General features: G+C 42.9%; 1 protein-coding gene across 1 annotated transcript; it reads left to right on the top strand.

Moving 5' to 3' along the window:
* Positions 1–40,959: 40,959 nt before the first annotated feature.
* APCDD1 (APC down-regulated 1) lies at positions 40,960–69,919 on the top strand (the record flags this gene model as incomplete). The annotated part of the gene is made up of 5 exons (XM_082316929.1): positions 40,960–41,017; positions 50,231–50,414; positions 51,770–52,301; positions 66,550–66,871; positions 68,941–69,919. 5 exons carry the CDS (start codon positions 40,960–40,962, stop codon positions 69,390–69,392), a joined length of 1,548 nt encoding a protein of 515 aa, XP_082173055.1. The 3' UTR covers positions 69,393–69,919.
* Positions 69,920–72,089: the final 2,170 nt, after the last annotated feature.

The raw sequence follows: 72,089 nt of genomic DNA, 5'->3' as shown, positions 1-72,089 counted from the left end.
AATTACAACTGCAAAGAAGGATATGAGCAATGACTTCATTATATCCCATACTATAGGAAATAAAGGCATCAAAAGAAGTTATCAGGTGGTAGTTTCAAAGTAGAGAAAGGGAGGTTATCTTTTAAAGCATCATATGCTTAAGCTCGGGAATCATTGTCAGACAGTGTTGTGGATGCCAAAGTTTACATCGTTAAAAGACACAATTAGACCAACTCATGGAAGAAAAATCTTTCATGAGCTGTCAGATGTCGAGACACCCATCACTGGCTCAGGAAACCCCTGAACTACATCTCACTGAAGCTTGAACAGTGCACCAGGGAAGTATCATTACAAGCTGCCCAGTGGATAGCAGCTAGCACTGAAGTCAGACCATTGAGGTATGTGTACATGAGGAACGGCTGTACGGCTCCTGCTCATGGTCTCCCATGGGTCTTATTCAACAATCAATCCATAAATGTTGGATTGCAATATTCCCCAATACAGGCAAATATGATATCAGGGCATAGAGAGGTTTGGGACCCTGTTCTGTCACCAGCCAGGCTGGAATTTGCAATGCCAACATCTTATTCAGTGGGAACGGTGAGGGTTTTTTGGGTACAGCTCTCCCATCTTTGACTATTTACTTTATTGCTCTGTGCATCTCTCCACAGACTTTTTCTGCACAGGACCGTGCTGACAGGAACAAACATGCATTCATTTCACTGACACTTCCCAAGGGAAAGCATGTCCTAAACAAAATCATTTTCAGCAGCTTTCTGTGTGAAGGGGAGATAAGATGGCTCCCCGGAGAACGCGTGCGTGTGTCCCCTCAGTAGCTGTCTTCCCTCCTGCCGAGCACAACTTGTTGGAATTGCACACACAACCCCAAGGATTGTTTTTACTCCACCCACGCGCTGCCAGGAGGTTTTTCAGACTTTCAACATGCTGTTTCCAGGGCGACAATTGATCTCAGATTTCAAACATTGCCAGAGCTGCGTATCCTCTTGCTATTCTCTCTTCCTTTTGGAAGAAGATGCCTGTGAGCCCAATTTTGCTGTAAGGAGACTCCATACTACACTCACCAGTGGGGCTCTACCAAGCCTATTACCTAATGCCTGGGGGTTCTTCTTGGTCTTGTATCTTACACAGTACATATGCACCAGGGAGCTATAAAACACTACCAATCCAATGTGCCTTGAGGTAATTGGGTCCTCGATGTTTAATTTCTTCTTGTCCTCAAAAAACCTTGCAAATAAGGGGTTAGGTCTCATTCAGGGTATCTAGGTTTTGTGGGGAGGGTCTTTCCAGTATAATGAAAAGTATACTGTTACTAAACCTCTTTCTGCTGCTTCCCAGACCATTAGCATTCAGGAAAGCTAAAGAGACTGCAAAGAACAGCCTGCAAGTGAAAACCTAAATTCATTGCATATGCACTTGAAAGACCAGAGACAGGGACACAGCAAGGTTTCCAGGGGCTCCAGAGGAGAGAAAGGAAGCAAGCAGGACAAACAGACGCAATCATACCACGTGCAGAGATGTCCACACATGGTCCGCTGCCTCTCCAGATGGGGAACCTGCAGCCCAGGCACAGTATTTCCAGGAAGAGCAATCCCATGGTGAACTGGCGCTTTGACCTCCTGCCGGGCATCCCAGCAGCTGCGCAGCCTCCAGCTCCTGCTCCCCACTGAGAATGGGGCAGGATCAGCCATTTGAGCAATCTGTGCCTGGAAAACAGAGGAAAAATCCAGCCCCAAATGGGGTTCTTTTATGAGGCCAGTAAACATGAATCCCCATAGCTCATCTAGCCCTGAAAGTCAGCATCCTGAAAAGATCCACCTCAACCACGTAGTTAAGGACACAAAATCAAAAAGTCCTGCTCACGCAAAATACCTTGCTGAATCCCATCCTAAACACTCTGGAGACAAGAGACAAAAAGCAGCCTTCTTTATGATTCCCTTTTGAACTAGCTGCGTTATTTCTGGGCTGTACATTAAAACAGATGTCTCATTGATTTCCCAGTCACAAAGAAATCATTCTTTTCATGTCTTGTGACAGATGTTTCTTCAGATGAACAGCTTTGACTTCAAACAGGATCTTTACCTCATGGAATAACTTTCCCCAAACTGATTTTAAAATATCTATTAGCAAACCAAAGCCAGCTTCATTGTGTGTCTTAAGCAAAGGGTGAGGAGAAATGGTCTCTTTTCAAAAGTGTGCAAAATGTCACTGTCATTTGGCATTTTTGTCCCATACAGCCCTGATCACGATGGAACATAACAGGTGCCTAATTAAGGAGCATTTACTTCTCTTTTCTTTTTTTTAATCTCATTATCAGCCCTGAAAGAGTAAGCCCCGGACACATCTATGTTTCATTTCAATCACCTCTCCTTCATTAACAAGGGGAAGTTTAGTGCACTTTCTCAAACTACTTTTGTAGGGTTTGCTTATTTTGTAATCCTTGGAAAAACTTTAAAGGAAAGGGGGGGAAATACAGAAGTATGTAAATAACATTTTCTGCTTTGAAAGTAAAATGCCCTATGCTGAAGTAAAGGAAAACTGGGAAAATAACTTCATGATTTACTGAAGTGCAAGACGGGAAGTATTTTATATACCATTTTGGTTTTCGGTATAGAGAGGGATACAATGCTAGAAAGACTACCTTGGTCTTTTCCTCCTAATCCTTTGCCACATAAATCTTTTGGCCCACTTGAACTCACTATAAAAGGAGAATAAACCTCTCCCATGAGCTACTTAGTTAAACAGAGTCTGGGGTGGGGGGAAAAGCTTGATTACAACTTTAACATGGCTCTTGATTTAGCCATGAGAATTTGTAGTACCATTGCCTCCAGCAGATCTTTTTTCTCAAGAGATTACATCAAAGATAAAGAAAAGAGCATCTAATATATCTTACAATGACTATGGCACGAATAGCTACAAGCACCGATTAACTCCACAGGCTGCTTCTATCTGACCAGAGCACACCTGAGCATCTGCTTCTTCAGAATATGGTTGCAGTAGCTGCTGTTTGCCTGTCAAACAGTACTTTGAAAGGTCTCATACAGGGGACGAAAAATACACTCACAAAGTCACTTTGTTAAATCAGCATCAAGCTTGTAAACACCCTTCTCATTAGAAATTTAATTTAGGAGAAGATCCAGGTTTATGATTTAAGGATAAGGGCAAATATGAGAATTTGAAATGCCAAAGCTTAGTCTCCACAAGGTTCAATTGAATGGACTGCTCATTGTTGTCACAGCTATATCTAATGACATGCCTGCTTCTGTTTCTCAGATAATACTGTATAACATAAAATGAAGAGTGGTCTTGGGGACTGGAATTTCACATTGTGAACTCTGGAGTTTCTGCTTATCTGTGCCATTCTGCATGCGTACGGGTGACCACTCTGTTTACATACCTGTGTGTACAGAGTTGCAAAATAGGGACGTTACCTAACAGAATAAAAGCGTAATTCTAAGGTCAGAACCACAAGTTTCTCCGCCCCGGAAACCTGAAACACCACAACACATCCGAGAATTTCTCTAGTGAAAAAGAAAGTAATCATCTCTAGCATTTTTAAAAACTTAGTTGCAAAAATTCTGTTCAAGTAGAAACAGTTTTTAGAAGAAAATGCCAGTCAGACAAAAAGAGAAGTTTTACTCCGTGACTGATCCTTTAGCAGCAAGGGCGGCACATACCTCCTTCTGTTTTGCTCTGTCTTATCAAAAGACATCATGGCTTCTAGCAGAGTAACACAGCCCTGCACTTGCTTTTTATATGCACAACTATGGCGCTCCAGTTCACATGTGGATGTAGCTACAGGATACTTGCAGCCACACATCACGACACCAGGGCTGCATATACATATGGCGTGTAACGCACATATGTCCGTGACTGGTTACGTGCAAAGGCATGCATGCAAATACCAGCAGACTTGGAGCTACAGCAACACGGGCTGCGTTATCCCTCAATCCACCCCAGCAAACCAGCTATTTTAGGCACTGCAGGAGCACGGGTTACACACGCATACAAAAACAAACATGTGGGGTGACATCCTCTCCACATAAAAAGACGAGTCTGTAATCTCCATGGGTGTCAATTTAGCATAATCCCCACAGAAAGGTTTAGCTTGCTTTAAAATTCCCAGATGTCGTATTTAAGAAGGGCCCATTCATTTCAGGCCCAAAATACATAAACATGCCTTGAGTAATAAAGCAAAAAAGGTACTTTTTGCTGATGTGTTGTGGTTTAGGATTTCTGAGGAGGTGAAGTATGGAGCTCAGTTGTTGTTTTCGTTTTCTGAGGGATTTTTATTATTATTAAGTTTTAATTTAGTTTGGCTCAGTCTCTATTTTGTAGGTATGTAAATACAGGCAATCCAGTGCCAATAGCTAGAGCAATAATTCTGGTCAAAATGAAACACAGAGCTTTAGGCTATAAACCTAAGACAAAAATCAAAGGATTTAAATGAAATCTGACATGGCAACTCATTAAATTCAAGACTATCCATGATATTTTATTAAACATCAGTTAAGTGCATCTTTAAACAAGATGAATGTAAGTTCAGGAAATGAAACAGTCATTGCCTAAATATTTAACATGCTAGAGACAAAGGAAACACACCACTGTTGAACCAAATCAGAGGAATCGCCCCAGCTAGTCCATGGCCTTAGCTTCAAGAGCTGTCCATATCAGCATCTCCAGAGGCATTTATCTCTTTTCTAGAATAAACTCTAAAGCCAGTCTTAAGATCAGATGACTGAACTGAACACAGTGTTTCCGATGAGGCCACATCACTGTGAAGACATCAGAGTGTTTAATTGTTTGACATCCTATCTCTTAGGCATTTGACCAATAAGTTTGATTTTGAGTTCTTTTTTTATATGCTGAACTCAAAGCTTTCACAATGACACCCAAATACTAATTTTCAGGATATAAAAACTGCCATACTGGGTAAGAGTCAAAGTTTCAGTCTGCAGTCCTGTTTCTAACAATGTCTAGGTGACTCAGTGGAAGACACACGAGACCTACAGCAAGTAACTGAGATGATCTTCCCTCCTCCCATGCTGGAGATCTTCCTTATCGCTGCTGGTTGGCTTTAATTTAAGATCTTTTTCTGTGGTGATGGGGTTAATTCAGAGTTCTAAATATTTCTTCCAAAATAGCTTTCCTTGAATTTTATCTGTCATCCACTCAAGTCAGATAAGTCCCATCTGATGTTCTCCCCAGTCCCATTCATTGCAATAATTTTGTGCTATTACATGGCTTTTTTTCATCTCTTTTTGCATATCATCAGCAAATAAGGTAACTTCTATCCCAGGATATGAATTCAGCTCCCTTTTTGTAAATATTTTGCTATAATATTCTTCGGGTTTGGTGGGCTGGGTAGGGGTGTTGACATTTCTGTTTTCTCAAAACACTTTGTTTCTCAAAACCATGACTGTCTAAACCTTTTGTAGAGGCTTTTTACCAAGATGAACAATTAAATTAAAAGGATCAACTGATGTTCCTTTATCTGTTATTTTATTATGACCCGATTTAAGTTTATTAATAGACTGCAAAAGCCGTGCCAGTTACAGTCAAGTATATCATGATAGGCTTAATCTTTTATTTCATTTTCAATGTTCTTTTTGAGCAAGAAGAATCACTCAATGCAGATGTTGCTGCTCTAGAATTACTCATATTGCCTCTTGCCCTTTTAAAAGACACAGACCCAACACAGTAAATAAATTAAAGCAGGTAAATTAAAGAAATAAGAATTTTAAAGTAATGAGATCTTTAGATACTTAGCTACTGCCTTAAGCATATAATGTTAAGAAACTGCTCTGTTCCTGTATATGTGTAAATATATAGGATGTAGATAAGGGTATAGCAGAGCTTTTTCAAAAATAAGTAGTCCCATTCCTGGCATTTTGAGAGCTAGCATAACATATGCCAATCTGCACTACAAACAGCCCTACTGTTCATCTCACTGCTTAGACATACATACATTGTATGGCAATTCAAAACAGATTTTCCCAGTCCACCAAATCAAGTCCTCAATCCTCAGAGCATTAAAAGTGGCTAAGAATAGGGAAACTTAAGTAGCTGCCAAAATACATCTGAGTGTGGCCATTCTCCTCAACCTCTCCTGCTTTAACAGGCTACACGAAACATGGTTTGTTTTACCGTACATCTCAGGCCATGGCCACACTTTCCTATTTGTCAGAGCTCTGCAAGCTGTCTGTGATGGGTGTGCAATCTGCTTCTCAGAGGACTCAAAACTGCTACAGACATTATTTTATTAAAGTTATCACAGGCATTGTATTAAAATCATAAAGTTTTCTCAGCAGTGCTTTAAAGAAAAAGAAGGAAAAAAAAAAAGGACTGGAGAAAGCTTACCAGCTGAGAGGATGGCCAAATCACAAAATGCCTGTGCTAGAACCATAGATGTTTTGCTCTGCCAAATTTAAAGGACCAGTTTCCAAAAAGTACTCCTTGGGAGCAGTATGACAGCCATTATACATGGTTGTTTTATAGATGAAGCAATATACCTCATTTCATGAGGAAAATCAGTAGTGACCATTTAACCAGAAAGAAGACTGCTTTTGTGTGGCTCCTCTGCATTAATCTGCATCTGGTTGTGAACCCTACGTTGTCCATCGATACAGAGCAGCCACAGAGCTCCCAGTTACCACTGGAAAGCCAATTTCTTGGTTGCTTATACTGCACTGGCCTCAGACCATCATGGGTATGTCTGAGCTGACACTTGTCTGCCCCTCCAAGCAGCCTGTTTTCCACATTTTTGCACCTGACACATAACCCAATATAACACATAACCCTGTATGCTCTGGCCAGCTTTAAAAACATTGCAACAGGTGCAAGTCTCCCATGTGTGGTAACATCATGCCATCACACCTAATCCACTACACAAAAGCTGATTGCCTGGGCCATGGCATAGGCCAAAGAGAAAGCCTAAGCCCTCCTCCCTTTATCTAGAAGTATGAATGGCACCAGAATTTTTATAAAACTTCCCAAAGCTGGTAGGCCTAAGACAAGGTTCCTGGTGAGCCGTCTCAGCAGTGTTATGCACAGATCAGCAGCCACTTCTGTATGACTAAAGGCAAGAAACACAGCCCCACTTTGGGGTGAAAAATTCCTCCTTCAAGTTCAAGGTGCTTCTGACAGTTCACCACTCATACTGTGACCCAACACCCTCCTCGGGGCAACAGAGGATCTCAGCACCATACAGAAAAAGTAAAACCTCTGTTCATCTAGAGAGGATGGTGTGAACGGCCACAGCATGAGTGATGTGAAACATAACCCAGGGGACAGGAGAGGGAAATGGAGCCAGGGGAACTTCTGAGCCTGAGGACTTTTTCACAGGGCAGTGGAAAAACAATCACATGACTGTGGGAATTTCTTCCAAAGGACATGCCACCGACGGACTGAGTCGAGTATCCATGAGCTCTTTGATCTGAGCTGTGAAAATAAATTATTTATGGGGTTAGACGGTATCTTTGGGAGTTCTAGTAGTATTGTCTTTAAGTTTCCTTTAGCTGTGCATAAGAGATGGGCAACACGTTAGTTTTATTTACAGACAGTCCTTATTCACAGAAAACAGAGATGGAAGAGGAACAGCCTGTTTAGTTTTGACATGAAGGACTTCTCCTGGAAAAAGTTCTGCTGAGAGGTTTAGGGGGACTTTTTTTTTAATTGTTTTGCATTATCAGTTTGGACTTAAACATCTATCCCACAGCTCTATTGTTCTCCCCTGGAAACTCTTAATCAAAGTTTAAACATTAATCAAAAAGGAAATAAAACTAAAACTACCTCTAAACTACAGTGAGTTATGTCTTGGCAACTCTACCCTTTTGACCTTGCTATCACTTTGATGAATCCAGCCTATTGTGTTGTGTAGTAAAGTGCTGGCTTGCATAAGCTATAGCACAGGCTGCCAAGTAGTATACTGACTGGTTTGTAGATGCCTCTACTACCAAAGCCTCTGAGTGTCTATAGACAATGTCATAGATTAGTTTAAACCAAACTAATGAATAAAACCCACATCCAGGCAACAACTCCCATTCATCAGACAGAAGTCTGGGAGTGACTTGAGCCTTGTACCATCTCGTGAAGATCAGTAGCCTCAAATTCTCCTAGGTCAATGGGGACAAAAAGTTGCAGAGATAGTAGTTTTCCTTAAGAATAATTGGTTGGGATCTACAATTAGTAGGTTTACCATTAGTTGATCATAATCAGTTAATACTAATAATCCACTGTTTATACTAACAATCCACTCATCTCACTTGTCTTGGCAAGACAAGTAGCAGTTCAAAAGGTCTTCCTCCAACCTGTGTAAGGAATCAAAAATCTTTGAATCTAATAGCCTTTGTGTCAGGTTGCCACACAGAAATCTGTGTCAACATCTTCAGCTGCACCCACAAGCAGGGAGTTCACACTGGAAAAGAACTGATATATTCTGTCTTCCTCTGGCAAACCACCAGACCGGTATGCTGTAATCACATTTTCATGTACAAAGGAGACCTCAGGTGCTGTGACTTAGAAAACCCAGAACAAACTCCCAGCTCTGCCATTGCTCTGCAGTGGGACCTTACCCATGCCATGTCAACGCTCTGCCATTCTCATTGTCTCTGCTTTAGCTTGATGTTTCGCACTACACCCACATTGGGTCATGTAGGCAGTAAGACTAATAAAATTCTGTCAAGATCTAGATCTAGCAGATCTGCAATTACCATCGGAAAAGATGCTTTTCCAGTGATATCATTTCAGTGTCATCAGAGCTGCCTGAAACAAATACTTCATTGTTTTATTGCATAAACATCCTTCTAGGTCATGTCTGCCTTGAACTTTGTCTATGCCATCAGAGGATGGGAGATGGCAGAGGTAGCCAAAGTGCGTCAGCTCTGCAAACCCACTGTTCCCTGGTTCAACAACTAACCGAACTGTGTCCACACGTCATTGCTGGGGAGCCGGCTCTTTCCCAGAAGGAAAACAGAAAACGTACTGTATCATTGTGGGGCAGCTCCAGCACGCTAAATAGAATCATATACTATCACTTCATAAGCAAAACCTGCTGCTGAGGGGAAAGAAAGGTTATGTTTGGTTTTGAGGTTTTAAAAGCATTTATTTCTTTTTTTTTTTTTTTCTCTTAACCCAAAGGGATCCAAACCAGAAGTTCCTTCCTGTCTGAAAGAGTTAGGCCTAGGACATTTGTGGCCTGATTCTCCTCTCAGCTATATTGAATTAAGTCAGACATACCTCCAGTGAGTTGATAGAGCTACTTCAGCGTAAAACCAGGGCAAAGGAGACAAGAATCTGCACCACGCTAATGAAGTCATAACGGCAGCAGCCCTCCAGAGCAGTGTCAGCATTTTCAAACCAAAATGATGTTGGTCTTTCAGCTGGAACACACAGGATTTTGAAGCTTATTCAAATACTATGCACCAAAATATTCAATTCCTTTCCAGCATCATTTTATTGCAGTTGATAATATGGGTCTGTAGCCTGTTGAGGCCAAGAAAAATGGCAATGACTTTACCCTCTTTTCTCTGCTTGCCAGTTTTTAACACAGATGAAAGAGAAGACTAACTAGAATAAGCAACAGCAATGGGTAAGGAGCCCTTTGCGGGTGCCATAAGGTGTGACACTCTCCAAAGCATCCTGACATTTGGTGACAAGAGGGACTGTTGTGATCACGGCCTATGGCATGCAGACCATGGAAGTCATTCAGCGATTCGTGTAGTCAGACCACAACCCTTGGGTGCCTTGGAAGTTCTAGATTAGAAGGGTTTGGACACCAGAAATTATTTTTAATATTTGCCTCAAGCAAGGAGAAAAAACAACCATCATGTGCCTCAGATCTTTTTCTTTGTAAAGCTAGTTATCTTCACAGAGTCTACAAAAAGGAGAATTTCAGAGGATTCTGTCTGTGATAAATAAATCTCCTTTCTTTGAAAAAAGACAAGGGCTGCCTCCGAGTTTGGTCTCTCTAAGAATTTGATACTCGGCACAAAATCAGAGTCTCTGGTCATAGTTAATCCAGTACAGGTAGGCTCTGCCATGGGGGATATGTATGTTTTCAGCATACAATGCTCCTTGTCTGCTCAGTCTTTGCTTTGGCCTTTGAACTTCACTTGTAATTCCCATCTTAGCTCTTGACCCTTCTTCACAGACTTCTGATTTGACCTTTGCTAATTTTCTTCCTCCTAATCCTGACCTGCTTGTCTTACATTGCTTAAACCTTATCTCATCTGCTATCCCAGAATCTGCTCTGCAGTTTACAGTCCCTAATCTTGTGGTTAAGCCTCTGAGGACCTTCTTGACCAGACCTTCTGGCTAAGTGCAGCCTATTTCCCAGATTCTAACTGACCGCAGTACCTTCATCCCATCTCCAAACCTGATTCCAGTTTGACTCTTGTCAGGGGGCCTGATTACCTATACCTTACTGTGTGCATTTTACCTCACAGGGCAGAGAAACATGGCAGAGTAGGTCCTGAGTCATCTGTGATGACTACCAATATGCAGCCTACATTCATGGCTAAGCCACCCCATCTCTTCCACATCAAAAATTCTCCCCCTTTTGGGAAGATTTTTTGGGTTGAAATTGTCTGCATTTCTTTTCACGTTCCTGTACTTAAGCATTTGAATCCAGTAGAGGCCCTGAACTATCAGTAGATATCCTGGACCCACCTTGCACACTCTGAGTAAAAGATGTCTTTTTCTACATTTTGTTACAAAAAGCGTTTCCCACTCTGGCAATGGACAGCATCAGCCCAAGGCAGTGCTAACCATTCAAATGTCCAAGTCTCATGTTACCCTTCCAGTCTCATCACATCTTTTGGATACTCTCCTGTGTTACCTTACTTCTCCTTCTCACTTCCATCCTGATCTTCATAGTCCAACAACTGTGTTGACCAAGAGAGGATTCTTATGAGGTTATTGGTCCCATCTTGCACAGCATATGGTCCTTGTCACACAACTGAACATTTGGCAATGTCACAGCATGGCTGGACACCAAGAAGCCACAAGGGCATTGGTCTTCCTTTTGTCTGCCTCTCCTGAACTGAAGGTGACCTGTTCTCCACCTGAATCACTCCTTCTTGAGCAAGAGAAGCCCAGCCCCATTGACGAATGCAGCTCCCCTGTCCACACCCTGGCTGGATCTGCTGGCTCTTTCCAGTGGCATTGGGTGGAGAAGGTGGGATGCTTCCTGTCTGCATGCCCAAGCTCTTCGGAAGTCTGGGTGCTACAACACACCCAAACAGCTTAAATTAGACAACATTGTAAACTGGGGATGGGACTGGTGGAAAAGCATTGTCCTCTTCCATACTACCAAACTCAGAATCAGCTCAAAACTACTCAAGAAAAATTAGCTTTAGCTGCTGTTAGTAAAGTCCTGACTATTCAGAATAAGTTTCCCATACACAGGGTATTCAAAAATAGGTGTAAAATGATTCTGACTAATATTAGGAAACCCAGTAAGAACAAGGCAAATACTATGTACAGGTTCTTTGCCAGGCTGCACAAAGATATACCTTCTCAAAGTCGCAGGCAACTTTTAGTAAGTTCTAGAGCCTGTACTAGATCCTTTCTTTAATCATCTCTTAATATCTGTGAAGCAGTGTGATCCAGAAAGCTGTTGGCCGCTCCAGTAAAGGAAGTAGGGCTGGGTGGATGTTTGTGAATCTAACAGCAAGAAGTTGTGTTTTTCCTCCTTACCCATAAAAGATACTCACAGACTGACTTTTTCTTTCCTTTCTGGGGAAATAACCCCATCTGTATGCACTGGCATATTGATAATTCTTTGACTTTCTCCCTCACTTCTCTCCTGACGGACTGCACAAGAAACTAAATAGGTGGAGGTTTAATATTTTATTACTTCTATAGCCTTATTCTGAGATGTTTATAAAGGAGGAAATCGACCTCTTCCTGGATACCAATGAACTGTCAACTTCCTCCAGCCAGCTTCATTGTAACACATGAAAAGCCTTTCTCATAGGCAGGCTTATTAGCTTTGCTCCAGCTATAAAAGGCGAGTGAAAAGAAAGCAAAGGGGTTGGATGAGGAGCATGCCTCAAATCCCTCCCTTGAACTCCTCCTCATATTCACCAGAAACAGGTAGGAGCTCAGTATGTGGCACACGTCTCAGGCTGTGTTCATGCTTCTTGGATTTGGGAAGGATTTGAGCAAGGAGAAGGCAGGCAGTGTGATGGAGATTCCACCGAAGCAAGGGGGCTTAGACAGGACCCTTCGTGCACATCAGAGTACCCAGAATAAACTGTGCATTGATCCCAAAGGTATAAACAAGAGATTCTTTAACTTTCATGCAAGCCCTTGCAATTTCAATTCTTTCCTTCACACATATATCTGGAAATGCTCTTCACTAAAATATAAATGCCCTGATTCTCTGTGTCCCAGCAGGAAACCTGGGACGTCCATTAACAACATCGGAGCTTGCCAATACCCTGAAACCCACAACACCGGGTAAAGCACCTGGCCTGACAGTTCCCAGGTTAATTTTTATGCTTTTTTTTCCCCTCCAATAAACCTGCAGGCAACTACATACTTTTCTCAACAAGTCTCTGGAGGAGAGTTCTGTCCTCTCTGCCTTAAGGGAGGGTTTGATTTCAATGGTTTTCCAAGCTGGGCTGGGATCACACATCAGGCTTGAACTATTGACCCACCTCTTTCAAATTCTGGGAGGTAAGTTAGAGAAATTCATGCTCAATATCAGACGTCTGAGCCAGGTGGGGATTCATAACGGCTGGGCCAGCTCAGATGGTACCTTTAGTAGGATTAGGACACCAAGCCATGCACAGCTTGGACAAAGGAATAGCTGTTGACCAAGAACAGCAAATACACAGCTTCCGTGATGTGATTTTGAGTCCTCATATATGAGAAAACGACTGGAAAAAGCCCCTCCTGTAGAGTCAGTTGGCTCAGTGGCCAAAACAGTGTGTAACGGGGGTAGATAAAAGCCAGGTTTAGTGCAGAAGGTAGGAGGTTAAAATGGATCACATCCCTGGGGGGCAGAGAGATGCCTGAACTTTTTCAGGACAAAAATAGCTGAAGCTTCAGAAGAAAGAAGATAAAAATACCCGTAGAGACAGCCCAGGGGCACAGCACTGCACCCTTGTGAGGACCCAGGGAAAGAGCCCTTTGTGGTATTTATCCTGGTGGGTGGTGGTGGTGGGAATTTTGAGTTTTGATACTTGGAAAAGAGAAGAGGCAGTTGCTGCAGAAAGGAGGCTGGCCCTCACCACACTACGGGGAAGAAAGGGATAACAGAAGCTCAAGAGAAAAAGGAGCTGTGGGTCTGAGCTTAGGGCATCGATCACTAACAGCTCAAGAAAGCTGCCATGCTGCAAGAGTGGCAGTGCCAAAGGACTGAGAAGACAAGTGTGTGACAGGGTCGTGGGCTGACAGTCTCAGATAAATTTGACAGGAGGATCCCATGTTAAGGAGCAGGAGAACTTCAGTCATGTAACTCTCTTGAAGGTACAAGAATATTTCCTCCTATTCTCCGTCCGGTCCTCCGGCTTACAATGTGCCCTCCCCTGGCATGAGCAGCCCAATGGCTTGTCAGTTCATGCTATCAGCCGAGATAAAAATTTATCTGTAGTGCACCCTAGCCCTCCTGGTATCAGCCCATGATTTTGGTTCCTTTTCAGCATACAGAATTTACTGGTGAAAAGTTAGAGCTGCTGCAGCTCCCCTTGCATCCTGGCAAGGGGAAGAGAGAAGGGAAGATAAAAATACCAAGGAACCATACAACTGTCAGAAACAGCCTTTCCGCAGCCAGTGGGAGACAACAATCAGCGAGAGGTGTTTTGCCTCCCCCACTGGAGAAAGAACACATTAAAAATGGACATTTTTCCCTGGATTTTTCATGTATTTTAAGTGGTCCTTTTCTCATCATCTCACTGTCCTGCTCCAAAGATTTAAGGACGTCAGTGAGCGCTTTATGCCAGGCTTGGAATAATGCCAGGAAGGCTGAAGGAAGCTGAGAACAGCTGTGTCAGATACCCAGATTTCAGGGCAGTGTTGTTGCCCCCATGTGTCCCCAGAACTGGTTTCCAGTCCTAAAAAAGCAGGGACAGAAAAAGGTGGAGAGGTCTAGACACACCAGTATAACCTCCCTGCCACATCAACACAGCAATGGGACACTACTTATATTCGTAGTGCAAGGCTGTTTATATGGAAAAAATAAAATCAATACAAAAGGTAGAATAAATCACCTTGGGTTTTCTTCCCCAGCTGTGACGCTTTGATGCAGTTCTGCAGCCTGTGGTTTTCCTTTGAACCATGCCATTCAGAAAGGCTTCTGCGCATTCCCTTTCCAAGCATCTCGTCACAGACATCCTTCAAATATGCAATCAAACATACTAGTCTCAACATTGTTCATGAAACTAGAGTCAAAAACTCTCCTGCCAATCCACTGGCAAACAACCCTACCTAAAAAAAGAAAAAAAAAAAGAAAACGAGAGTACCAGTGCACAGGCATTTCAGTTCAAAAAAGCTACTCCTCCAAAAGCATCAAGTACGGGTAGCTTGTGGTCTGGAAAGTATGGAAAGCACAAGTCAGGCTCAAAACAACTTCACCGCCTGCCTGTTTCTCACCGACTTCCTTGGGGCAGCCCGTTCCACCACCTGCTCTGAATCTAGGGCCTGATGCAGCAGTGTACTGAGCACGTGCTTAACGAGAAGCATGGTTACTGCCCATTGGCATTGATACATTGAATTGCTTATCGCAGGCAGGACCTAAGGAGACAGAGCCCTTCCCTCGCAGGCACGCTAACCTCACCGGTGAGCTGGCTTGCCTCTCCGGCATGAAGCCGTGCCTGCCTGGAAGGCTCATTTCTGCCTTTGCCCTCGCTCTCCAGCTGCCAATGCTGTTTCAGTCTTGCACTTGCATTTGCTGCGGTGCTCTCGCCCTGACCTTTGACAGGCTCCACACAGTTAATTAAGTTTGGCTGTAAGTTGCTTCTTTTCTAGCGGGGTCTTCATTTTGCCTATTCCCTTTCCCCCTCCACTGCAGGATACAGCTCTTCAAGGGAGATGAATTCTGTCTTCAGGTGAAACTCCAGAGGTTTTTTTATTGACCTAAATTAAACTCCAGGTTTACATTGACATCAGAATTTAGTCTTAGGACTTTCAAGTCCTGCCAAATTCATAGAAATGGAGAGCCACATGCTTAAAAATCTACCTCCACTCATTAAAGTATTTTAATTAAACAATATTTATACTACAGTTGGACATACGTATGTGTTTTTTGAGTGAATATTAATATTTTAAATTATGCAGTTAAATGAATTATGAAAATAAATTAGATGCCTGTATTCAGGGAGTGAGCAAAAGCAGTGACAGAAAGGATTTCTTCTCTTTTACCTGCTTAAGAAAAGAGTTGAAATTATGTATGTTAATGCTAGAACATGGTTCTTGAATTAAAATATCACAGGGCCCTCAAAAGAGAATAAAGGGCTAGGTAAGAATGATTAATGTGCTTTTACACAAAGAATGATACTTTTTATATATCTTTGACCTTCTAAGGTCAAAGGGATTATAGGACTGTTTGAAGTTCAGGAGGAGCTGAGCAAGGAAACAAGAGGGCTTTTCATGGGGTGATGAGAAGCTGTGGCTGACATTTCAAGAACAGAAAGCCTATTTTTATTAACGCCTTTTTTCTCAGGTAAAAAATGTTTCTGACAGAAGAAAACAAAACAGGCATACAAATGTGCAAAAAATAATCCAATTTCCTTTGCAAGCCTGCAGACCTAACCTTCAAGTTCAGCAGAACCAGCATGGTTTTCCATAAGGAGGCAGAAAAGAAAGACCCATCGGAGGCAGGACACTGAAGGTAGGATAGCATGGCATTATCAGCAGTTAAATTAACATTGCTCACTGCACTTCTGGAAATTTATTAGGACAGCCGTTCAGATTCTGCAGCAGTCATAGTATATTTTTATCTTATATTTTTCTGTTTAAACGTTTGAAGAGTGTGTCTTGTACATTTCTGTGCACAACTCAAGGGGTAACTGAATATCAGGGCAGTTATTTGAGCATGCAAATAATAGCAAATACAACACATGTGAACTTGAGAAAGGAGTGCAGCGTAAGGACTCTAGGGTAGATTAGGTTATTTATTCTCAGTGAGTATTTTACTTGCTGAAAAACACTTTTTGCAAGGGGGCAGGGGAAGGATAGGTTAAATTTAATTAATAGTTTTGGCAGTGAGATCTCAGAAAGACAAGCAACAGAGCAAAGTGTTTCATTTGATATTTTCAGTATTCCTTCCCTTTCTTATTTCAAAATCTTTTTTTTTTTTATTTTAAAATTGTTCAATTAAACAGGTTTTAAAAGAGTTTAAAATCCCACAAAGGAAACTGAATATTTGACTTTGAGTCAAATGAAAGGTTTTGATCAATCTTAAGTTATTTTTGGGTTTATAGTATAATTACGTGTGGGTATGTGGCTTTTAGCATGAATATTAACATTTTGTAAACATATACAGTTATATCAAACATAAAGTAAATTATGTGTATCTGCTTACTCAGCCACAGTGGTAAAATGTGGAGAAGAGCATTTTCTTCTTTACCTGTTCTGAAATACACTGAAATTTTGTATTTTAATGCCAGAAGAAAGTCCTGAGGTTGAGTCCTTGTGAAAACAGGAAAAAAATTTCACTTAGGGTCACCACTATAGCAAGAGTCTATTCCAGTGTCCTCAATTCAGCTGTCAAACTGAAAATTCAGTGGAGATCTTGTATGGAACACTTGAGTCAGGGCTTGCTTCTCCCTTTCCACTTTTGTCTAAATTTTCTGAATTTTTATGGACAAAATGAAACCTTTTCACTTTTCCAAAATTGCTTTTCATCTTCTAGCTCTAGCAAAAAACTGGAATGGAAAAATCTCATTTCTTGCTCTCTCCCTTTGCTTACCCTCAAGCTATGAATGCTAATACTTGACTGTTATTAATGCAGCTTGCTCAACTTACATTAGACTTTCTGAGCATAAATTGAGATTGCCAACAGAAGTTCTCCATCTGCATATACAAAAACATTTGTACCATTTTCTACAAAAACGCAATAAGAGTTCTTCTCAAGAATGAACTCTTAAAACTGAAGTGGAAATAGCTTGTAAGCCTCCACAGTTTAAAGGATGAGTAACTTACTTCCATGCAGAGCAATTGGCTTGGTCTCAGCCTTTTTCTTTGTCTGCATCAGGAAAACACGAGAAGTTTCCATGTTCATGAAGATGCCACCACAGAGAGGTACAATTCTGGAAAATCCATTCAGTCCTAAACCAGGCCTCTCTCAGCTCATCCTCATCAGTAGAGTAGTTTGAAGTGGCTGTTTGCTCTTATTCTTCTTTAATACTCTCTCCATAGACAGACAAATGCCAAAAGCAACTTCAATATAGCTTATTCAGTCAAGGTCTCAGACCAAGTACAAAACTATACCTAGAGGATATGGTATCTACCCTATGAAATCTACAATTCAAAGTCCTTTGCTGCCTATAGACCACTCTGCTATAGCTCTATTTGTGTTGAGAGAAATGCCATGTATAGTCTTGACTTTTAGAGCTTTCTGAAAGAAAAGGTGAATTTCACCTTAAAGGCTTCATTCAGCCCACTGTTTACTCTGGACTCATACTGTAAATTCACACATGTTCAAGGACATTTTTTATTTAGTGGAATATCTGCCATGTAATATATGCAGCAAAGGGCAGACTGGTCAAATTCACCGAATCGTTTTGGCTTGAAGAAAAGTTTAAAAGGCAGACTCAGGAAAGCATTAGTTTTGGTATTCTTTTAACTAGTATTATAGCAGCCTGAGAACTCAGGTGGATGTGAGAAAACACCAGTTTCCTTCCTCTGCCAGAGAAGAGGTAACCTATAGCTCTCACCTCCCAGAAATTCACCTGTAATATCAACCTTTTTCATATTCAGGGCAGAGTATCTGTCTCAATCTGCCATGTTAACTAGTTTCATTAGTAATTAAATAACTTAAGAAATTACTAAACTGCAGGTTTCCCATCTTTCAGCTGAGCATCCTACCCATTGGGGTAGGGAGTCCCATTCATTTGCTGTAGTTGTCTCAGTTTCTAAAAATCCCAGACAGGGTAGAAGAGCTTCAACAGAAGTGACTGAGGGAGCCCCACTAAAAGCTGACGGTTTGAATGTTTACTACAGACATCTGACTTAAAATTCACTACTTTGTAATTCAGGGGCTTGGTAGCATAGGAAAATTGAGCTGTACATGTAAGAAGTGGTTAAAGGCTACACTGTGCAAAGGCATGTGTAAACTCACCCTTCGTCTTTACCTGAACAGGGATTGGAGTGAAGGTGCTGCCTTCTAGTCTATTTTTTGTTAAATATTTTTTAAAATCTTCAAGGGAAATAGATACAGGAGAAGGCGTAGGTAGCCTGCAAGTTGGAACACTCCTCTGGGCTCGTTTCTGTGTTCCAATAAATATTTATACAAAGTTGAAAAGTGACAAAACAGAAGAGTTCTCTGGCAATAGGTTAAAAGTGTCCGACTCCTCCTTTTCATTTTCCAGTTTTGTGAATCTAGCCCTTCATTTCCTTTGCTTGTCTTGCAAATGCTTGGAAAACAAAATGTTTCATTTTGGGTTGAACAGAATGTTTCATTCAACATAAAATGTAATTTTGGGAGTTTTCATCCTTCCTTGGGGAAAAAAAAAATGGAAAAAAAGTCTAGATTCATTTTAATCCAAACCAAAATCTTGATATTTTTTTTTTAACCCAGTCACCAGTGAAAAAAATTCTTCACATAGCCTTAATGATACATTCAATCAATTGCAAGTGCTAGATCTCAGTTGCTCAGCTGCTGTAAGAACTCCAGGCTACAAAACCAAATTGCTGAAACAGGAAAAGGTGTGCCAAGCACGTCTAAGTAGAAGACAATATGATTATTGTAAGACAGGTGAAAAAGGGAAAGGGAAAATGGGGGAGGAGAGAAGCGGAAGAGAAGAGAAGAGAAGAGAAGAGAAGAGAAGAGAAGAGAAGAGAAGAGAAGAGAAGAGAAGAGAAGAGAAGAGAAGAGAAGAGAAGAGAAGAGAAGAGAAGAGAAGAGAAGAGAAGAGAAGAGAAGAGAAGAGAAGAGAAGAGAAGAGAAGAGAAGAGAAGAGAAGAGAAGAGAAGAGAAGAGGGAAATTGTCCAATACTGTCTGCAACAAGGTAAGTTCCATTGACAGCCATAGTTATTATTACTTAGAGAAATGTGAAAAGCAAGCAAGTAATGGGCAATTTGGATCTGCTGTTCTTTAACATTAATGAAAAGAACTAAAAAGAAAAACCAGTCCAAACTCCTACACTTCAACACTCCTCTGCATGCAAAACCAGGTGAGCCTACGCCAATTCCTCCCAGCGTGTTTGTTGAGACTTGGCTGATGCTGCATTCCACAAATAATTCCTCTTCTCTGTGCCTGCAAGACATTTTGGTGTAGGAATGGAAACACAACCCAACACTTTCAATTAAAATAATTATTCAAAACTGGCAAACTCTGAGATACTCCTATTGTTTCTTGCTTAAGAGGTGGTATTTAAACTTTCAGAGATATGGAGAGGAACTTTGTTTATAGATCAAATGCAGTTCTAAGGAAATCCTGCATCTCGCCTCTCCTGAAGATCACAAAACCCTCTCTAAGGCCTCCTTATAAGGGGACATTGTTAATATGTACAGATAAGGATCTTACTGCACATTCAGGAAAAAGTTCCTAATAAAACATAAACTATATGGCCATAAATATTGTGCAGTAAAAGGACCAACTATCATATAAAATTATTATATTGCTTGCATAGAACAAAGACAATGCACCATCTGCCTTTCTAACGTTTTAATATTAATTAAACATCCCACCACCTTTTTTACATGCTTTACATTAATTTCCCTATTAACACAGTTCCAAAGGAAAATATGAGAGATCATTTGACTTTCTCTTTATTTAGACTGAGAAAAACTAGCATTCTTCTGGATTCCTGAGAACGGCACATATAAACAAATAGCCTTTTTTAATTACAAATAGCTATTAAGTCTCATTTCTTACGCATGATCATTCTCACAGAGAAGCTCGTCTGGTGCGCAAGACACTGATTTCTAAGCTCCACTGGTTGGTGTGTGTATATGCATTATAGCTTTGCTGAGGCAAGTTCTATTCTTTGACTCTCAATGTCTCCCCTGTGGCTCAACCCTTTCCTGTTGCTTTCATGAAAACGAGGAGTAGTCCTTGATCATAAAGTTCCCAGGTTTTTCCTCACATTGACAAAGGAGATTGTCATTAGCCTGCTGGCAAGTGTTTTGAACTGTACCAAAGAAATGGGATTCAAGTGAATATTCTCATGGATCAGGAAGGGGTTTTTTAATCCTCTGTGGAAGCGTTAAGGACACAGTGATGGGAGCATGTAAGAGAGGCCAAGGGCGACTGTGCACTAAACAGTTTCTCAAATTTTTCCACTCATGACCTCACTTCCCAGTGTACTTCCAGGCTTATGACCCCACTTCTGATTGCAAGCCCTGCTCCTGCAGTCAAGTTCCGATCAAGCCACCTTTTAAGTACCTCTTGTTTGTAAACCGGTGTCCTAAGGGTCTGGTAAGGAGGTAACTCCCTTGTGATTCCCTGAGCACAGCTGCTGCCAGCAAACCACGGAGATCTCAGGCTGCCTGCTCATATACTGTATTTGCTCACACCAGGGATGAAGATATTTCCACCCAAGATTTTTGTCTTGGAGAACAACAGTCCTGACATTATGTACCCCTGTCCTAAAACTACAGAAATAAGATGTTTAAACCCTCAAAATGCATGTGGGCCGAGACGCCCACACAGTCTCCACCTGGCCAGCCTGCATCCATGGCCTGTGATTGCTCAGAATCAAGAGTACATTTCTGCTGACCCCCCCAGACCTCCACGTAGGATGCTGCGGGGCTGAGTGCAGCCACAAAGAGGATGTGAAACCACACCTTGCCATGACTCTTTCACAGTCACTTCACCCACAATTTGCAATGTTCCTTGTGTCACTAATAGGGGGTAGGGGAAACTAAGCCACCCTGGTAAACCTCCCTTCATTCTTAATCCTTCCTCATAAATCAGTTCCTCTGCTCCTGACTCTGTGGCCATTCATCTCTGGCTTCCCTCCATTTTACCACTGAAGTTGGAGATTTTTCAACCATATGATCTTTTTCAGAGGCAGTCTTTAAAGGAGAATACACAGCTAATTGCAGAAGAACTATAGAGTTGGGTCACGATTTAGGACTGAAACAGATGCCTAATCAGCCTCACACATGCTCTCCTCTTCTGAACTGCCCGAAATGTTTCACTTGTCAGACTGCAGATGCCACTGCAGATTGGTAGAACTTCACCAGGATCCACGTTCAGTTCTGCATGGACTACCCATGCAGGTCAGCTTCAGGTACATGCATGCAGGTCCACTAAAGCAACAGAGGAGAAAATGCATCCTACAAAATTATTTTGGTTTTAATAACAAATATTTCCTTAAAAGGTGTTGGAACATATGCCACACACAAAAAACGCCATCCCTGACTGCAATAACCATATAGGGAACCTTGGGTTGAACTACAACTGTCAGATGCGTGTTAGTAGTAATGCCACATGACTGCCTCTCTCTGAGCCTGCCTTTTTGAATATAGGGGAGATCTTGACACCTAGGCACAAAAGCACAGAAGCATGGATTGATTTTTTTCCCCTTAACAAACTTGCTTGCCAGAATGCAAGCCAGGAAATACCAACTTCCATAGGCACTGCCGCTGTGGGTGGTTTGAGGCTGGTGCACCCATCCCTCTGGGGGAACAGATGTTGCCACTGATTCACTTTGCAAGCATGTGAGTCAAAGTCTACATCTGTGGCAACTTACAGTAAAGAATTGTGAGCAGCTGCAGAGCAAAAAGCACAGAGTGAACAGTCAATCAAGATGTAAGGCAAGATACTGCATCAACCCTGAAAACGGACAAATGGAATCCATTTGATTCAAGCTGCGGCAAATCTACCTGACCAGAAGAAAGAAAAAGAAAGAAAGAAAGAAAAGAGAGACAGACAACAGTTCACTGAGTGCCCCGTGCACAATCCACGGTGACTACTCTCTGATGCCTTACACGCCTCCTCCCACATTAAAAACAGCTGGAAGGGGTCTGTACAATCCAAACGCTGCAGCCCTCTGCACCTTCTCCCCATCCCCTCCCTGACCCAGCAAATCACTCAGCTGAAATGCTGCCCCTGGCCATTTGCAGTCACAAAAAGACCCAGGATGTTCTTCATTGCAATGAAAGTGTTGATTCAAGTCCGCTGCTCAAATTCCATTTCTTTTTGCCCCTTTGATACAATATTGGCGCACTATCAAAACTAAGGGAGGTTGCTTCAAATTGGTACGGCCTGCCTACTTCACACCATGGGCAAGTGCAGATCAGATGACAGCAACGTAATACTGAGTTGAAGTTTATTTATCACTCATTGTTTGTAAAAGAGGTTGGAATTCTCTAGGAGAAAAGTATTGCCTACATAAAGAAGTAAAGCTACCTCTGTGCCTACACAGGAGAGTGAATACTGGGAAAAAAAAAAAAAAAGAAAAAAAAAAGTTGCAAGTATTTGATCAAGTTTCTAAACAAATGTTTCCCAGCTGTTTTTTGCTCTTTTATATTTGCTTTTTCTGGATATTTATGATATCGGGTTTTACTAGCTCAAATGTTTGTAGAAGGCAGAAATACACAAGGTTGCATATTGAGGAAAAACAAATTTTAAATGTGCTTTATCCCCTAGCTCTACAAGAAGCAGGATTATATAACTACACTGGTCAGTCACAAAATAGAAACAATTCCATGAATCTTAAGTAAACTAAGCCTGTGATGTGAGAACATTCTCAAACTTGCTAGTAGTATCGGTACACCAAAAGATAGTTATCTTGATAATCTTCAAATGACTTATAATGATAATTAACCTAATTTAGTCAAAGTGGGGGTTTTAGCCAGTCAGAGAACTTTTCTAGCAGTTACCAAGACTATAATTTTGCAAAGGGAAGCAGCACCTTCAAAATTATGTGCTTTATGAATGTTTTGTCTTTCAAACCTGTGTGGTTCAGGGACTTCTTAAACTAAAAAGGAGTGATTTGACTACCTGAATAGTTTCTGTTTCTTGTGTGGGTAGGACTTTCCCTACTGCATATGCTACTTCCAGCAGCTTAGTAGTTGCATGCTGAGTAGAGATTTTTCACATTTTTTCTTTAATTCCTCTAACATAGAACTGTCTACAGTGTCCAGAGCACTTCTGTACATTTGCACTGCATTTATCCATTGTTTTTATAACAGTTACTGCATTTATAAATTGCATTTAGCAATACTGAACTTCATTTGCTACGAGTAGTTCATTTATCTAGATTTCTTAAGGTTCACCAAATCTTTCCCATTCTTTTGTCTTCCTAGCTACTTCTTTCACCTTGACTAACCTGAATTATTTGGGGGAGATCTGCTGACTTACTGCCTCTGGGCTCACCGTCATTTCCAAGTTATTACTGTATACAGTAAACATTGGCCCTAATATGGAAACCTGTCAGACCCTGCTCTTAGGATTTTGCAATAATGAAAAGTGATCGCTCATGGAAATTGATTCCTTCCTGCTTTTTCAGTAATAACAACTCTTTGATGTTTAGCCAGTGACTACTTAATTTTTTAATAGCTGCTGTCAGAGGTCTTTCAAAGTCTAAATAAATTTCACCAGCTCGTTTTTCTTTATCCACTGACCACTTCATTGATGTACTCAAAGAAGTCCAAGAATTTGCCCAGCACAATCTCCCACTGCAAAGACCCATTATGAACTTCCAGATTCACTTTGTTTCATTATTTCAACATCTTTTGCAAGGTCTGAATGTAAGGTTCATGGCCTGAAACTTCCTCAATCATCTCTAATCCAATGTAATATTTCTTAAAAAAATAAAGAAAGAAACATAAAGAAAACATTCACACAAAACTTTTTCAAATAAAAGTGTGAAAAGAAAATTTGGGTGAATTGCCCTAAAAACGTTTATTTTCATTCTGGATTTTTAAAAAAATCATCCTATCCTGTTTTTCTTAAAACAAACTTCTTTTTTTTTTATTAGCACTGTGCAGCTAGGCTGGTCTAGTCTAAAACAATGGCCTCTAAGCCGATTACTCCTCTAGAGTACAATCCTTTATGTAGACATTTTCACATAATTGCAGGTTTGGTATCAAGAAGCCATCAGTAAGGAAAACCAAAGAGTGAGGCTTTTAAAGAAAAGACCAAAACAAGTTGTTATTATTACGCCACTGCGTGTATTTCTCATGTGCCTGCACCTCGAATATCCTACGCAGTTTTGCTCCTCCATCCTCAGAAAGGATATATTTGAACTGGGGAAGGTTCAGGGAAAGGTCACAGGGATGATCAAAGGTGTGGAACGGCTTCCCAACCAGGAATCACTAAACAGAATAGGCTGGAAATGAAATGACTGAGTGGGGATACGACAGAGGTCCATAAATCACACGTGTGTGTCACGGGGGGAGCAAGCTGGGCACAATGGGAGCACTGTCCCCTCCAGGCAGGAACCGGGGGCACAGCGTGAAGCGAGAAGGTGGCAGGCTGAAAACAAGGGAAAGGCAGCGGCTCTTCACACAATGTGTTATTAAGCTCTGGAGTACTTTGCCTCGGGATGTTGTGGATACCAGTGGTTTCAAAAAGCAACCAGACAAATTCACGAAACAAAGGTTCGCAGAGGACTGCTGCGTTTTATAGATGCAACTTCCAGCTCAGGGGCAGCTTGAGCCCTGAATCACTGGCTGGCAGGAGAGCATACCAGGCAAGTACCACTCACTAAGCGCTAAGCCCTGTTCTTCTTCTACCTAGACATCCATGGCTTGCCAACATTAGAGAAACGACCCTAGGTTAGATGGGTGCCTGGTCTGACCAGCACTGCCATTCCTACGTTCTTATCTCTGATGCTGAAAACTACTTTCAGTGACAGATTTTTATTAGCATCTCAAGCACCTCATATCCAAGTTACCTGCCAACCCTCTTCTTGTGAGAACAACAGCTTGCTTTAGACACCCTTCTTCCAACACTTCTGTCCTTCATCTTTACCACAGAATAGGACCTTTCTGGAGATAAGTCTTCTGTGGAGTCATCTGAGGAATGTCCCAGCCATTGACAGGGAACTGCAGCCATATTGAAGTCAAGGGGAACTGCACATGCTTGATAACAGTCTTTGGTATTTACACCGCAATGTACAGAAGGTGTGTAAAAATGGATAAATTAATCCACAGAATACCTGATTTCCCAGGATTTGGACACTTAATCAGCTTGATATGTCAGAGCAGAATGACCAAAGGTTAGGTTGGGCTGAATCCAACCTGTAAGTTTAAAGCTAAAGTGAACTATTTCAATTTAAAAAAAAAAAAAAAAGAAAATAATCCTGCTTTACTGATGACCTGTATAAATGCCTGTATGATATTTCAAGAGCTACATTGGATTGTCTTGTCCTCCAGGGCAAAGAAAAGTGATTTAAAAAAAAAAAAAACTTCTTACAGAGAACACTTCAGCTGTTATGGAGGAAATGGGTAAATATATTTGATTGATGAACTGTAATATTTTCAAGCTTATCTAACTGTAGTTAAAAATTCAGGGCCTGTGAACTTTTTGTCTTGTTTACTGACATGCAAACATTCCCCCATTTGTTCAAAATGGATATTTTTTAACTTATTTATACACACTGAAAGCATAAACACTAATGCATCAACAACAGAACGTCCAACGACAATCCTGATTGCTAAATTTGACAGGGTCAAGCGAAAAATCCTCTGGGCTTGCTTAAAAATTATTCAGTCTAAAAAGGGTCAGTAGCACTTATCTTGGACTCATCCCAAACTTCAACATTTCAGAAGACTCTCAAAATAGGCCTTCCACGCTAGTGAGATACCCTGCACTAAGAATTGGCTCTACTTGGGAAAAGAATGGGGCTATGTGGCCTGCTTGACACGAAGAACTAAATTTTTTGGGTTTCATTTCTGGAACTGTCACCAAACCATTGTATAATTCAGTCAGCAGGATGGCAGGCATTTTTTCAATTACAGAGGGTTTTATTCTATTAAAAAATGTGATTTTTGTAAACATAGAGTTTTGATGTTTGTGCTTTTTAAACAGTCCCAACTGATTTTTTTTATTATTATTTTTTAAAAGCTTTGACATTTGCTACTTTAAAAGCACAAGAAAACTCCCGATCCTCTCTCTGTTACCTTTGTTTAAGTTTTTCTTTGCACTGGAAAGAAAAAGGTCATAAAAAAAGATAAAAAATACAATCAATGTTTTTATCTTTCTATATTCACCTCTGGAAAACTAATGAGAGAACAAAGATGTCAACCAAAAATTGTTTAAAATGCAACTTAAATTATGTACATTTTTTCCATGTAAATAGGCAAAGTACTGAACCTAAATCTGTCTCACTTCACCCATCATACATAAAATGTCCTAGAGCAGAAACAGTCAAACAACAACCCTGGCCTCAGCTGTAAGTCCATTTCACCTGGACCTCCCCACAGTCCCAGACTCCTGGTGCTCTGCATCCTTCATACCTGTTTCCAAGGGGTGTGCCCCTTGGGATACAACCTAACCCTTAGCCAATCCTTCATAGAATCATCGAATCATAGAATCATTCAGGTTGGAAAGGACCTCTGAGATCATCGAGTCCAACCTGTTAACGTAACTGCCTGATCCACCTCTAAACCATGTCCCTAAGCACCACATCCACATGTTTTTTGAATACTTCCAGGGCTTCCTAACGCTCCTGGCGCTGGCGTAGGCATGATCTCCTCACGCTAAAAAGTGACTGGCCTGAGCAGTGGTTATGTTTTGGGCAGATCAGTTCCCTGCTCAGGGTCACCGGCTGACCAGAGAGCAGTTCTTGCCGGCCAGAAGAAACAGCTGCTCTCCCAGATGGGAACAAGCATCCAAAAGCACAAAATCCAGCTCAGTTCTTTCAGTGCCTGGTTTTACAGACCGTGTCTCCAGGAAGGCTGGGCTGAACTTCCCAGCTCTCACCGCGAGGGCAGGTTGGTCCTGGCCCCAGGGATGCCAGTGGCCACGCATGGGGGACAGGGAGCCCCTGGCAGGGCTCCCCAGGAGGATGCCCTGGGGGAACTGCCAGTCCCCCATGGACAGGCACAGCTCTGCTCTTTCCACCATCACATAGCATGCTGGCCTCCCCGTAGCCCAAAAGCCGTATAAGTAAAGGCAAACCCACCCTTCCGTGAGAGCGCAGCTGGTGCTGGCCTCAGTAAATGTTCCGTGTGCGTGTGCTGCATGCCCAAGTACGCGTTATGTCAGAAATGGTTATGCTAGAAACTGATGAAATTATGCACAATGTTAAGAGCTTCCAGAAAAGAACAGTAATGTTTACAAATATATAAGATGAGATTTTGTCAGAAATAAACTATGTGGATATGGGATCTTACTTCATTCCACATAAAAAGCACGTATATTACACTGTTGGATCCAATACACTTAACAAAGACAGGAAATAGACCTCGGTCAAAATTAATTTAGCTGCCTGACCTACAGAGTACACGCATAAAAATACAGTGTCCCTCATCTTTTCCTGTATGTACATGATAAAGCTTACCTATTCATTAGGGTTATTACAAGAACGTTTTAATCTGATTGAATTTAATTCAATGCTTTAGTGCCACTTACCTACAGCTCTAACAGTGAAATCAATGCATCAGTTCATTCCACATAGCAGGGTTGTTCATACAGAGCCATGCCCTCCAGACACAGGTACAGATGCTCCCCATATATATAAGATTATTCAAGAACATAATCACATGCAAGAATGGAGCCTAAACTTTGTCTGTGGTGCCTAGCCAGTACATTTGTATTTGCTGGACACTGATACTTGGTATTATTTATTGGTTCTCCTTTTTAATTCTTTAATAGCCTGATTTAGTTTGCACAGTGGTCCACCATTTCATAGAATAATGTCTTTTCTGAAAGGAATCACGTGATAATTTTTTTTTCTTTGTTTCTTTTTAGTATTGTACCACTATCTTTTAAAATTTCAAATAAAAGCATGACTGGAATAAAAGACAGTTAAATTACATCCACATGGACACTAATAAGCAGCCTCTAAAGTCTTAGCCAGTTGCTTAACCAAAACACGAAGCATATGGGAAATAAGGGGGCCTAAAATTAAAAAACAGCAATTCTGTACTTTGATTGTTTAGTCTGCATGGTTGAGGGGACCTGAGTAGGGATAAGAGGGCAAGAAATGGAAGCCTAGTGCAATTATTTGTATGTGTGATGATGTTAAAGGACCCCCACCTGCACATGTAGACCGATGTGGTATACATTTAGGTCCCTACTCTTCTAAAAACTTCTATTCATTTTTGTTTCCTCTACATCTGTACATCTAAAAGGTGCAGGACCTGGTCCCATGTCATTCCATCCAGAGCCTCGTGGAGAGGACTGAATAGCTTTACTCCTAGAAGCTTCACTAAGAGCTCAGAGCTGCTTATAAATTATCATCTTTCCAAGGCCCAAAGGTAGGGTGCAACAAAGAGTGTGCAAAATGACTCGCACAGAGCAGAAATAGCTACGAGAGTCCCTCAGCCTGACTGAGCCCATCTGCAAAAGGCAAAAGGCACACTGCATCGCCACCCAGCCTGCTCCACTCTGAAATACCCACAGAACTGGATCTGTCATGCTTCCCAGTTTGTGCATTTTACTAAGGGACAATTATAGCTGGAAAAATGTGAAATTTTTCACAACGGCAATTTGCTATTTTCCTGCTTTCATTTCTACTCGGGCAGATAGAGTGAAAGAACTCCTTTTCAGGCCCCACATTTCTTTGCTCTGACACAAATTTTGGTACGTTGTTGAAAAGACAACAGTTTTCTTTCTCCTCCCCCGCTCTCAGAACAAGCGTTCAAATCTGAGCTATCTTATCTGAGGGGAATCCAGAAAGGACTAAGAAATTATAGTGTAACATGAAGTGATCTGATTTCCAGAGGAGAAGCAGACCTTCACCCACTGCCCTGTTCAATTACTGCTGATCAGTACATCAGGCAGCCAATCTGTATCAACAGCAGTAAGAAAGTATGGCAATTACAAAGTGTTTTGCCCTGGTAGATCATAAACTGATTGTCCCGGATTGGTAAATATATCCTCTGCTCACCAGGAAACATGACTGAACAGAATCTGGAATCATTTCCATCTGAGAAGCAACGATGTCTTGTAGACAAACTAGTGCTGTGCATCTGAGAAAGCTGGGTACCAAGACCTGATTGTAAGGCCTGGGATAAATCATGTAGATTATTTCTTAAATTCCCACTAATTTTGGATGCCTCAGATGGAATAATCTTTTTCCGTATGTTTAATAGATTTTTTAAAGATGCATAATTTCCTTGTACAAGAAGGACTCTGATCCCCAGATCCCCTGTTTTAGCCCCAGGTCTCTTCACTAGGTTCGCAGAGGGCATTTTCTGACAGGTAAGGTGAACTTTTTCTCTTGCCTTTCACAGAAGTGGTGAAAAAGTAATTATTTCTTGCTGAAGTCTTTGAAAAATGTATTTCACCTTAAAGTAGGGCCACGACTAAGACAGCTCAGAAAATTACGAGCCAGTGAAAACAACAGACTACCATAGAGAACATTATGCAAACTTAATGACTGAAATTCAGGAGAAGCATTTGCTTATGTTCAACAGATCCTTCAGCTTCAGTTTCTGAATGTATGCGATGAGATTATTTGAGTTGAAATAATTATAAAAACCTATGTGGGCTAATGTTCATTGAATGCAGATACAGCCTGCAAAAATTTCTTAACAATGCTATGGCCTTTCCAAACAGATGTTTTATTTTAGTTTTACAAAACCATGCTGTTTAATCTTGTGACACAATCTACAGTTTAGACATAAAAGGATTTGGCATATATGTGTGTATGTGTGTATATATATAAACACATATATGAACAGACACATACTTAAGATATAGCTTAAGTATTTTAACACTAATATTCATATGCAGAAGACAAATAGTAAGAGGAGAATATAATGTAGTTGGCATGATAAACTGTACCCCATTCTGCTTAGTGTTTCTTCAGCTGCAACCATTTACCAAGTGTCCTTCAGCAGCAGACAAATATTTCTTTACAAAAAAGCTTATAAAACTTTACTTGTTAGTACGCCTCTCTAAGTGTTAACTGTCACCATATCTCTGAGGGTGTTACTTCCCTATGTCGTTTTAAGAAAATATCTTTTGCCTATGAGTGTTTTGAATCATCTCTGCTCTGTCCAAGTGTCTGAGACTGTTTAGCTAAACTGTGGTTTCTTTGACTTCAGCAGCAAGTGATTGCGCTACTAATTAAAAACCTTCTGTTATGGAAGAGGTCAGGCTGGACCAGGGGTCCCTCGGTGTTATCATCACAACCCCTCTCTTCAGGAGAGAAAAAGGACCCTGAGCTCTCATAACATAAAGTCAAGGTATGAAAAAAGAGTGGAGGTAAAAAAGCAGAGGACCATTAAGGGATCCATCCACTCTTAAAGTCCGTGTTGCATTGCTGCAATACAGGCAAATTTCCTTGGAACTTAGACTGTGGAAATGTGCTTCCATTCCCACCCTTCTTATTCATACCTGCTTGGAGGCAAGATGCAAAGCATACATTAAAACGTAGGACTTCTTTGAAAATGAACACTTAAAGCCATTTCAGACCCAAAACAGCTCCTAGCCAACATCAAGCAGGCATAAAAGTGGGTTAAAGAAATCCAACTGTTCACTTATCATAAAGGATTAAAATGTTGGCATTTTTTTCTTAAACTAACATTTGTACAGACAATTTTTTGTTCCATGTCAAATGTGACAAATTTTAAAGGCAGCCCATCACAACTCATGCTCAAGCCTGAACCATTGCCACTTCTCCTACAATAGAAGTAAACACTTTAAACTTTTGAATACACAAACAAACACCAATACAACAACAGAGAAAGTTGAGGACAAGGCCTCTTTGTTGCAAACAAACACCCCAATAATATTTCTTTGCTATTCCATCATATTAGGCACGATCAAAAATTTCTACAACAGCCTCAGGGAACATTTCCTCTTTTCTTTTTAGTGGGAATGAATCTCCTCTACTTTAAAATGATTTTAGAAGCACTTAATTTGTGGTAATTTAAATTTTTCACGAGTACATCTTTCAAAGTGAGATTCCGAAAAGTTTTGCAAGAAATAAGAATACCTCTGAGATTTACGATTAAGCCAAGGCCCACAGAAATTAAATGAGATAACCAGCATAATGCTAGTTCATGGCTGAGCTAGTAGTGGAACTTGAGAGTCCTGCTTCTGCGTTCTCTGATGTTAGATTGTATGGATTTGAAAAGATAGACATCTTGGACTCCCAGAGGAAAATGCTCCAGACGAAATAAATCACTGTCAGAAGTGGGTGAGATTCCACTGAAGTCATGCCAGCGGTGAGTTGAGCAATTCATCTTCAAAGAAGTTCATTGCATCTTATCTCCAAGAAGATATTAATGATATTAATGGCACATTTACGCAATGTAAGTTTCAACATGCGAATTATCTTCATTAAGACATTTCTTTTAGTTGTTTGCACTTGCTTTCAGACTGAACTATAAAGGATTTGTCACTAGCCCTACAACCTATCCCACTTCTGTTGAAACCAAAGGTGAAACTCCCACAGACTGCAATAGGGCACTACTGAATTGTATAAATCTGGACAAAACCTGGAACAACATACTTGGTGGTAGAGGTGTGCTTGCAAATTGAAAAAGCAAGTAAAGGGATAAATATTTTCATCATCATCATCATCAGGGTTGGTAAAAGGCAGGCTAATTGCCATCTTTTATTTAAGGACCGCTGTGCATCTCTCTTCCTGGGATACAAATTATCGTGCCTATTATGCTGCAGAGCATTCCCAGTGCTTACATCTAGGACCCTTCACCAGCGAATAAGGAATACATAGCTCTTCAGAGCAAACTTCTGTACTGTTAAGGTGCCCAAAACCAAGTATAAGCAAGTAAAAGTAAGTTTGAAGAGCTCATAAATAGCTACAGGAATGTCAGACAGGAATGAGATGAGTAATAACAGTTTGGTAATAGCCGACCATGAAAGCATGTGAGCAATTAAATTACACTTCTCTTGAGTTCCTGATTTCCCAATCTTGATGTTCAAGGGAGGAGAGAGTCTGTGAGTGGTGGAGCGTGTTGCAGAGGGCCCTTTACACCCAGTCATCCTTAATCCTCTTCCCTGTAGTCCTTGGAGGTGGTAGCCCATAGGCTACTCAGGTCTGTAGACCCTGTTGTGATGGCACCATCAGAAGACTTTGTAGCCATGCTGCTGTCTATATTCATAATATACAGCGATAAGAATAGACAATAGCTACAGAAAGGCACTCTGTTTTACACTCTGTAAGTGAAATGTTAGCTTCTATCCACTGCTTGGGTCTCTCTGTGCCCCCCAATGAAAATCCATGGGGCATATCTGGTATGACCTGAGGAATTTGTATGAACTTCACCCCTTCCTTTTCCTTCCAAACAAACAGCTCCATTCGTCACAGGCAGCTTGCTCCCATTTCACACACTACGATCCTCAGAAGAAAATTCTGCTCCCCACGTGTGCGTCAACGCAGAGTCACCGACCGGCCGCTCGCTCTGACCACATTAGCTTCCTCCAGATCTGGGAGAGCAGAAACCAGAGTGAAAGCAGCAGCAGCTCTCTGCCCCTTGATTCACGATGGAGGCAACCTCTGCAAAATGGTCCTTTAAAAATATCGCTGGGAGTTTATGACACTTGCATGACGAGCAGAGAGCTCTGTGTGTAGACTTCTTCATGTCAGACAATTACTACCAAATGTACTTTTTCTTTCTGCAACGTGATGGGGAACAGTTCAGTAATTAAAGAGTGGGCTGAAGGGGATATTTTTAGTAACTTGATAGCTTTGAGATCACTAAATGATCTGCCAGGAGCAAGCCACACACACGTGTGGTTATAAATGGAGTAGCTGCGATTATTCCAATGGGAAAAACAGTTTCATGGATTGCCTGTACATGGGGTGTTTATTTGTGTGTGTGTGCATCCAACAGAGGAAGAGCGGTGCGAGGGTCAGCACGCCTTGGCTGCCTTCTCCATGGTCCACATCTCTGCTCTCTGTTTTCCTCCTTGAGCATCCCATGCGCACAGCGCCTTACTGCACAAGGCAACAGAGGTGCGAGTATGTCCCTTTGGCCAGGTGTTTGTTGTAGTCCTCCACAGGTACGTGTTCTTTGCTGGTGTGAGGCCAGGCAGCGGTGCGAAGGGAAGGGGCTGAGAGGAGGGCTGGGGAAGGGGCTGCCAGAGCTCCCGGCGCCGCAGCCAGTGGATGGGATAGGGATAAAGGGCTTCTGCGCTGCTGTTAATTCCTCCCACAGCAGGAAGAGAAGGTACCTCTATGGGCTGTTTGATACAAGTTAATTGTAACTTTGTCCAGACCAAAAATAAAAGGCAGGAGAGGAGGTGTGAGGTATCCTCCGGATACCGCGACCATGCGACTGCTCTGCGCAGTTGTCTGTAATGGACAAAGACGCAAAAGGGGACAGAGCAGCTCTCTCTTACTCTGGGCAGTTACTCACAAGCTATTTTCCAGAGCCTAAATAGCATCGGCCTCAGAAAACACAGAGATGTCTTACACCACCCCAGCTGTTACGCCCCTAGTTCTTGCACCAAGCACAAAAATGGGAGAGGAAAGAAATGAGCCAGAATTCAGCCGGTTGGTGTCTTTTCTTTCCTTCTTCTCTTCTCTTTTTATTACCTACAACTGTAATTTAGCCACTGCTCTGAGAAACTTGGAGCTTCTCTCCAAGAAGCTGCGGGTAATATTTTCTCAGCAGATAAGCAGTTTTCCTACAGAACCTGGCAGCTTTTAAGTAGCCTAGAGAACACCTTACAGCTGCAGACAGAATTGTCTGGGAAGATTGCAGTTTAATTCAGGCAGTCAGCAAGCTGGCTGGCTGCGTATGGACTTGAAAAGCATGTGCTTGGATAATGCACTATCCAGATGTTTCAAAAACTTTATGCGTATACAAAACAGACATCTTTTGTACATATATGCATACTGTATATGTACATACACCACCTATACAAATATATCTATATAACATACATTTTACATTGGTAAATAGATGGAAATGATGGAAGGAATTCAAAACTTACTGCAGATGATTGGGAATACCCTGAAATGATGTATATACAGGTTGCCCTGGATAGGCTGTGAAATCTCCCACCTTGGAGATATTCAAAAGCCATCTGGACACGGTCTTGGGCAACTGGCTCTGGGTGGCCCTGCTTGAGCAGGCGGGTTGGACCAGATGACCTCCAGACGTCCCTTCCAACCTCAATAATTTTGTGATTCTGTGACATATTAAAACCATATTAATGCCATTCTATCCGTGGGTGAACTCCCACCCTAAGTTACCGTTCATACTGTACATGCATTGCTTTTACTCCACGAAGTTATCCAGAGATTTGTACCTTTTTCCCACTGTTGAGAAAACTGAATCCCTGAGAAACCAGGCGATGTGCACTAGCCTTGCACAACAAGCCAGAGCCGAGGCTTGCCCCTGGCCTCCGTTCCACCCCAGCTGCCGAGACTAGAAAGGGTAACTCTCCAAGACTTCTTGTTGCTTAATTTTTTTCTTCCTCCTTATTTTCAAACTACTTGGGAAAACATATGCTTCTATGTTTTTTTGGAGCCAGCTGTGCCCTCAGTGGCCATGATGATGCCATGATTATGTCATTGTTTGAAAGTGCGTGGAAGCGGTATTCTTTTGCTGAAAGATGCTGGTTAGCCCCCTTAAGGAAGGAGTTTTGATAAAACGCACTTGTGCTTGAACATACAAGTGGTTTTGAGAGCCAGGACCCTGAGTCTAAAATTCAGTGAATGCTTTGAACAAGAGTCAGCTTTGTAATGAAAGAAGAAAAAATGCCTGCACGTGAATATGTTTGACATATCTGCAGACCTTCCAGTCTGTGATACCTGCGATTCGAGACCAAGACTGAAAGTGGCTGCTGTAATATCACACTGAGAAATAATCAATCAACCTTAGCACGAGAATGAGACTGGATACAAGCTGGCCAAAGGGCCACTACAAAAAGCCAGGGGCACTGTGAGACAGGGTCATACTTTCAACTTGTGTTTGGCCATTTGTGTAGCTAAGGCACATTACAAGAGACCCATCACCGAATACAAACAGTGAACAAAACCATGGAAGAAAATTTCCCACCTGCTCCCTCAAGGCAACACTCAAGGTCCACCCAGTCCAACTGACCACTTGGGTCAGCTATGGGCAGAAGGGCAGGAGGGCTTCCTCCTCTCCTTGCTGAGGAACAGCTCCCTCTTTAAGAGGGCTGCCTGGAATAGGTTCAATTTCCCACTCTGTCTCTTGCCTGTGTGTTTCCCCTGCTGCAGAAGTTTGCCAAGTGGAAGGAAGACTACGGGCAGTGCTCTGCAAGGGATGAAAATCCCGTTTCCCCAAGGATGTTATTAACCTGGAGAAGCATTAGCCCCAAAGGGATTACAAGAAGAATATAAACTAGGAAAGTAGATCCCAGGTGCATTAGCTGCTACTTGAGACTCTCACACAAGCTTGGCAGGTCACATTAATCCATTTTTCAGTTTGGAAATTAAACCTGCTTCTTTGGATAGTTCATAAAAAATCACCAGAACTTCCATTTTCTCTGAGAAATTAATCAAAATAAAAGTTTAATTTCACTCTGAGAAAATACAAGCAGCAATGAACAACACCATACATGTGCTTAAATTTTTCCAGAAGTTTTCTTTTGTCTGCAGCAATGGAAACTGTCATTACTCCAACCAGTTGCACAACGCTGCAGAGCAAGAAGATGTATGGAGGGCATTTTTGCCCAGACTGCAACAGATTTTCAATCTGCTGGTTTGGCTGTGTGGGGCTGTTGGGTTTTTTTAAGTCACAACATCAGAAAGCCACTGTGCAAACAATAGAAGGCATAAACAACACTTAGGAAGGCATTTTTACCATATTCATATTCATGGTATTTGAGTGCCCATGAATGAATGAAAGCAGCAGCGCTGGAGAGGGTTAGGATGGCTGCTCGTACATACGCTGGATGAAGAAATACCTTTGGCCCCTGTTTGCCGTGCTTCCAGATGAATGCTGTCAGCATACAACAAGCACTCGCTGTTCCAGCTGGCCTTTCCAACAGCCTCATCCAGGGCCTGATCCAGTCGTCACTATAGTCAATGGCAAGACCCCCACTGAGCTCACTGGGAGCTGGACCCAGCCCTAAAGCTCTGGTTGCAGCAACAGCACCGTGAAATTGTCCGTGCTCATAGTAAAGTAATTCTACACAGAGAAGTTCGTCTTTGGCTCTGGGCAATCAAATCACAAGCACATTTCAAATGCCAGAACCAAGTGGAGAAACAAGAAGGAAAGAGCTTATTTTATGGAAAGCCATTTGCTTTGTTTGAGTTCTTTAAGTCTTTCTTTGATTTCTTTGTCTGGGATGGCCTGAGCTCTGCAGGGTCTACTCGTCATGTCATTTTATACTTTTATTCCCACCTAGTTTTCAAACCATTCTAGGAAAACTAAAAAACCTACTTCAGATAACTACATTTTTGTGAAACTAGCAAGGCTATTCTAGCAGATGGGTTGTGTGTATGTGTGCATGCATGTCTCTGCATGCATCTGAAAAAAATAGAGGGAAAAGAGCCTATCTATCTTGACAATGGCCACAAGATCTTCATTTTTACTATGTTTGGTCTGTATTTTCTATGCCTGTTAACCAGGTAGCAGACCTTCAACATGTGCATTGTGTCTTAGATGACTAAAATAAATTTGTTTCCAAAATATACTTCTCAGACTAGTTATCTACCTAAACAAGGAAGAGCAATAAAGGATAGACTTCTGGGGTAACCTGCACCATCTCAGAGCCACAGTTTGCAGGTGAGTGCTACCACAGGTACATGCTTGAGAAAACTAACCCCAGGTTCAGCATCCCTTAAAATAATCATAAAATTCCACTGGCTTCAGTGGCTGCATTGAAGATCAAGTTTCTGGTAGGGGAAGGCGAAATATTCTGCACAATTTGGGAGCTGAACATTTAGAAAATATTGCCAAAGTCTCTTTCAGTTACTTTTTTTAACAAAGAATAAAAAAAAAAAATCAGCAGCTTAAACACTTTATTCTAAAAATATAAAAATGATAGATGCAGTAACTGATAAACTCTGCTATACCACATAAACTATAACGTTTTCAATCCAAATTGAAAGGAGAAACAAACTGATTGCCATTTGTTTTACATCGTAAAACAGTTTAACTTCTCCCTCAAACAGCTGAAGCTGAAATAAGAAGTCACATAGTGCGTATTTCTATGTATCAGACAGGCTGCAGGCTCGTCGTGAAGATTCTAACTCAAGCTGGACATGTAGGAAAACTTCTCTCCAAATCTTCACTTATTTTGATGAATTTGTCACAGACAATTCACAAATAGAAATCTGACAGGCGTTTGATTCTTTGCGAATTAGTCACTCCACTCCTTTCTAATAAATCTTTACGTCCTGCTCCTTTGACTTATTCAAGAGAGCATACTGTCTTTTTAAAAACATAATACAGCCATTAGCAAATCATAGTTGTGGCACTGTCAAAGCATTACCGAGCCGAAGACTGCTGCCGCATCCCATTCTTCTCCATAGCATAAAGCGTCCCACATGCTCGCTGCCTCCATTCTTTCCCATCCTCTCTCTCTTTTCCGTATCTTTCACCACCAGATTGGCATTGGCAGCCAGCCAACCAACCGGCACTTTAGCTAGTGCTGTGCTGATATGCCTAGATCTTTGAAGTGTCACGCAACAAGTCCAACAAGTTAGTTTTCTTCCTATTTTAATACTTTTTGCAGAGGGCCCCAGCCACAAAGTACATTTCCCATCTTTTTTTTTGTTTTGTTCAAAACAGCTCCTTTCTGTGGAAACTTCTGCTGACAACTTCCTTTTTGAAATGCTTTGACCACTACGAGATTGTTGAGAATGGCTGAGATGATTTTACATTATACCTACATTAGGTATATACCCTGCCCCAGGAGCCCAAGTTCAGAAAGTCATGGTTGGGTTGGTTAATACAATTTTTAATGAGCGCTGATGTGACATGCTGCTTAGATCAAAGTGCAAAGAGCTGTTATTTGTCACGGCTTCCCATTACAGCACATTCTGAACCGGGGCACAGTAATGAAACAAGTAGGACTGGGTATATTTAAAAAAAAAATATTGTGCATCAGGCTGAAAAACCCCATATCCTTAAAATAACACAAAATAAAAAAGACGAGTAAAAGACAAAGTACAGTCTGTGTTGTTTTTGGCAAGTTCTCCCATGTCTGAACCCATTGGGTATTGATTTCCTTTTATTTCATTACCACGTCTGAAGCTGCACTGATAGTAAATCACAAGCGGAGCCTCATTTACCAAGTTGGCCAATGAAGCAGTAAAGTTATTCTCCCTTCCTCTTATGAAAAGCTGTTAGTAATGCTAACTCTTCCCCGGAGAGAAACCGTGAGCTTCTGGCATAATTGACTTCGGGGATAAACGACTTTTTGCAGGCGATCCTCAGTCTCATCTTTTTGCAGATAATTATGTTGCTTGATCTGGGGACAGTAAAGCAGGTTGTGTCTATAGAAAAAGCCTCTCCTTTTGGACACTGCTGCTTTTATACAATTATACTTCAAAACTGCTAGTCCTTCATGACTGCTCACGGTGATGCTGGCCTACATTTTACACTCAGGTAAATAGCAGGTGACTTACAATAAGAGCCTTCCTACATGCCGTATTATCTGTGCGCCTGCCAAACACCTGACACTTCAAGCTGGCTTCTTCCCTCAGGCAGGACCCCTTCGTAATAACCTGCTGCTCATGGCCAACAACAGGGCAATTCGCTTCCCCACACACGCTGCCTTTCACTTCTCCTTACACCACCTGCTTGCAGGCCCGGCGCTACCTCACCGATCACCCTGGCAGGAGCTTCTCTGAGGAGAGGCAACCGTCGCACACAGATCTGAAGTACATCACGGGTCCCCAGGGCTCAGAAATGCAGACGCTGGTACTGTATTTAAGCGAACATTGTTGTTTTCCTTGCTCACTGGATCTGTTTCACTTACTGAACCTGCAGGTAAAGAAAAGCTACTTGGGTGTCTCTGCCGCTGGAGGATCGTTACAAGTGGTGAAATCAGAATTTTGCCCTGAAAACAGCCAAGTGGGTACACAAGGCTTTTTCCACATGCACTGCGTCTACAGCAAGAATCGCCTCCCTTCACACACATACCTGACAAACACCTCTGTGGCAACTACAGGAACGGGTTGAAGATGAGCAAGCAACATTGGGCAAGTGCATTTTCACAGCCTTACCCAGTGTTACTTGCTCATGTTCATGGCCACTTGTTTCTCAAAGGATGTTTTTCCCTGTGCATCTCTCTCCAGGTCACTGAGAGGATATCTGACCACTACAGGCTTGTACAGACCGCCACCAAGTGCTCTGGAAACCACCCTTTCTGGCTTGAAAAACATTTGTGTGAAGGCGCAAGTGTAACCCTGAGAATCCAAAGCACCAGAGCTCTAATTCTGACTCACCACTTACTTGTTTCTGTCTCAGTTTCCTCCCTCTATAAGTGAGGAAGATTAAATTTATTCTTCCCTCTCAAGGGAGCTGGAAGGAATCATCGTTTGTATTTCTTTTTAAGCATGTAGTGTGTAAACACTTTAGGTCAGTTAAGATGTTCAAAACGCAGTTACTTTGATTTTCTCAAAATTCCCTCCAATTGGTTACACATTCTTTGCCATGTACAGCTGAGCCCACGAGCCCAAACACAAACTACAAAACATGATGTCCCTGTCCAGAGGACATGACAAACGAAAGCCTCATGCTTAAGCTCAGGCACATGGGTCACTCACATGTACAACATTAAGCGCGTGCGTAAAGTGTTTGGATGACCAAGGCCTAAGACTAGAATAAAAAGCAAGACTAATCAACCACGGACACGGTGAAAAGCGTGCAGGAGAGTGCAGCACCAAAGAAGGCAACCTAGGCATCTGTTTTTAGCTTTTAAAATGCCCGATTTACGTGGAAAGCCGCAACCGCACAAAGGTTTCTTTTCGAGGCAAGGGCGCACGCCAGCTTTCTTTCTCTCCGGCTTAGGGGCGCAGCGGCGGGCGCCCGCTCGGAGCCCCCGGGCCGCGGGATGCGGGCACCGGGAGCCGCAGCCCTGCCGGCACCGCCCGCCCCTGCTCGGGCCGCTGTCCCCGCAGCCCAGGAAGGTCCCACCACCCCCGCACCCTCTCCCACGCGTGCTCCAGCCCCGCCACGGGCACGTCCCCCTCCCCCGATCTCACAACCCCCGGGCTGCCCGCCGCCCCCCACAGCCCGGTGCTCGCCGCCTCCTGTCCCCCTCCCCGCATCCGCGCCCTGCGGAGGCTCCCGCCGTGCCCCGGGCAGCCCCTTCCCCCGCCGTGGGAGCGGTGTCCGGCGGGGCCGCCCCCCTCCCCGCCCCGGGAGGAGTCCCCACCTCCCGACCCCTCCTCCTCCTCCTGCTGGAAGGGGAAATATGAAGCGGAGCCGCCGCTTCGCTCCGCGGAGACGGCGGAGGACGCGGCGGTGGCGGCGGAGGAGCGGGCATCTTCGGGCAGCGAGCGGCGGCGGCGGCGGAGCCGGAGCCGGAGCCGGAGCCCTGCCGGGGCGGCAGCGTGCGGGGCGGCAGCCCTGAGGAGCGGGAGCGGCGGCGGCCCCCGGCCCCGGAGGGTGCCCGGCGGTCCCCGGCCCCGCCAGCCGCCTGCCCCCCAGCGCCGGGCCGTGGGCTGCCCGCGGCGGCGCTGAGGCGCGGGCGGCGCGGCGGGAGGTGGCGGCGGCGGCGGCGGCCGGAGCGAAGGCGCGGGGAAGGGGACGCTGCAAGCGGGGAGATGTCCGCCCCGTACGGCAGCCTGATGAGATACCTGTTCCCAGCCCTGCTGCTGCACGGTGAGTGGCGGGGACGGGGTACCGGGTCGTCTTGGTTGCGAGCGGACCCTGTAACCTCGCTGGTGGGGGGAGAGGGTCGCGGGTGGGTGCGCTGGCCCGTCGCGGGCGTTGGGTCCCGGCTGCTCGGGCCGGGGGGTCTGGCAGAGGAAGGGTCCGTATGGATGCCGAAGCGGGCAGAGAGCTTGTTCGCACTGCCTGAACCCCCTCGTTAGCGGCACCCCTTCGCAAAATGTGGGGGTGCGGTGCAGGGTGGCAGCCAGCCGGTGTAGGTAAAATCACGGAGAAAGTGCCCCGCTACAAAGTTTGTGTCGGCGGTGTTACCGCTGCGCGCCTCTACCTGCTTGGATGGAGCCGCTGGTCCGGGCTCCACACACAAAGGTGCTTTACTCACCGCTGGGCAAAGGGCCGGCTCTACCAAACTCCGGCAGCTTGTCCGAGATGTTCCCTGGGACCCATGTTTCACCTGCAGGCGAAGAAGAGGTTTTTGACTTAGAGGTATTCTCTGCGAAGCCTTAGGCAGCAGAGTTTGCCAGCACCGGGTCTCATACCCAACTAAAAGTGTTTTTGCTGCAGAGCACAGAGGCTCTGGGTGTCATTACACAGAGTCCTGCTTTGACACGCTCTCAGCTTAGCCCTGGACTGATGTTTCTCTGAAACTGCACAGTAGGCAAAATTTTAGCGAGAAAAGCCAGCGTATTTAAACTTAAACTTACAAGTTCAGCCTGTAAATCCATATTTAGGCACTTAAACAGATAACCCATCCTTCCAGAAAGCCAGTGTTCTTCAAGAGCAACTTCTGAAAAGGAGGCTGTTTAATGAGCTGCTTAGGTATGTCTAACATTTGGCAGCCAGATTTGAAAAATCCGGGCGCGATATTGTTCTGAAAGAGCCTACTGGGTTACAGCATCGTTTGGAAGAGTGTTCCTCATTCTGAAGTACTTTGTAGCATCCAGCCTTCTTCAGTTAAATTTCTTAGGACCCTGAGCTTACTCGTAAAAAGAGGAATTTATTTTAACTGTTACAATGCAAGTGACCTACATGGATTCAGTGTGAGATGTGTGAGCTGGGGTAAGGATTTCAAAGCTGTTCCTGGGGTTGACTTTGTGGAGCAGGGATTGTCTCTCTCCATGTTTGTACAAGTGCTAAGCACATAGATGGTATTCAATAAGTAATAAAGAGCATGGGCTTCTGATTGTGTATTTTGTTTTGAGAAAGAAAGCGCAAGAGACCTTGTTCCCCAGGAGGGGGTTTTATATCCTTCTCGCAGCTCAGCTATGAAATCCCGAAAGCGTAGAAATGTCTTTAGTTGAGCCAGACCTGCCGGAACGCCAGAGGTGTTCTTTAAAACTCTGTGATCTGAGATGTGAAAGTTGAAATGGGAGGTTTGAAGTTAGAGGGTAAAGAGAGGAGGTGTAATTACAGGGTTGGACTCCCCGGCTCATCTGCTTGGAATTACAGAGCAGAGCTGAACCCTGGCTGGAGCAGGAAACCAATCAGGGCCAGTGATCAGATCAAAACAGCAGCTGCCGAAAGAGGATGAAGGAGGAAAATCATCTATTTCTTCCATCTGCAGTTATATTTCACCAAATAACATAAACCTAAGTTCTTGTAGAAAGATATAACTCAGCACTTTGTATATAAAGATATACACCTCGGTCGTGTAGCAGTGCACGGTTTGGATCTGAGCTTCCAGCATTGGGAAACTGTTGCCCTCTTACAAACTTCAAAATTACATCAGTGGCATATAATGCACTGAAATGTAGCCTGTCTAAATCTATTTACCCTGTTAGCTTTAACTTGGCCTAGAGCTTTTCCCTCTGTGCCATAGAGTCACTAGGAACATCCTTCGGTCAATGGCTAGCCCGAATTGGTAATACGTAAGAATAACCAGCAATCCCAGGGGATCGCAGTGTTAAGCCTCTTTACAGCATGTGATGTTTTCTTTTGCATTTCTATCGCACATGGCAATTTAAGGGTTAAAAGCAAGTGAGTGTGGGTGGGTGGTTGAGGATTTTTAGGGCTTAAAGCTTTATAACACAAGTTGAAATGTCCTGTAAGGCTAAAGCTTCTGCTTTGATTACATTAAGAAATGCCTATTTTAACATCACTGAATTGAAGTTTGGAAAAACTAGTCTTCATTAATCAAAATAAAACCTGTACAATGTCAAAAAAAACCAAAAAAAGGGTTGCAGCTGGAAGTTGTCCATTATCACTGTTTTCTTTGCTTAGACAAAAAGCCACAGAAGTTTCAGATGTCAAATGCTAAGATCATTCAGCTCCAGAAAACCTGATTAATAAGAGCTACGTTCAAGTGGATTCAAAACAAATTTGGCTAATTTCTTTTGTAAATGTAAACTCTTTTTTTTACAAATACAGATGCTAAGAAGAAACTATAGCGTATTTCTGATTATGTTACTGTTAGAGTAATGAATTAGAAACTTTAAGTAAAACGATTTGTTGATAACATCATGGAAATAGTACCAATAAAGATGATGAAGACCGGACTGCTAGGCTTTTCAGAGCAAAACTGTTTATGCTTTCAAAAGTTCTCTGGCAATATTGCTTAAAGTAGTTACGTAGAAGTGTTTTATTTCAAGACCTGTTCAGGAAAATAATAAGTAAATGTATCAGAAGATATAATTACCCGTATCTGTAAAATGGACAAATATTGTGCTCCATGCTAGAGGCATATGTGATCTGTTCCCTCATAAAATACTGGACTTGGAAATCTGGAAGACAATAAAGAGAGAAAGAGGGGAAGACACGCTGCTTAGTGTTAAGACTTGTAGAATTTGCAGGGAGAGTTAGAAGATGAGCTCAATTTTATTCACAACTTCACCAGTGTAAATTCAGTTTCACTCGTCTCAGTAGCTTGACTGTGGGCTAACAGTGGTGCGATGTAGGTGTCATGAACAGTAAACGCAATTTTTGCCCTCTGTAGGAGGTGGGCTGCCAGGTGCTGAAGCCCTAAACTAGCCTCAACCACGCTGAAGGCAAATACCTTCAGCTATTCAAGGCAAGGCTAGTATTTTATTAGATGAGACACTTTAAGCAGGGCTGATAGAGGGTAGGATTATATGTAGCAAGCTTGTTTAGCCTTGTCTTTATCCAGACACAAGTCCCATTGGTGTTCGGGGCAGTTCCACCAGCATAAATCCTGGTGCCGAGGTGTGGGTGGAGGACAGGTCTGCAGGCTGCACGGCAGATGTCTCTGACGGAGAGCAGATGTTTCCTTCAGAGAGGGCAAGACCAAACTACCGTCAATATTGAATTGCACTTACGGCCCAGTGCTGCACCCACTCATGCCAGTGGCGGAGTTCCTGCTGCCCTGAAGGAAGGTGGGCTTTAAACCTTCAGGGCTTCATAAAGAAGCCCCTGCTGCAGGCAGCAGCGTTTCACCTTGCATGGGTAGCAGCAGTCATCCCAATTAAGAGCCAAACTTCACTTTAGGAGAGGTTATCAGCTGTGTAACTGCTTGGTGCTTGATTCTCTGACCTCTTCCAAGATGGGGCATTGAGTAAGGACCGAGGTGTAGGATAACAGAGGATCTCAATGCTGGGCCAATCAGCCTTGGAGGAGTTTCTTTTTAGCTGTCCTATCTAAACATACTTTAGATCTCTCTTCAGGATCTTCCAAGCTCTGAAACATTCATTTCACGCCTCTTTCAAAGCTGTACTGGGAAACTCTGTATGCACAAGGAAGGCAACAGATACATGTGAAAGGAAATCATTGTCCTGTCTGCTTCCATGGCCATAAAACCCAGCTTTCCTTTCCCGACCCTTTTGTTTGTAGTAGCTAATTTAGGGCCCAATCCTGCGAGGACTCTTTGAAGTTTCAAGTGCAGGGAAAACACTGTTAAACACAGACGGCGGCTTGGTAACAGGACATGATATTCTCCATGGCAATTACGTAAGTTTGTGCTGTAGCTAGAAGCCTGTCATGGGCGTTATCTAACGCTATCCCACATCAAGAAAGAGCGTAATCCAAATGTCTCTTTATTTAATTGTGTAGGGCAACTGCCCAGATAAGGAGAGCTATAAACTTAATCCAGCCAATTATTCTTCATCTGTTGTAAGGTTTTTTGAGTTTCAAACAAGTTCTAACTTGAAAGGATTTTGCTGCAGAAATAAAGCACGCATGTTAAAATGTTTCTATCAGAGATGAAGCCATCACATATTTTGAACTTGTACTATCACTCGAGGTTGTTTTAATTTGTAATAAAACGGTGCTCTTCTGGATTTACATTGCTATAAATGAAAGAAAAAGTGAAGTGGTTCCTGCTTAGCAATCCCAGTCTAAATCCAGTTTTGAATCCTATTTTTAGGTAACATTTATTCTCCCATTTAGCAAAGGGTGAACCTGTTGAATGCCAAGTAGCTTTGAGTCTGGTTGGAAGCAGTACACTTGGACATGTTTGAAGCTATGGTTTAGATTCTGGTAGAGGTGTTCATTAAACTGATTAAATCTAAACAGTTTAAGATTATTTGAGTTATACTTTTGCAATCTGGCATAGCTGTGAACAGAATTTGGCCGGGGTGTTTAGGCACAAATTAAATTATAAGAATTTGTGTTCAAGCACAACTCTACTTATTATCTGTGTTGCGATTGTACATTATTTGCATACTATCTTTCAGAAAACCGAAACATTTATTCTAGCAGCTGGTGGTTTTTTGGAGAAATGTTGGTGGAGAGCTTTGTCATAGCCTTTTTAGAAACATGTTTGGGTAACAGGCTGCCAGCAGATTGCCCTTTTAAGATTTGTATTTTACTCGCAGCTATGTGCAGAAGTCTTTGAAGAACTTGAAAGTAACCTATCTTCCCTTAACAATTATTTTTATCTTGAATGGTTGTTCCCACATCAGATACAGGTTTATAGGTGAACCTGAGAGCCTGAAGTCCTCTGTCTGGTGCAGTGCGTGCTCCTATCCACGTCTTACTGGGGTGGCAGCTGTGCAGACCTCCACTTTCCTGCTCAGATGGATGTTGCATCTGCCCCTGTCAAGTGTGATCTGTGAGGGCCTGGGCAGGGATCGCCAGCTAGCTGTAGCACCTCTTATACTATTTTCAGTTAGTTTGATGCTAAAGCTGTGATCTACACTGCCAGGGCTTGATTATGAAAGAGAAGTTGGATATCAACTCATCAGAAAATCCATTTGTTTTGCTTTGTTTTTCTAGCTGGCATTTCTGATGGATTCTGGAATTTTCCTTTTGGACTTGCTCCTTTGCATAAACAGCCACCATGGGGTGGGTGATACAATCTTATGACTTCTGGTTGTGGTGTGGCTAAAGTGAAAGCCATCCAGAGGCTTCACAGGATTATTGCTATTAGTCTCATGCAAAGATTGTTTTTTGTTTGAAGTCTGTCACACTTTTGAGTGATGACATGGTAGATTTTTTTATTTATTTATTTTTAACAAGTGGATAAGATTCCTTTATAACACAAAAATTTAAAAGTCAGTCAGTCAGAGTCTGAGATACTCTCAGTCGAGTCTGAGTTACTTACATGGCTTGTCAAGGAGGTACTGAAGCCTACCATCTGTCTGTGCTGTAGAGAACAGCAGACTTGGATCTCTTTGAATGAAAGTAGTGGCTCCAACTATGTTGCAACTGTGTCTACGCTCCAAAGTGGGCTGTTAAAAAGCCATGCAATTCTTTTCCCAGTTTCATGAAAGCACATTTTAACCTTGAGCCTTCCAATGATGTCCCATTTAACATGGCCAAATGGATCTTTTAAAATTAGTGCTTTCATCCCTGCAGGACCTCGGCTTTGCAGAACACCTCGTTGTGCGCGGCCAGGGGTGGAGGAGGGGGACGCCGCGCTGCCTCTGAGCACCTGCTGCGAGGAAAGGCACGGGAAGACGGTGTCCGGTTTAATGCCCTGTGTGGGAAGCGTATCACCGGTCTTGTGTTTGATCTTAAGAAGGAACCAGGGGAAGTTATGGTGCCTTTGTATGGTAGTCATACCTACAGGCATATGTCAGTAAATATAAAAGCATTGAAATCATTACTTGGTAAGGAAGGAGACTCTGCTAAATTATTTCCTGGCCCCAGCAACACAAACATAGGTAAAGGTCCCATCACTTAATTTTATACCATAATTCATATTCTGATATTCACATCCTATTTATGTGATGTTGCCTAGCATGCATGTGTTTTCTACACCCCTTCCTCTGTCTCTGCAGCCTTTGTTATGTTCTCATGCCTGTCTTGGTTAAACAAACTTGTTCCTGCCCTCATTTGCCACGGTTGGATGGATAGAGTCCCAAACAAACACCCTCTCCGCAGGCACAGATCTCTAGAGCTATTGATGCGATTCTCCCTTCCGTCCACTGGTTACAGTTTATCGTTTGCAAGTTGCAGACAGAACTACATACATGTGACAGGGAGAGCCAGGACCCCCTTGCTTTTGAGCTGTATCAGAGAAAAGGCACTGTATAATATCACATAAAGTTTGACTCTTTTTCAAAACCCCCTTCTTTTCATTATTTCCTCCAGGGAACTATTGCGAATGTATAATGTGGTTACTGCATTTTCTCCTTTGATATGTGCACATGCAAGGTGGTATCCTCCCACAGAAGGATTTTTGCTTGGAGAAATTAAATGCCCAAGTATGTTTAAATGAATAAATCATTCATTTTTAAGTGCGTCTGTGTTAATGAATCATATGACATGAGCTAGGCAAAATACAACTTCTTAAAAGAAAATGGTATAATAAATATGCCTTGGAAATAGTCACTTGAACCATTTCAAAACCTCCTCTTGATGGCAGATTTCAAACGCTTAACAACTTCAAGTGGAGATGTAAATTTTCAAAGACTTTTTCAGTGTGAGATAATTTGTCCACAGGAGACATCCTGACAGCTAGGTTTCTGTTGAAAGTTACTACTGATGGCTACAGCCTCTACCGGCTACCTTGCAGGAGGTGTTACTTCTGACCCAAAAGATGCTCTGAGCCCATGGACAGGAGCGCTCACTCCATTTCAGAATGAGGTGCTGAAGTAACGTGGGCTTTTTGAGCATGTGGAGACTAAGAGGTAGAGAAGGGTGTTAGAAGGCAAGCTCTCAGTCAGTAGCTGTGATTCGTAATGACAAAAATAAATATACTGGTAAGCTTACCTGTACCTGGCTGAACTTGTTCTCCTGGCAGTGTGAAGGCCTGTGATATCCACCCCATACCCACAAGGTGTCAGATAAACCAAATAAGCCCAAGTTTTTGAGAGTGTCAAGTGCTGCTCCAGGTGAGGTGGGCTGCAGACATGGCACAGCACAGAGGTGCTGTGCAGAGATGCTGGCTTCAGCCCAGGAGGCTGCACTGCCACGTACATGAAGCACTGACCCTATCTAGTAAATCCTGCCTCTCCAAAGATGTAGTCAGCTCAAGCAGAGAGTCACCCTGCCATGGCTGTACCATTTCTGAAGCAGCTGTACTGTTTCTGCCTGCAGAGTGGGAGTTGTTTGTCACTAACATGAGTGACTCTGCTCACCAATGGAGTGAGAAACCTTGACTTCCAGAAAGGGAGAAGTATTGACCCTCTGAAAATCAGGCTCCTTTAAGGGCATCTCAGATGGTGTGCTCAAATATCAAAGCATCCCTAGTATTTATTACCCTTTAGAAAGTAAGGCTGTAAATTCTCATTCAGATGGAAGAATTATTTGTAACTAGCAACAAAGCTACCAGATTTTCCAGGAAAGACTTTGTGAGGTTGTATTCATTAATCTCATTAAATCTTGAGATCATTCAGCAGTGAGCACTGTTTACATTCAAGTATTTATTGTATTCTTTCTGATTATTCTTTACCCTGCCTACTGGATAAGTCCTTGCCTTTGTTTAGCTTAGGAATTGCTATTTCCAAATGGCTGACATGTATTTATATTTTTAGCAATGCCATTTTCCCAGGTGTTACCCAAGTTTCTTCCGGAAGATCTAAGACCTGGCCAACATAGCGAATCACTGACACCATTTTCTTTTTTTGCAATAGGAAATGGCAAAGGTTTGAAACAGTGTCTACCTAAAAACAAATAATACTGATTTTCTTGTAATTTCTGTAGCGATGCTGCACACCGCCCAAGCACGTGCCTAAGCGGTAGGTGGGGCCTGGGGAAGAAGACATAGGATCCTGCGTTAGGCGGCTCGGCACGGTGTAGAGTGGCAACACGCCCCGGTCATCCCAAACAGCCCAATTCCTGAGCCAGGGCAGCCAGGAGAGCACCAGAAAAGATAGGGGTGAATCCTAGATGCTGGCCCTGGGTGCGTGTGTTAGCAAGACATCCCTCTCCCGAGAGAGCCGCCCCGACTTCCCAGGCACGCAACCAGCCCCTCCACCCCACCCCGTATTCGTTTTCTAGCCCGCTGGTTCTTAAATTCCTTCTGGCAAAGTAATACAGTTTCCAACCCATTATGTAAGGTTCATGTTTTTCACCTCTTAACCTCTAGATGTGTGTTGTTCTTTTGATCCATGTTTTCCAACATATCTAAGAGCAGGCTGTGCCTAAAAGAGTAAAGACGCATTCCTTCTGAAGCTACGTATTCATTTTGTTCAATTAATATTGTGTAGAGAGGGCGCTGGTGGGTTTTGTATGTATACATTACTAGAAACCAAAATTACTGTGTGCTGGAGATAAAATTAGCTTTTGAAATTCCTTTTCCACTTTAAAATAAAAATAGCAGAATCTGCCTTTAATTGACCACCTCAGTCATCACAGAGGCTTCCTGTGTGCAGAGGCTTTGCTTTTAATATCTGTTTTCCCTCGGCTTTAAAGAGTAGTCTTTATTTGCAAGTTTATTATAGAAGCGTTCAAATTAGAGGTGGGCTGAAACCGCAGAGTTTATGTCCGGATCTGGATGCAACTTTCTAAAAGTTCCACGGTCCAGGTTTTTGATTGTCCTGACCAGAGATTACAGAGGTGTCTATAAAATTCAGGTTCAGAGCCACATCTCCTGGGTGTGGAAACGCAACACTTTGGTTCAAGCCCTTCTCCCCAGTGTATTTCATAAAGCAAATTTATTTAGTGGATGATTAGTGGGCTGATGGAGGGGAAGAGCTTCCCATATTTATTTTTTTCTCATATGAGAAAAGAAATGTAAACAGTACTTTCCTAGACACATAACGTTGCGAACAAGTGTCATTCAACACAAGATGCTCACAACCTCCTTTATCGTACTGAAGCCCTTCTCAGCAGGGTCTCATGATAATTTACAAATTTCTGTCACAGGGCTGGGAGAAGGTTCTGCTCTTCTTCACCCGGACAGCAGATCCCATCCTCGGTCCTTGGAGAAGAGTGCATGGAGGGCTTTCAAGGAGTCACAGTGCCATCATATGCTGAAACACCTTCACAATGGAGCCCGGATCACTGTGCAGATGCCTCCCAATATTGAGGGACACTGGGTCTCTACTGGGTAAGGAAAGATAAAACAAGACGTTTGAGTGATATATGTGGAAGAGAAGAGGGGAAGGAAGCAGAGAGGGAAGGATGAATATTCGCACTTTAAGCAGCAGGGGAAATATTTTCTTTAATATGGTGATGCTCTGAATTCCAGATGCTTTATATATGTTTATGCATAAAAGGAGAAGGAGCAGTGTGATGTACAGTAGAATAGCATGCTATAAAGCTGTCTTGATGAATCGATTTATAGTCTGGATTTTAAACAGCATGTTGTGAAATATCTTTAAATCTCTCTTTGAATAGGAAGGAGCCCAAGTTGCCAAAATGGATGCTTATTCAAACATAACATTGTGCTATCTTTGACTACATGCATTAGATCCATTGAATGGGTCCTTGTTTTCAGAGCATGTGTCTAGCACAGGTTTTATTAGCAAAAGAAATTAAGAAGCTGTATTTCACCAGTTCTATTACTCTCTATACATGATGACTTGTAATTCAGAGAGCTTTTTTGCTTTCTGTATCTCAGCAGGCAATATTCACATGCTTATTTGAAGTGACTTGTAGTAGGAAAGACTGGGGTATTTTAAGAGAAAGGAGTGTATTTATGTTAAGCAGTGTGGATGTGACAAGGGGGACAAGTTTGAAGGCACAAAAGGACTTTCTACAGGAAGTGGAATTTAACTGCCATTTACACCTTCAGAGAAAAAAAAAAAAAAAGAAAAAACACAAAACCTGAATATCGCATGGTCCAAATTCAAGCCAAATAGAAGTTTTGCATTAACGGTCAGAAGTTTGCATTAACTACCACCCCTGTTGAAGCTGGAGTGGAAAAGCTGAGGACATGATCCTGCACGTCCTCTGCAGACCAGAGCTGGTGGAGCTCCGCTGAGAAGCTTCTACAGCAGCATAGAAGCCACTTCTTTGTACTGTTCTGTGGATGTTTGGCATTTCGCTTTCTGATGTTATCATCAGTCCTTTTGCTAAATGTACCATGCAAAAGAGAAGAATAGATGTTTAATAAGCTCCTACTTTTTTCCAGAGAAGAACTGAGTCACGTGGAGATCCCTAGACAAAAAGGAAAAGCAAAACATGACTCAAAGTATTTAAACCTACAAAGATAAAGCCCTTAGTTAGATATGATCACCATGAAGCAGTATATTAATAACAGCGTAACAGCAGGGGCAATCGTTGGTTAATTGGCAGGCCACAGATGCCAAGTTCCTATTTACCCCCATTTATGCCAGAAGGACGTTAGCATCCAAGTGTCTCTGTGGACCCATGCAGGTTTGCTCGGTCTTGTTACCTGTAGTGTATGTGATGTGCCACCTTGCTAAAATTTTGTTTCCATCACTTTCTGTCTTCCCACAGCTGTGAAGTTAGAGCAGGCCCAGAGTTCATCACAAGATCTTACAGGTTCTACCACAATAATACATTTAAGGCCTATCAGTTTTATTATGGTGGCAATCGCTGCACAAACCCTATCTACACATTAGTTATACGTGGCAAAATACGTCTTCGCCAAGCATCCTGGATCATCCGAGGGGGTACTGAAGCTGATTACCAGCTACGCAACATACAGATCATATGCCACAACGAAGCAGTAGCCAAAAAATTAAGTGAGTTGGTGAACCATACGTGTCCTGGATTTATACCAGAAGATAGTCCCTGGGAGCAGGATGTGAGCTACGATTTGCTGAGAGAAGAGAACGGCTGTGAATGCACCAAAGCTCTGAATTTTGCCATGCACGAACTCCAGCTGATCCGCATGGAGAAGCAGTACCTGCACCACAATTTAGACCACCTTGTGGAGGAGCTATTTCTCGGAGACATTCATACTGATGCTACTCAGAGGAGGTACTATCGGCCCTCTAGTTACCAACCTCCTCTTCAAAATGCCAAGGTACGTGTGCATATATATGCCCTCTTTTTAAGATACGAGTGACAAAGCCCTCAGCTTTTCTGAGTCAGTGCACTAGTGTAACCAAAAATGTAGATGTGGTTCTAAAATAAGAGGTGGATTGCACCATTACAGATGATGCAGCCAATTAAAAAAAAGGTCACAGAGCATATTTCGTGAGAATAGTAACTCTTCTGTGGTTTATGAGACTGCATCAAATGTGCAAAAAGTAGTCTGATGAACTAAGGTCAATAAAGGCCACTGTGAAGATGGAAGCAAAGGCTTGCATGCAAAGATGGAAGTGGTTGGCTGGGACCACGGCTGTAGGCTAGGAGATGAGAAGAGAGAAAGTTTGATACAGGACTGAAAAAGGACAAGAGAAACAGGCATCAGTGGATGCTTGTGTAGCTGCGGGAGTGCCAGGGAGAGAGGAAATGAAATTGTATCAGCATATGGAAGTGGGGTGATCCATAACCTGAAGAGAAAAAAAGGAAATTGGAAGGTAGACACATGAAAGGGGCAGCATGAAGGGAAAAAAAACTGATGGGCTGTGCAGGTCATGGATCCAGACGCAGGCACACACATTAATGAAATGAAAAACAGGTGAATTTTGAATGGGGCTCTAATTCCATTTGATAATTCAGTTTTCAAAGGGGCCTCAAAGTGCCCTCAGCTTCATTGGGAACTGATCAACCCCGTAGTAAGTTAAACGAAAGTCAAACAGGAAGCGTAGACACTGATGGCCTGTAGCAGGAGGGCTGTCAATAGATCTTTCCTGGTGACATTTCAAAGGCAGGCAGCGATTGGAACCACATTGCCTGCTGCCACTGCCGCCGCTGTGCTCCAGCTGGGCACTGCCGCACCATCACGGCCAGCTAATGGGTTATCACCATTTTTAATCATCTCGTCGCAACCGATTCAAAAATCAGCTACAGCTTATCAGCAATAGCAGGAAACAATGCCAGGGGAAGGGAGACTTTTGATGAGAAAGCCTTGGCTTTCCCTTCCATTCGAAACTGTCAGCCCTGGGTTGCGTCTGCCTCCTGTGAACATCACATTTCAATGGTTCAGGACTTTATGTGATCTGCCTTTAATCGTTGTAATAGCCTGGCCCAGGAATAATTTTAATCTACAGTCAACTCTGTCTCTGTATGAAAGCTGCTGTCGTTTCTGTCATTCTTATGTTCTCTTCAAGTGACCAGGGACAAATTTGCGTTTTCTTTTTAAACATGTCTTCCCAAAACAGAGAGTTTCAGCAGCAGGAGGTAAACGACAGCACGCTCCTCATCAAAATTTTACTTTTCTTTAATTAATTCAAACAAGCATATCGACTTTCTCTTTGCTTATTTGGGAGTGAGAGTTCTTTCCTAAATCTCTTCCTTGCAGGTATCTGTAGGTACAAATTATCTGACACCAGCTCTCTGTTGTATCTGTTCTAGAAAATATGGTAGATCTTTTTCTGACCACATGAAACAGAGACAAAATCTTGATTTAATTCACTCTAGCTGATTCTTTGTTCTGGTCAAATCTAGCTGTCTTACTATGGGCTGATAGATAACATAGTAAATGCTTACACTTCCCCTTGTAGTGATTTCATGACAGTCAGAATGATCAGGTGTACTGTCAACCAGCTTTATACAAATAAGATTTTTGTCCAGGTTTGCTGTAATCTTAGGACACACTGGTAATGATTTTCCTGCTGGTCTTCTGCTACTGTAGCATCACTTTTCCCCTCTAAACTATAAAGCCTCTGAAATATAATGCTCAAATTTAAGGGATCGAATTGTGCATAAGAGGTCTCTTTCTTGAGCCACGTTAGCTAAATAAAATGTGAGAGCACTGAAAGCTCTCATTTACGGTCACAAAGTCCATTATCTCAGACATGATCCGATCCATTCTGACCTGAGTGGGTGACATCTCTATGTGGAAGATAAGAGCAGCCTCAGCCTGCCTGCCTGGGTCACCCTGCACGCTGTTATCCCGCAGTCCCACCTGCCCGGACGGCCACGTCCTGCCCGGGGGTACCCGTGCGCTCCGACCGGGGAGAGCCTGCGGTGTGGCTCCCAGGGGAGGCTTCCATATCATATATTTACAAGAACTGGGGGAGGGGAAAAGCAAACAAGCCAGCTACTTATCCATTGGTATTCATGAAGTACAGTGCTTCCAAATAAGATTTTTGGTAGCCAGGTCTTGGCAGAGGCTAAATCTCGAGGCTGAATTTATGGCACTGGAAGCCCATTCATAAGAGTACTGTTGGCTACAGAAAGTGCTGTTACTAGAGAAAGCACAGGTTAACTCTGAGTACACCAAAATATGTGCAGATTCCAGCTCTCCATGATGAAACCACTATAGTTTAATAAATGGGGACCCCAGGTCCTGACTTGCAGGCCACTGCTCGACTCCCAGTTGGGACAGTTATGTCTTCTGGAGAGTTACAATACCTCTGTTTCTCCTCCAACCATTGCCTGAAAGGCCTGCTTGGCTCCCACAATGTGTATATATATATATATATATACATACATATATATATATATATATATATATATACACACACACAGCATGTGGATTGCTGGGACACCAGTCTTAGCTGAAGCCTTCAACGCCAAAAGATGCATAGGTTTAACACAAGTTTAAAGTGTGCAACAGCGCAGCTTCTCTTTGTGTTTTTTGGTAGGTTCCTCTTGCTCAGATTTGATGTGAAATTTCTTTTTTTCTCAAGGGAAGTTGGACCTGCTGATACTAGGCTTTCAGCATGATACAAATAACAGAACCCCTAAAAAATGAACCTTTGCGTCAGCTGCCATGAAAGACTTCTGGGTATTGGTTTGTACCTAACTGTGAAGTTCTCTATACCAACAGGTTCGCAACCCAGCTGTCTGACCTAGTGTTTGCCAAATGTAGGAAGAATAGTAACAAACAGAGACTTTTTTTTTTTTTTTTTTTTTTTTTTAGGTCCAGGCAAACATACCGCTGAAAGGTTATAACCCTTCTTCTTTGAACTCTTTTCCTTTTCTAATTGTTGCTCCACTGGGACCCAGCTGAAAATGAGTTTAAATGCTAAATTGAGTTTAAAACTACAAGTCAAAGACTCCTCTGGAAACTGGACACCGTGAATAAATAGAAACGTTAAATTAACTTGTTTTTTTAAGGTTTCTACAGTCATACCAAGAGATTGGGGAGGCCAGGAAATTGCTTCTGAAGTGAATCAGGTGTATTGTGTGGAATCTTTCATTTAAGGCTTTTTTCATTTCCTTTTTATTTATTTTTATTTTAAACTTATAAAGGCCTGCCTAAAATAAGTTAAGAGGATTCACATTTTGAGTTAAATTTATAGTTAAGCCTCTATATAGAAGAACGTTCCACCCAGCTCAAGAGTTTACACAGCCTGTAAGTTGGATGTGGTAGCCACATTCATTACTTATGTGGTTGAAATGAATGGTAATTAAAAGCAAATGATTGCTGGATATGTTAGGAATGCCAAAGCCACATGATCAGGACTTTAAACAAATAGAATTGGACCTTCTCCAGATTCCTGCAGCGATTTCACCACAGGATGGTAAATCAAAAGGTCTGTCCAAAAACCAGACAGCTTTATGCTGAGCTACAAATCTGAATAAATTCACAGATTACTGTATCTCAAGTGTTCATATAAAATCAGGGAGCTTTTAAAAATATATAATATGTCATCTCTTAAGGCTTTACGAATTCTCTCAGATAAGAGCATACCTTAAATAAATTCCTCCTGTAAAATACGTGGGAGTTCCTGAGTGCAGCTGATGAATAGGTCACTGTATAGATTTATCTTAGCAGTCCTCTAGCCTTGCTCAAGATGCCACTTAGGACTTGCTGATGAACAGGGCTGAACGTCTTTGATGTCTCTTGACGTTGTGAGTTTATCAAGGGATTCAAGCTATTGCACATGCAGCTTCTTTAGCCAGCATGAGAGAGCACACAGGTGGAAAGGGCAGGACAGGGGAACTGCTTGGCCATCATCACGCGTATTATACAAAATATTCCTGATTAGGACCAAGGAGCCTGACTGATTGGTCATAAAATCACACCGTATTTACAAATGCATACAGGGACTTGTAGTGTGAAGGAAGGCTTGAATGCGGTATTCGTTCGCTATGCAGAAGGACAGAAGATGTTTTCAGAGATATCTGCTCTAAAACTACAGGAAATGGGTACAACAGCAATACTGGGATACTTATTTCGCATGTAATTGCCTCAGCAATAGTGCTTTATAAACAAAGAACTCCTTGTGCTATTTTATCGTCTGACAGAGTAACGGGAAAGATCAGAGCAGGGCTGTGATGACCAGTCATTCTAGTTAGATCGTTATTTAGGAATAAGGCTGGAGTGCTCTGGAACATCACAAGAAGCCTAAAACGTGCTAGGATAACCTTCCTTCTGCCTTTGCCATGCTCAGACATTTGCTGGCCACACACTTTCAGTAAGACATTTTCCCTTGAAAATGCAATTCCAATGGGTTGATTCTCTATGACAAGTTTATTCGCTGCTGGGAGCTGACTTCCAGCAGCACCTGGCATTTGCAGCTAATACAGATTCCACGTATGGAGACTGGTGCTTGGGCTTTCCTTTAGCCAGGCAGTGAAAGAACAAAGTGCGCCAAGTTTTTTGTGCTTTTTCAACATTGAAGTCTTCATCTCTTTGAAACTCAGTGACTTCATCTATAGGGGAATGCTATGTACTTGAGGAGCTCGCAGGGAAATGCGAGTATAAGTTAATAAATCAATGTTAAACATGTGAAGCGCCTCAGAGAAATATGCAAAACATTATCTCAACCAAAAAGTGTAATTTTGGAGGACAAAACTCCTTTGTTTGCCAGAGTAGCGCCACTAGACTTCTAGATTAAGCCAACACTTGAAGGGGTTCTTTTGTTCATTATTATTTGCAAAAGACTCTTGCTTAGGGAAACTATGGGAGGAGCAAAGAAAGAACATTCAGAGGAATGTTCAGATAGGTTAATTCCAGGTTTACGAACAACAACAGTGCGTGTGATGCACTGCAGAGATAAGAAGCAGCAAACAGCTTCTAGCTGAGGCTGGTCCTTGCCGTGCTCAGCAGCACTGTTGGCGGTGGCCTTGCCGAAGAGTGCTCCTTTGAAGGTGCCACTCTGCACTTGCTGCCTACACCAGCACTAGTGCTAGGCAAGGGCTGAAGCAAAAGGTTGCTTTTCACTCTCTGTGTGAACGGTCAAAAGCTAAGCATTGCTTTTAAAACCTTATTCATCTTTCTTGACTATCAGTCTGTTCTGCAACTGCAGTAAAAGCTTGCGTCAACACAGATACAGTACCACAGATCAAAATTAACTATTTAGCCTAGCAAAATAAGACAGGGACCTTCAGATCACATCAACATATGTATCTAAACTACTGATACCTTTCTTGTTGGCATCTAACCACAATTGCTTCATCTTTTGTAAGACGGGAGGGAGGACTCACTAGTAATACTGCTACATGGTTCAGAGGGCTATATAGGTTGCTTTTTAAAGGCCTAATAAACACATAAGGCAGCTTTATTTTGGAATACTCTGTTCCTCAAGATGGACATTCAAGCTGTCCCTTTGGGTTTTCCAGGGATTTTTTGGTTGATACTTCCCAAAATATTCATGTCACCATAAATTAGTATCATTTTAATGGGATAGATGACATGCAAGTACATTCATCTGAGAAAAAGTCTGGTTTTCTCTTTGTTCTTCTCTTTTGCCCAGGCTAAAGTAGTTTATATCAGAAAAGAGCAACCAGAAGACTTTTGCATTTCAAGTTGGTTGTGTTTATTTCAGTTTTATGCAGGGTTGTGCAACAGAATCAACATCGTAGATCAGGCAGTTGTGTAATGGTAGTGCCTTTGGATTCCTTCACTATCTTTCCCTACATGGGAGCAGTTAATAAAAACCGTTCCTCAATATCTTAAAATATATGGTATGCATTGGTAGATAAATCTGAACCTACCTCCACCCTCCTTCCTGCTTGCAGCTCCTCTGTTCCCCACCAAAAGAAATCCCAAACTGACAACCCTGCAAAGGAGTTACCACTCTCTCCAGCATTTCATTTGCTTCAAGATTTTTTAATTAAAGTTTTAAATCTTTGTTATTCTTCATTCCCTTTGGCAGGCTGAATTATAACTGTGTCAGCCGTGCTTGTCAACTCCCCAGAGCTAGCCTAGTGCACATTAGCCAACTCAGCTTCATATGAGGTCATGGAAAGCCTGGAAATTATCACTTCTGTGGTGGAGAGAGATTGTAGCCATTTGTTAAAGCGTTGTCTTGGTCTGCAGTTACCTAGAGTGGTGGAGGAGCGGAGCTTGATACTATAGTGAGCAATTCATAAAGGTGTCCTTTCTGTGGACTTGGCTCCTTGGCAATGTGAGGCAAAGCCATCCAACTTTTTTTGTCGAGTTGGAAGCTTTTCCTTGAATTGAAATTCTCGCACGAGTTCCATTTGTATGCATCCTGGCAGCACTCAGTTACTAACACTAACACCTGGGACCTGGTTTTCTCGGGTGGTGAGGTTTAAAGCATCCTGACCAGGCATGCCTCATTGCAATCCCATCTAGCCCTGCCCGTGACACACGGTATTCAGGTGGGTGTGAGAGATCATTGCTAAGCACGTCTTTTCTTTCCCCTCTTCTTCAGTACTTTCCCTCATGGTAATATGTGGTTTCCTACCCCAGCTTTTGTGACTGTCAGACCCTGCAAGATCCCGGGCCACCGCTTAGGGCTGTACTGCACGCATAGTTCGAGGCCTGAGCCTGCGCTTGAGGAAACCTGGCACCTGGTCCCTCATCGCACACCTCCCTGCAGCAAGGCTATGCTGGGTGCTAGCCCTTGCTATTGCAATACCATATAGATGCAACCTGTCCTCCTTTTCCAACCGCGAATGAGACCTGCTTCTTGCCACGCATCGGTAACCAGTGCAGACTGGGGCTGGTCAAAGGTGGTTTTATATCAGCTGAGATCCTGGCTCTTCCAAACAAGCTCCCCACGCTGCAGCCACCAGCACAGACCTGGGGGCTCAGGCAGCAGAAGTAGAGTGTTGTAGAAATATTATTCATGTCAGTACATAACTTGGTAAGGCAGGATATTGCTACAGAAATTTGAAATAAGTGACTTTACCAGCACGGGGTTATTGTAACTGAGCAGGGTGGTGGTGGCAGCAGCCCTTGAGGAGAGACCAGGCCCAGCTGGCAATGGTGTGGGGGACAGGGAGGGAAGGCTGTACTTAGAGTAGCCACATTGAATATCTGGGTTTGAATAAAAGGTGAGAGTTGAAAGGCCTGAGCCCCAAGGGAGGCATTACAGAAAGAAGCCAATGCTCTGCCAACGGTTTGGGCTTGGGTTTTGGTTTGACATGGGTGTTGCTGGGGGGGGGAAGAGGAGAGCAAGGAGGAGTCCAAAAAGTGGCACAGCTGATCGCAAAGAGCGTGTGTTTTTCTGTCTTGCTGAGGCAGAGCTGATACTTGAATCTCTTAACCAAGTTAAGGTACAGGAAGGATGCGTCCATTGTGCAGTGGCTCCAGATGCAAAGAGAAGGAGAGATGATTTCCCAAATTACTTTGGGAAACTGCTGTGTAATTTCATGTAAGTTGAAAGACCTTGCAGGTGTAAAACGAACTGCTACTGAGAAAACTAACTGGGTTCACCACTTCTCAGAATTGTCCGCTGCTTTTCCTTAGCCCGGATCAGCTCCAAACAGCACCAGTCCCACATCTGCCCCAACACCAGGCCTCCTATAACAGGAGTTGCCATATTTTTGGATGGTTTAAGAGCTTACTACACATCGCTGCCTTCTATGCTTTTGTCTTCTTAATGTGTCTGGTCTACTAAAATACCAACTATTTGTAACTATAAAAGACGACAGAGAGAGCCTGTCAGAAAATGGTCAAAATTCTCCACTAAAGATACCAAAAAATCCCCTAAAAATGCTTTTTTCATTTTTTGAAGAGAAACATTTGCTTTTCAGAGAAAAATTGAATACCAGAAAACAAAATTTTGCTTTGTATCTCTGTTCCTCCAGACTGTGTATACTCAATGAGATATTTTCCCATGTCCTTTTTAAAATAAGAATCTAATGAAAAATATCACATTAATTTTTCAGTATGTTCTGTTAAGAATGCATTGCATCTTGCAGACTCTAAGTAGTCGCAGCAATGAATCTTTCCTTAAAAAACAGTAAGTTATAGTTGAGATAATGTTAATTTTCCATTATGTAAATAGCCAAATATCAGACCAGTCATCTATTGTAATTCTACAAGAGAAGGGCTGAGTTACAATTTGAGCTGTTTCAGACAAATAGTGGTTTAAAATTTTTGGATTGAGATACAGACACGTTTTCAGGATATAAGGAATGAATAGATAGATACAGGAGAGAGCAAATATGTTTGAACAAGGTGTTTAGTTGAAAATAACGGTATTTTCAGCCTCCCCTTTACTATTAGTGCTTGTCTGTTTTGTCCCTAAATACAACTTGCAGTATATCCTGCAGGTCCTCTCTTTGGTATTAAGCATTGATTTCAGTTTCTGCTTGAACCATAAGGAAAGGGTAGATTTTCTGTACATTTTGAAAAGGGTTTGGTCCATAGATGTCTTATTCTTTAACAACAGCATCGAAATACAAAGGTGTTCAAAGAAGACTAGAACAACTTCCAGAAAGATCTTTCTATGTGTTGTTCAAAGCTCATTTCACCACTGCTCGGAGAGCATTCCAGTTGCGTGATAGTTTTTTGGCCTGGGCCATAAAAAATACTATGAATTGATTAGAGGCAAATTATTCCTAGGCAGCTGTAGAATCCCATAGAACTTAAGAGAAAAATTAAACTATGCTGAGAGGGTTTATGTTTCTGACTATCCACAGCAATTGGGAAAAAGATCAAGGCACCTCATCCTTGTTTGCTTTTTTTATTAGAAACCTCCCTGCTTGGCTTCCAGAGCTCTCTGGCCCTGTTACCACTTCAGCTGAGGCAGCAGGAGGGAGGGATAAGGAAAAATGTTGGTGGAAATGTTCAGATCACAAACTGTTTTCTCCCTGACTACAAGAACTGAGTTTCCAGCCAGAGATTCAGGCTTATTTCAGCCCACATGGCCTCATGGATTAATTCAGAAATTGGCTTTGAAGAAACACGCGGGAGGGCGAGGAGTTGGGGCACCATCGATTTAGCATTGCAGAGCTGCAAGGAGGCACTCTTCATGGGAAGGGATCTTCCAGTCATGGGGCAGCAGCCATTTCATGGGCTGGTCCTTCTAGCAAGACCCCACTATTAAAAATATTGCATTGTACACCTAAGATAATCAAAACACAGAACAGATGTTCATCCTGTCCACTGCTCTTTCTATTGCTTTTTGGTTTATGTCATGCCCAAGTGAGCTTTTTATTAGAGAGTACTTAATTGTGTTTGGACTTGAATGTCCTCTGCTTCTGTTCCCTATTTCCTTTGAACGTCTGTTTTTAGAAAATAATCTTTCCCTGACACACATGGAAAGGGAGTGATTTGCAAGACCTTAGCGAGTGTAATTAAGAGCCAAGAGCAGCCGACCTGAAAAAGCAACAGTGAAAAATACAGTCAATTGTTAAAAATAAATTACTCCGTAATTAAGTCCAATTGCCTCATAACAAAACTAGATCTTTCTCTCGTCCATTACTTGGACAAAAGGAAGTTTACCTGTGGCATATCCTTCCGCTAAGAAGTTCATAACTCTGTGAAAGATAGTATCACAGCAAAAAAAAAAGGGTTAAGTAGGCTTAGATTCAAGCGCTGGTCTCAGGGAAGCGATGCGTTCAGGATATGTCCGTATGAGGTACCTGAGCCAGCCTGTGAAAGGGATACTTCTGCTTCCCTCCTCACCACCCCAACCTCTCCCTGTCCCACGCCCTGCTTGTTGCAGAAAGTGCCCGTTCACCTCAGCCCCTTCATCCGGGCACATCGTCAGTAATTAGAAGGCAGGCAGGCTGGACATTTCTTAGGAGTGCAACTGGCCCGACCTTCAGAGCTGGTGCAAAGCCTTTGGAATTAGAAGGGCTACACAGTTACAGCAGCTCAAGATACGGACCACAGAGGTCAAAGAGCCAGATGAGCTACAGACAAGTGTTTATATTGCTGAACTTCACTCCGATTTCTGTGAGTTAACTTGGACCTTCCTTCAGTTTGCCCAAGGAGTCACCTCCACTCACAGTGTAATGGCAGCCAGCGTAGTCGCACAGCATGAGTTTTATAAGTTTTGGAAAGTAACTCCTCCTTGTGCCTCAAGATGTGAACCCACCTCTGATAAGGAGAAAGGGGCTGCTTGTAGTTATGAATTTTTTTCCACCACGGAGCTCCATGGACCTTCTTCTGCCCACTCTGCTGCTGGCCACAGCCAAGGGACTAAGCAGCCCCAGGTGTGACCAGTCTGCACCTTCTACGCTGCCGGTATAATGGAGAATAATACTCCCTGCCCAGCATCAGAGCCTTGACTCATAATACCCATGGTTTTTAATGTTGTAGAGGAGAGAAGAAACCTAAAACCACTGCTAGAAAAATGCCAAAAAGAACATTTATGCTTGATAGTCCTTCCTGGTCAAAAAAAAGTAAAAAAAAAAAAAAAAAGTTGCTACAAATAGAACTGATTCCAGATCTCCTTCTTGTCCATTCACTAGACCTGAGAAACAACAGAGGAATCCCACAAACAGCCAAGGGTGACCAAGAAGACAACAGGCTGGGTTTCTGTTTGGTTTTCTTCAGATTTTGAACAAGGGCAACAGAAACCACTGGTTCCCAGGTCAAATTGCCTTGGCTCACAAACTGATTGTGGAGGACAGGCTCCTGAGAGGGAAATGTGAATATAAACCAAACCACCCTGGCTGGCCCCTGCTGCTCTGCCAGGGTCTCCTCTGGGAGATCATAAGAGCTTTCAACTTCACTTCAATAGAAAAGGGACTATAGCAGAAATTGTCTCCTACTATTGACCAATTCAGCTTATATAGGCTATGTTTAGTTTTAGAACACTGTCTTTTCCTCGCTTTCTTGTTTCACTTTATGCGAGTGGGGCAAGAATCACAGCAATAAGGTTACTGTCATCAGTGCAGTTTATGAGCCCTTAAAGTGGTAGTGATGCCAGTCTACCCCATGGCAGGACAACCACGCTGGAGAAATGAGTGCTTGATAGACACCAGCATCTTCCACAGCACAACCCCTTGGCCTGGATCACTGCAGGTGTCCGTGCAAGGCAGTGGGAACATCTTTTGGATGTTGATCTCCAAGAAGACAAAGTGTTATTTCTATTACACTTCAAAAATGTGTGTTTCTTCGGTGCTTTGGTTGGCAGTGAATGGAATCGCACACCTCACCTAACAGTTTTCTTGCAGCACCAGCAGCACTGCCTGGGACAGGGTGGACACAGCTTCTGGCATCCCCATTCACGGCTGGAGCTCAAGGGAAACACGGTGGCTCTGCTGCTGCCCAAGACATGCAAAGACAGTCTCCACCTTTCCCAAGAACCAACTCGTTTCCTAGCCATTTATAAGTCATCAGCCCCCCCAGCAAGCCTGAGCCGCAAACCACCCAGCAAACCAGACCGCTTTCTGGAGAAAATGACTGAGGTCCTCTGAAGAGAGCTAGGGATTCAACAGACCGGTTTAGTAAGTCCCAAACAAGCTTGCAGATGACACCTGGTGAGATTGTATTGCAGGCAAGGGGAAGGTGGACACTGGACTTCTGTCAGGTTGTATTTGAAGGTTTGTTCCAGGAATAGAGCTACACACGTATTTTATAATAATTATTATTATTTTATTTTTAATCATATCCAGGTCCCTGAAATTTTTGTCTGCTTTCTGACAACTCAGTGTCTTTATTTAGCCTCCTACCAGTCCTGTCCCAAACAGAAGAGCTGTAATTGTCTGTATTTCTATGAAATGAGGTTAAATCACACAGGAAGGTCACACGAGAAACCTAGAGCAAAATAGGAAACATAACTGGATCTTGGTTCCTCTCTTGACAATCAGAAAATCCAAACTGAAACTTGCAATTTCAGAAAACAGCTCAGTTTCACAGTCCTTATTTGTTATCTGTGCTTTCAGTGTTCAGGAGAACCAGATGTTTTGCACCAGCCTCTGCTGTCAGTTACTATGGCACAAATCAGTGCTAACTTCACCAGTTGCAGTTAAATTACTCAATTAAATGTTCTTTGTATTTTCACTAAGACACTAATGGCCCTTGCACCTGCTCGCAGAATTTAGCTGAAAAATGTACCTTAAAGTTAGTTAACAAGCTCCACAGTGGGAAAGAACTGCATCCACTTTGACAGCATGCTGACACCTGGTTCCCAGAAGACCATGTGTTCCGGGGTGGAAAGACTCTCTGGAGGTCACCAGGTCCAACTCCTTCCTCCTCAAAGTGGGGCTGTTGGCCAGCACCGGTTCAGATCAGCCTGAGTGACATCATTTGTAGTTATTTTGCACATAGACCATTATTCTACATCCCAGGGATGTAGAACAGCAAACTTTTCATTGATTTCACTGACTTTTGGTGTCTATCTGGTCTGGAGTGGGGGCAAATATAAACCCATTTTAATACGTGTAAAAGGAATATATTGTGGGAGTTGTGTGTTGATTCTCTGAAGCTACCTACGGTCATATTACTGGAGGAACTCAGGGCACTAATGAAGGTTGTGTAAATGTCGCCTCTAAAGTGTGCCAGGAGCTGAAGGCAGTGAGTGGAGAAATGCTGACTCCATAGCAGCTCACGTGGACTTTAAAGTACGAGCAATGAATATCAGCATTTACATTATGGAGGGAGCTCAGAGATCTCAGAAAAGAGGGCTGGAAAGAGGCCCAAAGAAGAAGTATTTGTATAGATCTGTCTCCCCGATGGCTACGTGGGGAGCTTCAGCTCTTAACTCGGTGCACTCTGAATTGCACCTCGGGAAACCACCTTGCAGCTTGAACAAGGTGGATGTGAGTAACCCGCCCAGTGCATCCCCCTCTCTCCAGGAAGGATCAAGCGTCCTTGAAAGATGAAAGGACAAGCTGTCTGTGTGGTCCTTGCCTTTCACTCTGAGCATAAGCCTGCTTACAGCTCAGATCGCAGCGCCTCCGCACATCATCAGCTGACTAGAGATCCTGAGATGTAAACAAACAGCATACTGCCAACCCAAAACAGGCACTTGTAAAACAGAAAACACTGCTTTTGCCTTGCGGGGTGGCATTTATTTATTCTTCTTGATCTAATTATTTGTCATAAATGAAGTGAGCTAAAAAATTAGCGTTGTAATCCTTTATTGGTCCATAAAATTTACTTCACGGTTTAGCAGAGCAGAGACAAATGCTAATGCTGCCGTCTCTCTTGCCATTGAAAAAGCGCAAAATACAGTTTGAAAAAGAGAATAGCTAGGCCAAGCTCTTTTGCCAACAAGAGGCAGAGGCAGAAACAGTTAGCCTTAGGAACAACGTACAGGTTTCTGTAGTTTCAGTTTCTGATGTCAGGAGGTGGAACTCTCAGCGTGAAATTCCCTCCCCTCCTGCCACGGACTCGGAGCCTGCACACCCCTCGTAAGACAGCCCTGGCGCTCACGGACAGGGCTGGGGATACCCAGCTGCTCGAGGCTGGTGCTTGGCTCACAGCCCTGAGCCGCCGCAGAGCCTGGCAGGCACCACGGACCCCGTTCACCATGTCTGGCGGCAGCTGGCCATATCATACATTTCACAAGCTTGCGTTAAGGCTCAGAAAAGATGAAAAAGTTTAAGATCACTGGTTAGTGTTCTCCCAGGCTGCTACCCAACTGAAAAATGTACTTAGGACACCCGTGTCCATCTACAGTACCCAAAGTTAACAACTAAAAGGAAGACAGATGCAAAGTAAGAGCTCAGTAAACGTACTAATTTCTAACACAAGTTGCCAAGTCCCTACCATGGTAAATTACCATCCGCCAGCTTGTATGATTTGAAGGATAGTCAGGCTTTTCTAGATCCAATGAAAAGCTGCACTAAAATGTTCATTTCAGAGAAATGCAGATGAGGGAATTAATCTCCTAACTCCGCTCCTGCTGTGCAGTCTTACACATACAAAACCAAATGGTACCATGTTTCAGGTGCTTTGAAGGGTGAGAATCTGCAAGAGAACATTAAAAAGATAAGAAATAACAACGTATTCCTTAAAATGTTGAGCTGGTGTCATTTGAACATGAAACAGCCAGCCTGATTCATTGCCCTCTATCACGGATAATGCTTAACGAGGGTTTCTCTCTGCCTCATTTCAGAACCACGACCGCACGTGCATCGTGTGCAGAATCATATACCGGTCGGACGAGCACCATCCTCCCATCTTACCCCCCAAGGCAGATCTGACTATAGGGCTACACGGAGAGTGGGTGAGCCAGCGCTGTGAGGTGCGACCGGAGGTCCTCTTCCTCACTCGGCACTTCATCTTCCACGACAACAACAACACCTGGGAAGGTCACTACTACCACTACTCCGACCCCATCTGCAAGCACCCCACCTTCACTATCTACGCCAAGGGACGCTACAGCCGGGGAGTGCACTCATCCAAAGTGATGGGTGGCACAGAGTTTGTGTTCAAAGGTAGAGTGGCTCGCTGCACTGGGGGCAGAAGTGGTCACGTAGTTACGGACCAGAGCAGAGTTCGCTCATAACGATTTGGTTGCTGATGATTTCATTCTGTCATTTTCAGGAGTTAGTCATTTCTTGGGAAGTTCTCAGGCACTGTGTGAATGCCCAGCCAAACTATACAGCTGCACGGTATTTCGCACCACTAGGGCAATACTCATTTGAGGCAGAGATCTTTAAGTACAGCACAAGAAAATAAGATTTCGCATCACTAAGTCTTGGAGTCCAGTGGCCAGACTTCAAGCATCTAAGCAAAGTATCTGAGATTAGATCTGTGTCCTAGGGCTCCTTCAGTAGAGAGAAAAAGGCACCTTCAGAAGGCATTTCACGTCATATGTGGTATGAATCATTTTCTGGTGAAGACAGATACAGCAGCAGCATGTGTCTTTTCATCAGCTTCCAAGGGGCCCTAGAGCAAGTAAGGATGTCCCTAAAGACAGCTCCGATTGATCCCACCACAGTGACGACTAGATGTATCTAACCGAAACCCCCTCGAGTACTTTGGGAAGCAGTGCTCGGTGGTGACGCCACCCGGGTCCCTGCCACCGAGAAGCCTTCCTGTGCAAACAACCCCATAGTGCCCTGCTTAGAAAGAGTTCAGTGGCTTTAACCACTCACACAAGCAAACATCTCCAAAACATGACGGCCCACCATGGTGCCAGCCCCAGTGGAGCCTGTGGAAGCCCCAAGCGCTCTGTGGACTCTTCTCCTCCTTGACTTCAGTAACCATGTGAGAAACATATAGTTTCTTGCACGGCTCCAATTTAGGAAAGCATCTAACTATAAGAAATAATTTACTAATCTGTGATTTTCATAGGAGGCAGGCGATACCCTTGCCCATCAGGGCTTTTGCTCTTTACAGCTGCATGCATGTCCCAGCTCAGCTCCTGGGGTGAAATCCAGTTTTTGCTCGAATTTCTCGTTTATGGTGTGCCAAGTTACCTCACTACGAGGTCACTAACTTGGTTTTAGTAAAACTTTTAGGTTTACTTTCTCTAGATCTTTTACATTTTCAATAGACCTTTTACACCAGCTAGGGCAAATAATGTGAACTGTAGAGCCATTGAGTCGAATATCTGTTTATAAAAACTCAGAATAAAACTCCCAACACACCTTACTATAAAAAGACATATACGCTGTTAATGACCTGCAAGAGAATTTGGGATTTTGGTGTGTTGGGAGGCACGAGGGCTGGATATTTGCTTCTGTTTCAGTCAGCATGATCCATTCAGACCCCCTTTTCTTGATATATAGTGTCAAATTCACACCGGGAATAATCTCTATTCAGCTTCCATAGGCTCATTCAATTTGGCTTTTCCCAACTTTAAACTTGGCTGAAAAATAAAACTTTATGTGCCTTCACGTCCTTTGAAGTACAGGCAACTTGGAACTGCAGAAGCTACAGCATTTCTGTATTTGATACTGCAAGCTGCAGCCACTGTTTAGATATGAGAAAAAGCATCTCTCTGTAGTTCAGCAATACTTCATAATTCACATGAAAAAGGACAGGTAATAATCAGAAGATAATGCAGCTGTGGTACTTTCCAAATTTTCCAATTGGGACTAATTATTTCATTAGCTTTACAGGGTAACATGCTAAAAAAATGATGAAAAATACATTATAAACAGCCTTACTTATGGATTAATATGGATGGTAATAAAACATGAGTCAAGTTTTATTGCTTCCTCTTTTAGCTATCTCCTAATATAACCAACCAGGCTTTATCTGTAAAGGATTGTCTGGAATTTATGAAAAGCTCTGCTTAATCTCTGACTGAGATATGTGGCCATCAGGTTTTCTTCAACTGAGTTTGTGTGTGTGCGTGTTCTGTGCGAGAAGCAATTATGTCAAAGGCATAAAATGATGCAAATAGATTTGCTGGCCACACCTGCAATATAAAAAACTGATTTCGGAATGAACAAGGAGAGACAATTGTCATTTCACAGGTACACCCCAATCCGCACGTTGCCTTTGCTTTTGTTTTCATCCCTCTGCTGACAGCTCCTCTCTTCCTCTCTCGCAGTGAATCACATGAAGGTCACTCCCATGGATATATCCACAGCCTCTCTGCTCAACGTCTTCAACGGGAATGAGTGCGGAGCACAGGGGTCCTGGCAAGTTGGGGTTCAGCAAGACGTCACCCACACGAACGGCTGCATCGCACTCGGCATCCGCCTACCTCACACCGAGTACGAAATCTTCAAAATGGAGCAGGATGCCCGGGGCAGGTACTTGCTGTACAACGGCCAGAGACCAAGCGATGGGTCCAGCCCCGACCGACCGGAGAAGAGAGCCACTTCCTACCAGATGCCTTTAATTCAGTGCGCTTCGTCAGTGCCCAGATCTGAAGAGTCACCAGAGGAGAATAAAATAAGGCTGTATAGCAGCAGGGCACCAGAAAAATATCCCAGCACCCCAGCTCTTGCTTTGGTGGTGTTTATTTGTACTGTGTCATATTGGGACATTCTCAGCTAGAAGTAAAAAAACCTTATTTTTCATGACTACAAAGCCAGGATTCCACCAGACTGGGGGTTGTTTTTCTTCTGAAAAAAAGGGACATTTATTTTCTTGATGCACTTGAATGCCTGAGAACTGTTGTTCTTTTCCTTACTTCGACCCTCCTCCTTGAATCCCGAACAGCACTCGTTTGATGTTTGTGCTTTGAACTTCATCCAGTCTGATCCCTGGCCTGACATGACTGCACAAAAGTAATTGCACTTTAGGACTGCAGACTTTTGGGGGGAGGGAAGGGGTCTCCTTTTATTTTTTTTTTTTAACTGCTGGGGTGAACATTATGATCCTGCTTCAGTAGTCTCTGCCATCTTACCGCTGTGGTACTCCTCTCCTCAACGCCCGGTTTCTCATCAGAATTTATCTCTGGGGAAGGGCTCGGTGTCGTGCCAGTACTGTGATAGCGGCTTCCCCCTCTGACTTCACAGCTCTGATGTAGATATGTATATAAGGAGGAAATCCACAAAGATTTATCTTGTCATTATCTCACAGCTCCTAACACAAAAAGAAACAGCAAATCAACAGCCCTCCATTCAGATAGTGCTAAATGGTTGATACCTCTAATTAAAAAAACATATTCCAAGTAATTTAAGCTATTTTTACAATCATTAAGGTGTAAAAATAACCAGTGGTTTAATATTTTCTCGTTCAATTTCCTTAGCTATGTAATTGCTTCGAGGCCTCCCTTTGTATCTAGCAAATAGTTACAACCAAGCCCCCTTAAAACCAGACAGAAGCAGCACTTTTCTGTCGGATGCACGGAGTACAGGTAAGTTGCCGATACAAGGCTGCAGGGAATTCTTCTGGTTTTGTATTCCTGAGGCCTTACATACTCCGCATGCAGTATTCGTGCCTTGGATTTTGTCTCAGCCAGGTGGACAAAGGAAAGAAGCAAGTGGGGTCTAACATGTTCTGCAACCCTATTTAGCAACGTATTTTTAGTGATGTGATCTTATGCAGGAACAAGTAAAGGGTTTCAGCAGCAAGCACACCACGGCCCCTAGTAGAGCAAGAAAGCAGGCAGAAACAAACCCGCATCCATCTGGGAGAGAGACTGGAGCAGTCGTACCAGAGGGAGGAGCAAGAGCTGCACAAATGCAGCTGCCCCCTCCCTTTTCTCCTTGCTGGACTGCCCTAACACCTACCACGGTTTCACTGAGCTTAAATCGGCATTGGTTTGGGGAGACACTGCTGGGAAGGTGGATAAGCACAGCCCCTCAGAACATTCTTCAACAAGAGCCTGCCCTGGAAACCCTCAGGTTTCCCACAGCGGCAAATACAGCCTTGTGTGCACTGATGCGAATCAGAGCAGACTGGAGGCAGTAAGGGAGATATTTAAGGCCAGCAAGGAGGTACAAGTTCATAGATGAACCATGCTCCCCTGCTTTAATGGGGAGCAAGCTGAAGGCATGGCTTAACCTTGTGGCATTTGGGCTCTGACTTTTAGTGATATACACATGGGTTTTGGCTCGCAGGAGGAGCAGGAACCTGTGTAAGAAACATGGAGTAAGGTCATCGCGTTTCTTCATCAGTGTCAGCAGCTTCTAGCTGCCGAGTCCGGTACTATGGGAGAAAAAAGTCTTTAATATGTTATTTTCAGCATCGTAGGAAAAGTATGTCTTGAATGAGGGTCTTTCAGCTTTACATAGGTGAGTCTCCATACTGTCTGCTATAGCAAAAGCATTCTTTGAAAACATGGTGACAGCATAGACCTTGCTAGCAAAAAGAGCAGGAAAAATCCATTAGAGCAGCAAAAGGCTATGCTCAGGCTCCCTACGTCCTCACAGTCCGTGCCTCCTTGACAGTTTTTCCAAGCTGATACTGGCCTTGGATGTGAATTTCCTCAGATTCACCTGGTTTTGAGACAGCAGGAGGAAGGAGAGAAAGAACACTATCATAGACTCACTGCCGGGTCAGATGACATCTTTCACATTTTTTTCCTCAGAAAGATGAAAAGTCACAGAAAACTCATTACAAGTCAGGAATGGAGCTCAGGATGGCTCAGTAGTCACCAGAGAAAGCATTCATCCATCCATCTGATATCAGATCCTCCTTCAGCCTGCTGGAATAGGCTGAATGCCAACTCCCCATGATGGATCAAGCCCTGTGAACAACAGCTACTCTGATCAGTATTTCTTGATGGCTTTCTGCTCCACACAGTCAAATCTACTTGAAGAGTCAGTTCTGGATCAGTTGGTCGTAGGGAGGCATCAGGAGCACAGTTTTAACTAGAAGGTTAAGGAGACATGATGCCTCTGAAAGAGAAGCTAGAAACCAGGAAGGAGTTTCATTCTTTCTAGCTAGACTTGAGTTTTTTATTCAGCAGATTTACACCAGCATATCTCCAACTGAGCTACTGAGCTATTACAAGGTAGTTAAACAAGTCCTTTCAAATACTATCATTTGTTTCCGACTTCCGTTCGAGACACAGTGGCATGAGTAAATTCATTTATTTATGAGGGTGGGTATGGCATGATGTTCTTCAGATCACATGAGACAAGCTTCTTCCACCACCATCGACCATTTCCATGTTAGGTGGTCTCATCTCTGGAAAAAATATCAATGGCTAGGAGTTGTCAGGCCCTGTTCCTTCCCTATGCAAGTGCCACACACAGCTCGGTCCCAGCTGAAATCTGCACATGCTTGTGATAAAGGATTGAA

This window comes from Platalea leucorodia (genome assembly GCF_965183815.1).
Source record: "Platalea leucorodia genome assembly, chromosome: 1".
NCBI classification, from domain to species: domain Eukaryota; kingdom Metazoa; phylum Chordata; class Aves; order Pelecaniformes; family Threskiornithidae; genus Platalea; species Platalea leucorodia.
This window is presented reverse-complemented; position numbering and strand designations above follow the sequence as displayed.